This window comes from Asterias rubens, chromosome 4 (genome assembly GCF_902459465.1).
Source record: "Asterias rubens chromosome 4, eAstRub1.3, whole genome shotgun sequence".
NCBI classification, from domain to species: domain Eukaryota; kingdom Metazoa; phylum Echinodermata; class Asteroidea; order Forcipulatida; family Asteriidae; genus Asterias; species Asterias rubens.
In genome coordinates this window covers 21834305-21891871 of record NC_047065.1, presented here as the reverse complement: position 1 = coordinate 21891871, position 57567 = coordinate 21834305, and the positions used below count along the sequence as shown (strand labels likewise).

General features: G+C 38.5%; 2 protein-coding genes across 3 annotated transcripts; one reads left to right on the top strand and one right to left on the bottom strand.

Moving 5' to 3' along the window:
* The first annotated feature begins 11799 nt into the window (after positions 1-11799).
* On the top strand, positions 11800-33735 carry LOC117289092 (nose resistant to fluoxetine protein 6-like). Of its 2 annotated transcripts, none has more exons than XM_033770050.1 (16): positions 11800-12048; positions 15101-15402; positions 16313-16443; positions 17528-17618; positions 18881-18986; positions 20576-20766; positions 21500-21673; positions 22530-22626; positions 23382-23474; positions 23999-24167; positions 25880-25959; positions 27098-27223; positions 29366-29501; positions 31073-31262; positions 32669-32811; positions 33334-33735. In XM_033770050.1, the coding sequence occupies exons 2-16, from the start codon at positions 15129-15131 to the stop codon at positions 33508-33510; spliced, it is 2178 nt and encodes a 725-aa protein (XP_033625941.1). In that variant the 5' UTR covers positions 11800-12048; positions 15101-15128; the 3' UTR covers positions 33511-33735. The 2 variants fall into 2 exon arrangements, with proteins under 2 accessions (XP_033625941.1, XP_033625940.1); XM_033770049.1 differs by having other exon boundaries at positions 20576-20784.
* A 5609-nt stretch (positions 33736-39344) lies between these two features.
* On the bottom strand, positions 39345-56337 carry LOC117289309 (nose resistant to fluoxetine protein 6-like). The gene is made up of 16 exons (XM_033770378.1): positions 56216-56337; positions 55323-55602; positions 54229-54383; positions 53165-53288; positions 52630-52741; positions 49927-50150; positions 48858-49031; positions 48173-48269; positions 47294-47386; positions 45969-46137; positions 44811-44890; positions 43722-43835; positions 42992-43124; positions 41538-41721; positions 40307-40449; positions 39345-39855 (listed from the first exon to the last, which is right to left on the bottom strand). The coding sequence occupies exons 2-16, from the start codon at positions 55567-55569 to the stop codon at positions 39607-39609; spliced, it is 2298 nt and encodes a 765-aa protein (XP_033626269.1). The 5' UTR covers positions 55570-55602; positions 56216-56337; the 3' UTR covers positions 39345-39606.
* Between the last annotated feature and the right edge of the window lie 1230 nt (positions 56338-57567).

Sequence of the window (57567 nt, the reverse complement as noted above, 5' to 3'; positions counted from 1 at the left end):
TTTTGCATGCAGATTGGTTTTTGGAGAGCACTTTTGGGGGCGTTTTGAGTGACCCCGTGCCGTTTCTATATTATGTAGTCGATTATGCGTGGCCGGTGTGGCACGAGATTCTAGTGTCACCGAATCTCAGGCGGGCAGAATTAACTGGACGCAGTTCATCTTGTAAGTCCAAAACTATAAGTTGCAAGCGAGAAATAACTACAGTCTGTTGAGTAGAGTCGTGACTTCATGAGCCAGGAACCATGCATTTCCATGGAGCTACATTGACTCTGCAATGTGGTGTCTTCGTCACTGACAGTTTGAAATAAAACATCTGCCAAAACTGGGTTTTTTTCATGCAGAACAACCGCGCTGCTTCCAAGAAGAAGAGAGTACAACATGTCAGGCTCGCAAAGAATAATTATATGCCTACACCATTTTTTGGTTATATCTATGATGGTCACTTTTTGTTAATAAATTTCCAAGATGGTGTGAATGTTAAACAAAACACGTTATCGGTGTGAACATTTGGGGCAAATGGTGTTTAAACAATGAAATGATCTCAACAAAGCTACTGAGTTAATATAAACTATTCTTTCATATTTAGCCTTTTCTCACTGGCTGCTCGCGTCGCGTATAGCTTTGTGGCACAGCGCACGATGATTTTCCCGCAACCTTTCAAGATAATCGGATGCAATTGTGATAGTCAAAAGAAAAGCACATTCGTGATTTATTTTCATAAGGGAGGTCAGCGCCAGAAAAATATGTATTGACATCCTGGATGGTGGGTTGAACTTGAACCATGTTGAACACGGAACTGTCGCTGCTGCATTCATGCATGATTCATGGAGGATGACGTAATGGAAATGGAAGTCTTTAACAGGATTTGGTGAAAAAGTACAAAGGACACAGACGCATTTTTCTTGTTTATTTTACAATCACACTTCGAACATTCATGCACTAGCATTAATACAGCTAGAATACTTGAGGAAAGTTTAATAAGCTGTTGCAAAGACTTGCCTATCAACGTACAATTGCAACATTATCCAGTATTGTTTGAATGTGGATAAAATAGGGAGAAACTATACGTAAAGAGTCAATTGAACTTGTCATGCGGGTACGACCAAATCTCTTTTGTGGGAGTGTTAGCTTTGAAAAGGGTTAATGGTCACGTTTCATGCAAAGTCTTTCTCGAATGCACGACAATACATCTGTGTCATTCCAAACTGTTCTGTAATTTATTTATATGGCGTTATGGAGCAACGATTTAACTTTTGGATTTGTGGTTGCAGGGATGCCGTTTTTGGTCAAAATAATTTAGATCAGCCGTATAAAGATTCTGTCCGCTGAGGGATTAAGTGCTCCATCAGCGAATTTTGCAGACATTGTTTTGTCTGATATCGCCATCAGTATGTAATGTTTAAGAAAAGCATTGTCATAGCCTGGAAATCTTACACTACACTTCGAGGCTCGTGAATAACGCCCAGATACCAGCATAAGCCTTTTTGAGGTATGGCGGGCGTGATACGCGCGCGTCACACGCCGCGACTGATACCATCCTCACCATGTTGGTGGTCATTATGGTTTACGTGTAAACGCCGCGCCGCCTAAAATGCTCACTTCACTGAATAACATACGTCCTATTTCTATGGTCAATACGCACAAATTTACCACGACTTTACACAGTGATGTAGCATTGTGTCCGCCATGCCATAATAATAATAATAATAATAATAATAATAATAATAATAATAATAATAATAATAATAATAATAATAATAATAATAATAATAATAATAATAATAATAATAATAATAATAATAATAATAATAATAATAATAATAAGAGTGGAGAACTAAAGAAGGAAACAGAGGGCTTGATTACTGCGGCGCAAGACCAGTCTCTAAGGACAAATGTAATGAAGGCAAGGATAGAGAAAGCAAACGTCTCTCCTATGTGTAGAATGTGCAATAAAGCAGAGGAGACTGTATTTCATATTGTTAGCGAATGCAGTAAGATGGCCCAGACGGAGTACAAAGGAAGACATGACAAGCTGGCCAAGGTGATTCACTGGGATCTGTGTAAGAAGTATGGTGTCAAAGTACTTGCGAAATGGTACGACCATGTTCCGGAGAAAGTTGTAGAGAACGACCAGGTCAAGATCCTATGGGACTTTAACATTCAGACCGATCATGTTATACAACATAGGCGTCCGGATGTTGTGCTATTAGATAAGACGAAGAAGATGTGTCATCTCATTGACATAGCGGTGCCAGGTGATATAAGGGTAGCTTCGAAGGAGATGGAAAAGATCGAGAAGTACCAGGACCTGGCCAGGGAACTTCGTAAGATTTGGCAGGTAAAGGTAAAAGTAGTCCCCGTGGTGGTTGGAGCACTTGGCACCATTCCCAAAGCACTGGGGAAACATCTAGATGAAATAGGGACAAATGTGAGGGTAGATCTATTACAGAAGGCAGCGCTTTTGGGAACAGCGAGGATCCTGAGAAAGACCCTTGAGATCTAAGGCTACGGGACGTAGCCCGGCTCGAGGAGTTACCGGCACAAAGGAAAATGAGATCTTTCTTTTGCATGCTGTGATAAAATGAATTAATAATAATAATAATAATAATAATAATAATAATAATAATAATAATAATAATAATAATAATAATAATAATAATAATAATAATAATAATAATAATAATAATAATAATAATAATAATAATAATAATAATAATAATAATAATACTAATAATGAAAACTTATAAAGCGCACAAATCCACAGAAGTGCTCATGGCGCTAAAATACAAACAGTAGCATTAATTAATATACAATAGCAACAACACAAATTAAATGTAAACCTAAGTTGAGAGAAATCTAGAACATGTGGTATAGAATACAATAATACAAATGCAATATTTAAGAAAAAACATCCTAAAAGGTAACAAAAATAACAATAATTAAACCATTGAATCAAATGCCTGTTTGAAGAGATGTGTTTTTTTAGTTGTTTTTAAAATTGGGTCAAAGAAACGGATGATTTTACTAGTGCAGGCAGTTTGTTCAATAGACGAGGGGCAGCATGTAAAAAAGATCGGTCTCCCCATGAATGTTTGGAAATGGGCTCAATAAGGAGGCTAGAATTATAAGACCGGAGTTTTCGAGGAGGATTGTATGAGCTGAGAAGATCATCAATATATGCAGGGGCATTACAGTACACGAAAAGCAAAAGTTTATACTTAATCCTACTGCTTACTGGTAACCAGTGTAATTCTTTTAAAATCGGCGTTATATGGCAGGACTTTTTAGTTAAGGTAATAATACGAGCAGCATAGTTTTGAATACGTTGAAGCCGTTCAATTTGAGTACAAGGAAGGCCATATAGAAGTGAATTGCACATAATATCCAGTCTAGAAACTACAACAGAGTGGACTATCTGCTCAGTTGCATTTTGTGTCAAATATTTCCTGACATTGCCTATATTACGGATATGAAATATTGTAGAGCGTGAAATACTAGAAATAATTATGTGAACTAAGGGTCATGGAAGAGTCAAAAAGGCTTATTGGGCGGATATCCTAAGTCCGGGTTGACCTCGTAGTCATTGCATCACACGGGAGACTCGCGCGATTCACACGCGATTACTTGTTTCGCATCCCTGTGGAGACGAGTCTTGTTCTGACCATTGTCCCTGTACTAAAGATCTTCCCGTAGACTTGGTACACAAAATTCCTGGTGAAGCACCCATTGTCTTTAGAATTTCCCAATGAAGTCCTCCTACTTTCCTTTTTGTTTGTTATGTCCTTGGTCCCCAGAAGGTTACCGAATGTTATGAGAGCAACTTGCGAAGGCCCACACCGTTCTGCCTTGGATCGGTCGAGTTGGTATTTGAAAAGCGTTTGTAACTGTTTACTATTAAATGCATGGTTAGAAAGATGTTGTAAAAGTAGAATACAATGATCTACACAAATACCTCGAAATTGCGTGGTTTCATTTTTACCTTGTCGACTAACGTAACACGGTCGGCCAGTTTATGGGAGTCAACTCCCATAAATGGCCGACCGTGTTAGTTCGTTGGCAAAGTAAAAGAATAAACTACGCAATTTCGAGGCAAATTTGTGTGGATCATTTAAAAACATCTTTCTAACCATATGGAATTTATAAGAAACAGTAACAAACGTTTTTCATCTAGACCGATCCAACCAAGGCATGTTCCTTTAAGTCAAGGCCTTCTTAGTGGCTTGGATCGGGGAGTGCTTGGATATAGAGCCGCTGTCCCAAGCCACTGGAAAAGGAGACCACCCATAAAGCCCGGTTCATACTTCCTGCGAATGCGAATGCGAATGCGAAGCGAATTTGACATAAATTTTGACGTCATAACCCTCCTTTCGAAGCGATATTCGCAAGTGAGTCGCCCAAAGTTGAACTGCTGCGAATTATTCGTTGCGAAGTTGTGACGTCAACATTCGTATCGCATTCGCATTCGCAGGAAGTATGAACCGGGCTTAAGTAGGATTTGAAACTGTGCAGGGTGGAAATACGATATAGAAAGGTTTGCGGTAACACCATGTATAATGACTATCTCTAATGAGTTAGAGATAGTGGTCTCCCTGTGTACCAGAGAAACAGTCCTTTATAGGGCTAAGCTAAACCTTGCTATTGTGTTATGATTTATCCGAGATGATGTAGTGTCAGCTTCCACTTTCGACCGTCTGTGTATGGTGCGTACTAGGCTTTTGTCGATGCATTCGAGAGCCGCAATCCACACGGGACTAGATCGTCCTCGGTCGGCCCTCTCTTTACCAATATCTTACGAATATCTTACGAATGCTTACCAACGCTTGCCATGCCTTTACGAATGTTGCAAGGCACGCCGAATGACCGTCTCAACATTCGCTAGAATTTACAAACCGGTTTGAAAATTGAGCAATCTTCGTAAGGAGGTGGGGAATAATTTGTGAACTTTCCGAATTTGTTACCAACGCTTACAAAGACACGGCGAATGTGCGAAGTTTGAGTGATTGTCAAATATTTCCTTCCGATAGCATATTCGCTAGCATATTCGCCGTGTGAGAGCAACATAAAGTGACCGATCTTCGTAGGGAGGTCGAGAATGACTTGTGAACGTAGTGAATTTGTGGCGAATGTTGCGAAGTTTGACCGATTGTTCAATATTTCCGTTCGTAAGCACATTCGCTAGCATATTCTCCCAAGTGTGAGAGTAGTACGCGAGCAAATGAGTGAACGTCAACAACACATGCTCACGTAATATGACGCTTGCGCGCACGTCGTACGTACCTGACGTGAACAAACTGTAACTCAGTTACGTATACTGTACTAATAACATTGTCTGACGTTCACGTTCACGCGGAACGTGCAGCTAAACCTCCCTATTATTGAAAGCTTACACGCAAATGAACACGTTTTATATTTTATCCATTGAAGTATTAAAGGCTAGCCTGAACAGCTGACGTCACACTTCGAGGCTCGTGGTCCCCTGTCTGTATCCGCAAGAAAGACAGGTACTTGCTTTTCAGAACCAGTCATTTCATTGGATACATTGAAACGTTCAGTGACGAAATATTTCCCAGTGTTTTGATTGGCGTTTCGCAGCTGCACTTTTAGTCATCTGCATTATGAATGTAGGTGAAAGGTGAAGCTGGCCGGCGATGATTGACCTCCTCGAAGTGTGACGTGAGATGTTCAGGCAACGTGAGAGTCAGCATGGACTCACACTAAGCCGATCAGTGGCATGGACTTTATTGACAATTATTTATAACAGATTTCCAATAGAGGGCGTGAATCCAAAAGGAGTTTGGTTCTTGTATACTAACTTCCAGATTCATTGCATGCTCCCCTGGCATAAATAACATTCAACCCCGGCTGCACTGTACACATTATGTTGTATACTCTCTTTATGATAGATAGATAGATAGTTTATTACGTTTTACATTCGTGGCCAATGGCCAAAGTGCAGTAACAATTACAATACATACAAAAAAAGTTTACATACAAAAATAATTACATATAAAAATATACAGCAAGTTGATATAAAAAATATGACGCCATTGGAGGCTATATTAAAATTTACAAAGAGACGTGAACAAACTATACCATCAAAACACACACAAATGAAAGTACTACCTATTGAGTAAATTAACAAAATAAGGAATGGGACTATTTTTAAAACGTGAAGTTCTTGTTCTTAACCGGGAGAAACTATTGTTACAATTTGTTTGCGCACTAAATGGCATCTCCTCTAAGTCTAGTCTAATAAATCTTTTGAGAGAATGGATAGCTGCGTCTGTGCAGTACAGTCCTGCTACAATCTGTGAGGAATTTACACTGCTAGTAAAGTCGTGAAATACCCCCCCCCTTTTAGCCTCCTCCCCAAGTGTTATATTTTTTATTAAATAGCTTATGTTTTTTGATAAATTGATGTGTTTCTTAGTAATTTGTTATTGTTTTCTGTGGCATGATTGAATATAATATATCTTGTGCAGTTTATACATTTAAATATTTTATATGTTGCTACAATTATTATTTATAGTGACGATTGAGCAAAAAAAAGAACAGAAAATGGCACGGCGACACCACTTAGAACGAGGTTGTACAACACTCTGGGGACGAAGTTTACCTTGATGCCCCCCCCCCCCCCTTTCCGTGTGCCTGACGAATGTGAAACTTTAGACTATCTGCAAATTACCAAGAGAGGGCGCTCTTCACCAGGTAATGTCAACAACTTAGGAATAGGAGAAGCTTGAGTGACGGTCACTGACAGCAAATACCTTGTGTTTTGTGTGTTTTTAATTTTGTATTTAGATTTAGCCAAACTGTATTTGGTTTTTTCATAACACAATGCCAGCATAAACCAAACTGTTCTGGAACAGGACGTACTGGACACGAGTTCCCCAAGGATAACAAGCGGTGTGCATGAGTTTTTGGGAGTGTTTCTTCTATCTAGGGTAATTAGCAAAAATTCAAAAATGCTGACCTACCAAAAATTGAGAAGAAATCTGAAGTTTAGTTGTATGACAATGTATCTGATTTAATTTTCAAGAGGCTGAGAGACTTCTAAATATTTTTTGAGTATTTTAAAGTTTTTACCATTTACCATTGTTTGCTATAGTAGACCAGCCAAACTTTAAAAAGTGCTCTAGAAAAAAAAACCACGGCATAGTTTGTTAATGGCTAGCATCCATGGTAGATGTATGGATCATGGGCTCGGGAAGACGATTAGGGTGGATGCCCAGCTTGATTTTGAATTTTAAGGTCATTTTGGGGTAAAAAGGTCAAAAAAGGTCAAAAATCAATATTTTCAAAATTTATGTCAAATTTATTCACATTTGATAGATCTATCCATGAAATGTGTTTTTAACTTTATGTTGATACTAGAAACCTATGTAATTAACGTATAAACTTTGACCTTGTGCACAAATGTATAGCAAAACGAAGTGTAAAAGTGTGATTATCTTGAAAAGGGTACATTTTGAGTACACCAATTGTTTTTGCACTCCCCATCCTCATTGGTGCATTTATTGGTTTCAAATAACTTTTTTTGAAAGGTAAATATACCCAGGCAGTTTTTGAGAAAAAAAAAAAATTTAAATACCACCTTCATGTGGGGTCTTACCGACTTATTTTAAGGTCAAAGTTTCAAATAAAGCAAAAAATTAGCATTTTTGAAATTTTCACAAAATTTGATTCCAAGTGATAGATCTATCCATAAAATGTATTTTTACGTTAATGTTGATATGCCAAACGTATGTAATTAACGAATAAACTTTGACCTTGTACACAAACGTATAGCAAAGCAAAACGTGAAAGTGTGATTATCTTGAAAGTGTAAATTTTTAGTATACCAGCTTTTTTTGCACTCAATGGTGCAGTTATGTGTTTCAAACAACTATTTTTTTTGAAAGGTTAATGTACCCAGGCAGTTTTTGAAAAAAGAAATTACTCAAATACCACCTTCGTGTAAGGTCATATTGAGGTCAAAAAGTGCCAAAAATGTCAAAATTTAATTTTTTTAAATTTTTTCGCAAAATTTTACCCCAGGCGGCAGATCTATCCATAAAAAATAGTTTCATCATCAAAATGACATGCCAAGTCTGTGAAATTATGAGTTAATCCTTTGTCTTGTACACAACGTATAGGAAAATTAAATCTTCAATTGCAATTTTCTCAAAAAGTGCGTATCTTGAGCAGTGTTTTTGCACTTTCTATCCCAGCAATGCATATAAATGTTTGAAAACAACTTTTTTTGTGAAAGGTCAATATACCAAGGCAGTTTTAGTTTAAACTAAATTCATATTACACCTTCCTCATTGGTAAATTGAAACAAGAAATGCGTATGCTGATTCATGCAATTAGTTTGATATAGTAGTTGTATAGTTTGACGTGCTCAAAAAATGCATGTTTGTATCAAAGTTATTCCAACACTCCCAATCTTTCCAAGTACATGTATGCAGTTAAATACACAACTTTTATTAGTGAATTAACAAAGTTGAACATTCTTTTTGCAGTAAAATTTTGTTTTTTCCTAGGTAGGCCTATACATTGTAGCTACGATGGGGGGTATGGGGTATCGTGCAGTGGAACATTGTATACTTTCTTATCTGGAGTGCCATTAGTCAAAGCTAACTCCAGAGCTACATGTAACCAGGCACACCAAAACCAATACAGCCTGACATACTTTTATGCCAAGTTTCTTTGATGAAAGAATTCTCACTACTCTTCAGGCACTAGCAGACAGCAATGACACTCTCATCACTTTGATCAATCAGTTTGTGGACATAACACAGGTCAGAAACATTCCATCATCACAGTTGCCCGGCCACTATACACTTCAGGAAGAAATGAACTTAAACGGGCAAGTCCAAAGTTTGAGATTTAAATCTTTTTCAAGGGAGGACTACGTCTGCTTAAACAAATTCAACAAGCACTCTAGAAATCCAAACTCCCGACTGTGGTCTCATTACATTGTGATGGTGGAGATTGAGATCCAGGACTCGGAAAGACAGATACTTGATCACCAATCTGGAAGCTTTTTCCGTAATGCTGCCGTCCCCATCATCTATGACCACAGTAACTTTGATCGATATGGATGTGTTCATCTGGCAGATATGAAACTCCTCAAGAAGACAGAGATGTTGATGATGTTTAGAAGCTTTCATAACAAACAGTAAGATTTGATGTGTTCCGACTAAACCCAACCTTGGCGAAGAAGATGACACAGACTCTGATATTATTAGAGAGATACCACTGGTGTCTTTGACAACCAAAGACATGCACCAGTTGCTGTGGTAAAGTGATCTTCTAACAACTCCAAATCATGAAACGCAGTATATAATAACCATCTGGAAGCACCGTCTGCTTCAAGAAACTGATGGTATTAGTGACGCCCTGAAGAAAACATTGCGCAAAAACTTTCTCTGATCTGTACAATGCAAATGTTTCAAACAAACGAATTATGTACGGTACAAAAGCCTATCAAAACGGACAGAAAGTTACTGCAACAATTGCTCAATGCTGCCACTGGAACCTACAACCTGGTCTTGATCGCTAGATTGGAGAGGGCTCCACCAAGGCAGTGACACAGTCGAAGAGAATGGGAAAGAAAAATCCAATTCGAAAGTTCATCGATAGACCGGGGTTCCACACCTATACACGTCAGGTATGGGCTATTGAACAAACCTGATCTCAAGTTCTTGTCAGACGTTTTTGTAGAAAGGGCAAGGGTCTACTGGAAAGATGAGGAATAGTACAGGCGGGGGTTCCTTTATGTTACGGAAGCCATGGTCCTTTAGGAGAGATGACGTTTTGAGGACACCTTAGCAGGCTGACACCCGGTTGATGCTCCATGCATAGAGGCAGTCAATGAAGGATAAGAGTGATTTGCAGGTGGAGAAATGTCACATTTGTGTGTTCAAAAGCGTCAGAAACTTGGAAATAAATGCACATTAGTTACCCGATAGGTGCAGTAACTGAGAGACTTGCCAAGCTTACATGCTCTTAAATGATGCAACACAGCCTCTCCTACATGACCATTGGGAAAAGCAAGTCTCCGAAAAGCAAAGTTAATATGTGTCAAGGGAATCGGCCGTTAAGGAGAACTTGCTCTCATTGAGCAGTTTGGTAACACTTGTGCACCTTGGTATAAAATCATCAACCTTGTCAGGCTCCAACTCTTTGATAAATAAGGCGAAGAAGTGCCTGGAGATGTTACCGCCAACAAGAGATGCACTGAAACTTCACACAGCATAAACTAGGAATACATGGACGTCTCATCTCTCACACTGACACAGACACACATGAGCTTAAAAGAAAGAGTGGGGTTACCTGGAAGACTACCCCTATCTCAGATGCTTGATTTGAGCTAGTTTTATTAAGGTGCAAATCAAAGGGCACCAAGTCAAACTGTAAAACTATGTCAAACTGTTCTGCGTGAATAGCATACAAGTACCTTTTTGTTTCATTTTACCACATAGGAAAGTCTGATGTGATTTTTTTTAATGCCTTGGTATATTGACCTTTCAAAAAAAAAGTTGTTTTCAAACAATTATATGCATTGCTGGGATAGGAAGTGCAAAACACCGTATTGTGCTCAAGATACGCACTTTTTGAGAAAATTGCAATTTAAGATTAAATTTTCCTACACGTTTGTGTACAAGACAAAAGATTAACTCATAATTTCACAGACTTGGCATGAAACTATATTAAATGGATAGATCTGCCGCCTGGGGTAAAATTAGGCGCAGAAAGTCAAAAAAATTAAATTTTGACATTTTTGGCACTTTTTGACCTCAAAATGACCTTACACGAAGGTGGTATTTGATTTTTTTTTTTTTTTTTAAACTGCCTGGGTACATTAACCTTTCCCAAAAAATTTGTTTGAAACATATATATGCACCAATGAGCTGGGGAGTGCCAACAAATGCTGGTATACTAAAAATGTACACTTTTCAAGATAATCACACTTTTACGTTTTGCTTTTGTATACGTTTGTGTACAAGGTCAAAGTTTATCCGTTAATTACATACGTTTGTCATATCAACATGAACGTAAAAATACATGTTATTGATAGATCTATCACTTGGGGTCAAATTTTGTGAAAATTTAAAAAATGCAAAATTTTTGCCTTATTTGAAATTTTGACCTTAAAATGAGTCGGTAAACCCCCACATGAAGGTGGTATTTGAATTATTTTTTTTTTCTCAAAAACTGCCTGGGTATATTTACCTTTCAAAAAAAGTTGTTTGAAACCAATATATGCACCAATGAGGATGGGGAGTGCAAAAACAATTGGTGTACTCAAAATGTACCCTTTTCAAGATAATCACACTTTTACACTTCGTTTTGCTATACATTTGTGCACAAGGTCAAAGTTTATACGTTAATTACATAGGTTTGTAGTATCAACATAAAGTTTAAAATACATTTTATGGATAGATCTATCAAATGTGAATAAATTTGACACAAATTTTGAAAATATTGATTTTTGACCTTTTTTTACCTTTTTACCCCAAAATGACCTTAAAATTCAAAATCAAGCTGGGCATCCACCCTAATCGTCTTCCCGAGCCCATGATCCATACATCTAGCATGGATGCCAGCCATTAACAAACTATGCCGTCCAAAGTGTAATTTCACACTTTGGCTGGCCTACTACTATAGGAGTTGTGCACCCTACCCTGGTAGGTCTGCTGCCCTCTAGTGGCAGAGCTTTCAAAAAGTCTCTCATTGTCACATGACAATCGAAAGTCACATGACCTATTCATCTCACTCTCTCTCTCTCTCATTGCATTTCACACACCACCGCACAAGTGGCATGGTTGGGGCTGTCCCGTTTTTGGTGTACGATGAGTCGCCGATATTATTTCATAACTTTTTAAGTTGTTGAAAACTGCTACGGCTATGGGGTTGTGATAGGGACGAAGAGACACACTCGTCAACGATTCAAAGTTCGCATATAAACAGTGACACTGACACCACACAAGCACTTTTGTGTCAGTTCAAATAATTATGATCTGATTCTGCACGACGACGTGTGTGTGAGCTCGTAAAAAGGTACACATACAAAATATAAACTTATAAAGTTTTAAAAGTGCAGTGTCATGTGAGTGTTTGCACAGTAAAATGTAAGTATAAAGTTCCATGCATGATGCAGCCTGGAAGAACATCTAAACTTCAACCATTTCTTCCTCCATGAACCTAGTAAGAGACCCCATATCCTGGTGTCATGTGTTTTCAGTAGGATAACAGGAAAATTGTTCACAATCAAAAACTATTTTTTTTTTTTTCAAATCATCTCTCCAATTTTGTAACAATAACACTTACAGTTACACTTCATAGTGTGTTGAAATTTTTAAAGTTTTGGTTTTACGTTGCGAGAGACAGTCCGCCATTAACAGTGCTTATGCATGCACGACATTGGAGCAACGTCATATTATGTTTTCACACCTTTCATTGGTTGGTATTTTATTGAATATCCAGAAGCTAGTATAAGTATGGCGTGCAAAATAAATACAAAATATTATTCAATTACTACTTAACAAATTTAATTACATTTTTGTCTTAAGGCATTTTGGCTACTATATTAGAATCCAGAGATATCATAAGGCATGAAAGTAAAACACCCAACCCCCTTGAAGCACACACACTTCATAACAATCCGTTTTCCCCCATTTCAGACCAGTAATGTTTGGTTTCAGGAGATAAGAAACCAATCTTTGATATTTTCTCTTTAATGTAGACTTAATATTACGCCTATCGGAATTTATTACAGTATGCAGTAAATAAAAAAAAATGTTTTTTGTCATTTTCACTTAAAATATTGTAATATTTCCCCCATATTGGCACACTACCATAGAACCCCAAATAGTATAACCACCTCACGTGATCCATCTAGTGACTAAAGCAGAATGATACTCAATCTTGCAGATAGTAATTTTGTTTTGAACTCCCGAGGTTGGATGATGTTTCTTTGACTCATTTGAATGTTGGCATAATAATGCACTAGTGATTAGTACCAAAAATCAATCATTTTATAAATGTTTGAGCATAACCAACAATAGGAAACTTTATTCTCAGCATGATTAAGCCTGATGAAAATAAAGACTGTGAGTAAACTGCATAGCTTCTAAGGGGAATCAAAGTTGGGGACCCAAAACATATGACGGTCGATAACGTATGACGCTGCGATACTTTTAACAACCAGCATCACTCTAGCCCCACAAAGTTTTGGTGTACACTCATTTCATACACGTACGCTTAAAATTGACGAGGAGTTCCTCCCTCCTGACCTAACCTCATCGAGATCAAGATCAAGATCTATGCAGTTGCAGATGTTTTTTTTTTCTTTAAAAAAGCGAAAGACAAATTATGGGGCTAATAACGGAAGTATTGTATTTTTTTCCCATTTTCGAAAGGAGTTTTTCTATTTCATGAAACTGAATTTGACCCTGCTTATTAATGTTAGAATTCTTTTTTTCAACAATGTGTTGTTGCTTTTAGAAATTAGATACAGGGTACCTACATAACATGTACTTACCAGCTAACTGTAGTATCCCCTGCTTGTGCCAAGGATCACGATTCGAATGTCAAGGATAACTTTATGATTGTGTGTAGTGAGCGTAACAAATTGATCGACTGTAAATGGCAAAATGTTTCCTTTGGTAGCAGGGAGTCTGTGGTCTTGCCTCACTGCAGAGCTTTGTATTTTGTACACAGTGATAGGAAAGCAAATGAAATTAGGCAAAGCAGTAGGAAACATCAACAGGCCTACATTTCCTCATAGAAGTTCCCCTGATAGGAGTACGGTTCATAGAGTAGGCTACTTCATACAGAATACGATACAAATTTTGCTTTCACTTCCCAAATTCGCAACGAATATTTTGCATCAGTGGACTTGTGCTCATCCTGCGTATCATTTGCTGCGAAAACTGCCATGTGATGTCAAAACTTTGATCGCATTTGCATTCGCAGGAAGTATATGAACCAGGGGTTTAACTCGGAGGAAAATTGCTGTGTCCCTTCAATTTGCAACAAATTATTAGTGTCCTGTTGAATTTTGCTAAACTCCTGCGAACCATTATGATTCGCTGCGAAAACTGCCCTATGATGTCAAACTTTGTATCGCATTCGCAGGAAGTATGAATTGGGTTTAAAGGAACACGTTGCCTTGGATCGGACGAGTTGGTCTTTGAAAAGCGTTTTTTGCCATTAGCTATTAAAATGCATAGTTAAAAGAGAATTTAAAAGAAGAATACAATGATCCACACAAATTTGCCTCAAAATTTGCAAGTTTTTCTTTTACTTTGCGAACTAACACGGTCGGCCATTTATGGGAGTCAAAAATTTGACTCCCATAAATGGTCGACCGTGTTAGTCGACGAGGTAAAATGAAAACTGCACAATTTCGAGTGATACTTATGTGGATCATTGTATTCTACTTTTAAAATATCTGTCTAATCAATGCATTTTATAACAAACAGTTACAAACGCTTTTCAAAGACCAACTTGACCGATCCAAGGCAACGTGATCCTTTAACTCAGAAGAATATTGCTGTGCATTTTGAAGAGCTTCTCTCCACCCACACCCACGGGTAGAATGGATTCCTGTGAGTCTCTCCACCCACACCCACGGGTATAATGGATTCCTGTGAGGGCAGAGATGGTTTATGTGAATGATTAGCTTGGAGCGCGGTAACTCGCAGCACCGGCTGTATACTCCCCAGGGAGCTGAGATGGTTTAAGGAATGAAATAGTTTGGCCCAGTGAAGCTCGGTTCATACTTCCTGCGTATGTAAAGGGATTGTTGTCGTCACAAAATTAAGTCGCAACAAATACTTCTCAGCAGTCCAACTATGCTCAACTCACTTCCGAATATCGCTTCGAAATGAGAGTTGTGACGTCAAATTCAAGTCAAATTCGCATCACATTCGAATCCGCATGAAGTAGGAACTGTGCTTTTTAAAACCAGGTTAAGCTCTTTGAATGCCCTTCTTGGGCTGTGATAAAGCGCTAGATATAAAAGTGGATTATGATTATGATTATTATTATTAAGAGCGAAGTTCAGCTCGTGGCCTGACACTGATTGTAAGACTACATGTTTGTTCAGATTCTAGGCAGTCAACTCGGCAAGTATAATGAGGCAGCAAATGCAACCACTCACTGCAGCCTGGCTGATCCTGATGATGCATGCATTGACCGCATCCTGCAGTAACATCAACACAAACATCTATAAAACCGGTAGCGATGAGGCTCTCTTTGACCAAAGCCGGCTGCAGATACCTGGAGGGTATTTAAAGGAGCCGGCTCATTTGCACGCCCCGACTCCGGGGAATATCTCTCAAGAATGCCAGGAGGATTTGTATCAACTCTTGAATACCTCAAGTGTGGAGTATCAGGAGGAAAGCAGAGGTAGGTTATAAACATTGCCTGCTTAAAGACACTGGACACTATTGGTATGTCAAAGACCAGCATGACCAGGGCCCAATTTCATAGCGCTGCTAAGCACACAAATTTGCTAAGCATGAAATTTCTTTCTTGATAAAAACAGGATTACCAACCAAATTTCAACTTGTTGCATATTGCTTGTTACTGGTATTCAGCTGTTGTTTGCTTATCCTGAAAATCATGTGGACATTTGGTTGGTAATCCTATTTTCATCACGGAAGAAATTTCATGCTAAGCAAATTTTTGTGCTTAGCAGCTCTATGAAATTGGGCCCTGTCTTCTCACTTGGTGTATCTCAAAATATTATGCATAAAATAACCAACCTGTGAATATTTCAGCTGAATTGGTCATTGAAGTTGCAAGATAAGATATGTTAGAAAAAAAACACCCTTGTCACACAAAGTTGTGTGCTTTCAGATGCTTGATTTCGAGACCTCAATTGTTCTAAATCTGAGGTCTCAACAATCCAATTTGTGGAAAATTACTTCTTTCTTACCAACAGTGTCCACTGCCTTTAAGTCGAGTGATGTCCTCGAATCACGATGGTTCCCCAAGCCTTTCTGTCCCCCAGTGACTTGAAATCTGCTGATTCAAGTCCTGTGTCCATTTTGAGAATGTCAGTGTAAGTTATTGCCGGTCTACCAGGTTTCCTCCTCCCATGCTTAGGGGTCCACAGAACAATATTGGACTCTGGTTCGTCTTTGCTCCTGTAGCAGTGGCCAGCAAAACGCATCCTTCTCTGTCTGATTTTTCCCAGACGCTGCCAAATTTGTACACTCGCTTGCAATGTTTTCAGTTGCCCTCCTTTAGTCATTGTCTAACTTAACTGTACTTTTTTTTTCCTGCAATCCTCCCTTCCTGATTGTTTTAACAGCTTTGGATGCATTTGGTAAGCCAGGATCGGGGTTCCTTGTGGGCAACACTGCCTGGCTGGGTAGCTATGATGAGTGTATGGACTTGGAAGAGTTCAACTATTGCCTGGCTTACATGTATGTACAACCAAAGGTGAGACTTTTAGTTAATAATGATGTACAATTCAGAATTCAGTTCAAAATCATCCTTCTCAATTTTAAGAACCTAATCATTGTTTAGTCTACATCGGCGACATAACACGCCTTCGTAATGTCTTGAAGGCCTGGTTTACAGTCCTCGGCTCTCAAACTTCACGTACCTGTATCCCGCCTCGCTATAGACAATTTGACCTATGTTTACATTCAAACCGCCCTCTGGTGAAAAAACACTGTATACGTCATGTTTCGCCGGGCTAAAAGACAAAGTAGTCTTGGTAAGATTGCATACACTTTCTAGCTGGCTGCCAAAACACAAAGGTTTTGGCCGGCGGTATGTGCGCGAATCATGTTATGGTTTTCGTGTGATGTCAGCGGTCACATCGTCTATAGTAAGTTAGTTTTCAGTTGGAGAGAGTGCTTGTCTGGGGTTCAGTGAAAGAGCATTGTGAATTAGCTCTGGGTCAGATCCTACTTTCTGGCTCTAGTGTGAACAGGGTGCCTGTAGTGTGTATCAGATTGAAATACTTAATCCTTGGCTGTTATAGTAAGGGAATCAATGTGTGGTGAAGAGGTTTTCAACTAGTGGTTTAAACCCGCCAAGGCCTGGTTCGTGATAATTTTACCGAGATGAAGTCGAGGTAAATTATCAAAAACCAGGTCTCGGCGGGTTTAAACCACTAGTTGAAAATCGATTCAACACACTTCGATTCCCATTCATAGATACCGTTTCTGTCAAAAACATCAACACTTTTTGGTCAAAAAGTAAAATGGTGCAAAAATTATAATTGTTCAATGATTTCTTTCAACACAACACCCCTCCAGCTATGAAGTGGTGAGGCCCTCGAGTAAACAACTCCTTATAAGGGAATGCTGTGTGCGTCGCGCGTATCGCGTGATGTGGCCGTTAGGAATAAAGAAACTGTCTTATAAGCACAGGTGCAAGCTCGCATGTCACGCCCATGTTTCAACACTTTTTACTGGTCATAAACAACTTAGGTTTATACACACCCACGTGACGCGCTCTCCACCAATAGGAATAGCGAAAATGTCTGAGGTATTTATGAATATATCTATTACAGGGTTATCAACCAGCCTTGATACACTGGGGAGTTTGTACTCCAGCCTCATGCTCGGGAGAGGACGTGCAGAATGCACTCAAGACGATGCTTGGTAAATATGTTAAAGGAGATTGACGAGAGAGTGTAGATTTGTGGATAGAATGTACTTGCCAAAGGCGAGTACATTGTATTCACGAATCTATACTTTAGAGTCTATTCTCTGACTTAAAGGCAGTGGACACTATTGGTAATTACTCAAAATAATTGTTAGCATCAAACCTTTCTTGGTGACGAGTAATGGGGAGAGGTTGATAGTATAAAACACTGTGAGAAACGGCTCCCTCTGAAGTGCAATAGTTTTCGAGAAAGAAGTAATTTTCCACGAATTTGATTTCAAGACCTCAGATTTAGAGTTTGAGGTCTCGAAATCAACCATCTAAACGCACACAACTTCATGTGACAAGGGTGCTCTTTTTCTTTCATTATTATCGCGCAAGTTCGATGACCGATTGAGGTTAAATTTCCACAGGTTTGTTATTTTATGCATATGTTGAGATACACCAACTGTGAAGGCTAGTCTTTGACAATTACCAATAGTGTCCACTGCCTTTAAACTATTTCCCATTGATTTCACAATAATAACATAACCTTATTAGTTTATTGGGGTATTAGGAGAATGGTCTATCTAATTCTGTGTACGTTAGACATCTTTATATTGCTTTCATCATTATCGAGTACAATATCAGTTTTTCCAATAACAAAAGTGGATTTTTGTTAACTGGGAAAGTATTTTTTTTAATTTAAAGACATGTTTTCAGCTGTGTTATCTTGTTATCTTTCAGTTTGGAAAGGCAGTTAATACTCAAGTTTGAACAATTAACTTGTTTAGAATCGTTACTACAGTTAGACGTAGATTTGTTATGAATCTACAGTCAACACAGTTGAGTGTGAATTTGTAAAAATGATCTTCTATTGTATTTTCCTTTTCCCTTTCCTTGTTTGCCAATCCATTATTCTTGTTGTCCATCTGTTGTATGATTTCTTTGGGCAGTGTGTCTAGCCCATATCCATTTAGCTTGTTTTATTGTCATTATGATGTTCTCTTACTCCAGTTTTCGTTCGTATTTCTGTCCATTTAATCCTGTCTCTAATGTCTAATTGAGAGATGTTGTACTTGCCTCGGCCATTGCTCTTTGTATTGTGCAGAGTTTTTTATTCTATCGGTTTTGTTGTTGTCCATGTTTTTGCTCCATATATTGTTTTTGGTAGCACACACTGATCATACACTTTTCTCTGTGCACATTACAAGTCTTTATTATTACTATTATAATTGTTTAATCACTTTTTGTTATAAATCTTAATATTCACTTTCAGTTGTTCTTGGGGACACGCCGACGTCGTATGTTTTCATAGCAGCAGCTGGAGTTAGCTGTGCCACCAATCCACCTATCCCCTACAACGCTGGATTCTATTGTACAGTGTAAGTATTATAAAGGGAAAGTATACCTTATAATAATAATACTAATAATGATAATAATATCAAAGTCTTATATAGAACACGTATCCACCAACAAGGTACATGTGTATACATTTATACAGAAAGAGAGTTAATGAATGTTAGGAACTCTGAGACCCAATTAGGTAGCACCTTATAACGGTTTTAAAAGCGTACAGCGCAATTAGCAGCCACAGCCAGGAACACCGGGGTGAACCCCTTCTCTTTTTTCGTTAAGTGCGCTGGGTTCTTTTACATGCGTTACACAGCACATGTCACCAACGGCTTTACGTCCCATCCGGAGGACGAAGCAATGGTTAAGTGTCTTGCTTAAGGACACAAGTGTCGCCGCTGGGGATTCGAACCCACACTTTGCTGATCAGAAACACCAGAGTTTGAATTGAAATGCGCTGGGTTCTTTTACATGCGTTACACAGCACATGGGACCAACGGCTTTACGTCCCATCCGGAGGACGAAGCAATGGTAAAGTGTCTTGCTTAAGGACACAAGTGTCGCGGCTGGGGATTCGAACCCACACTCTGCTGATCAGAAACACCAGAGTTTGAATTTGGCGCTCTTAACCACTCGGCCATGACACTTCCATTTGTTGCTGTTGTTGAACCATTTGCTTTGTTCTAGCCTGTACAAAGCCTGTACTTGTACCTGTGAAAATTTCATTTCAAAAGGTAGTGGCGTTTTTGAGACAGCAGAGAGGTTTCGCAGAGTCACAGATACTCTTACGTGAACGGATACGTCATAATACGTCATCACTTTTTGAGGTCCATGTGACGTTTAACCATTGTACACATTGTACATGTTTTTATTTATTTATTATTTATTTGTTTATTATATAAATAATAATAATAATAATAATAATAAGACTTGTAATGGGGAAACCTCAGTAAAACACTTTTTTTTCAGAGGTGCCCAGCAACTACAAACACATTAATATTTTTAAATTGTATTAATATAAAAAGATATTTTTACGCACAGCTATTGCCCAATTATCTGCCTCCTTTTTGAGTGTGTGCCATCATATGCAATGGGTCTATGAGGCACTTTGAAACATTGTTTCAAGTTTCTTTTGTTATTATTTTTGTTATTATTTGAAGTACTTTTACTATTAAACCCTGTTGAGAGATATCGATGTACTTAAAAAAAGTCTTCTTTTTTTTTCGCTTTTAAAAAAAAAAATTTCTTTGATTTTTTGGGAACCATTGGTGTATTGATGATCGGAGGTGCACTTTATGCTGAATACCTGTAACGTATTGCAAGAGGAAATCCAGATTCCTATTGTTATTATTAGAAGTATTGTACCCTGTCTTCAGATGAACTTGAAAAACGTCCTCTGATTTTTTTTATTATTTTTATTATTTAGAATCCTTTTTGTAACCATTGGTGTGTTGATGATCGGAGGTACACTGTATGCTTAATACATGAAACTGGTCGCAAGAAGGAAATCCAGATTCCTATTGTTATTATTAGAAGTACTTTTACTATCATACTCCGTCTTCAGATGTACTTGAAAAACCTCCCGCGACTTTCTGTTTTTTTTATTTTTTTATTATTTTAGAATCCTTTTTGTAACCATTGGTGTGTTGATGATCGGAGGTGCATTGTATGCTGAATACCTGAAACTGGTCGCAAGACGGAAACCAGATTCACTTCCTCAGACTAGTAGGGAGGAGGATGATGTTCCGCTGTTGGGGAGTGAAACTAACCAAAGGAAGTTGAGCGTTAATAACTCCATGGAGGTACCAAAAGGTACGCTACAATGTCCAGGCATGTGATTTCCCCGTTTTTAACCAGAAATCTTTTTTTTTTTTTAACACCCCCCCCCCCCCCAAAAAAAGTAATACAAATAACCATGATAGTATTAATAAATAAATAAAAATCAGATACTGATATTTTTTTTTTTTCGTTATTATTACATGTATGATCAAATTCATAAAAATATGAATATACAACCTTATAAAAAAACGTCCCAGATTGCAGAGTTAGGCTTTTAAACCCAACAATAAATGTATGTCAGCAGGCTTTGTGCAAAGAGGCCTTCACAGTTGAAAGCTTTCATGGTTTGTGCTCACAATTCAGTTTATACTCAGTCTATAACTGTTGGCGTGTCATGGTCGAGAGGATAAGAGGAGCAAACTCATACTCTGTTCCAAATTTCATAAAGCTGTTAAGCAGAAAATACTGCTGGACAAATTTCTTCACTGAGCAACATTCAAATGGGGCACCAGTCATGCACATCAATGTGAAACATAATGTAGTTTTGACGGGCAACCTGTTTCTGTAAATCAAGTTTCTGTGCTTAGCAAGTTTTTTTGTGCTTACAGTCTTTATGAACCTTGGGCCTAAGTGATTCTGATCAGCAGATTTGGGGTTACAGTGCCGGAGCAAAGTTTTCTAGTGCCTATACTTCTAGTACTTAAATATTTAGGTGCGTTTGACTATTTTATATTCAACAGTACTTTTTCTCCCGGTCTCCCGGTAGGTATATTTGGAAGGTTTCTGCTCTGCTTTGCTTTTACGCTGAACCTCTCCAAGCTCATGGACACTCGGCAGAAAGACACAAGCATCAGATCCATGAACGGCATTCGGTTCATCAGCATGACATGGGTTATTCTGGGTCACACCTTGTTTTTTATCATTGTCTACGGAATTACAAGTAAGTTAAAGGCAGTGGACACTGTTGGTAATTACTCAAAATAATTATTATCATAAAACTTTTCTTGAATACGAGTAATGGGGAGAGGTTGATAGTATAAAACATTGTGAGAAACAGCTCCCTCTGAAGTGATGTAGTTTTTCGAGAAAGAAGTAATTTTCCACGAATTTGATTTTGAGACCTTAGATTTAGAATTTGAGGTCTTGAAATCATGTATCTGAAAGCACACAACTTTGTGTGACCATGGTGCAACAAGGGTGTTTTTTTCCCCCAATAATATCTCGACGACCGATTGCGCTCAAATTTTTAAAGGTTTGTTATTGTATGCATATGTTGAGATACATCAAGTGAGAAGACTAGTCTTTGACAATTACCAATAGTGTCCAGGGTCTTTAAAGGAACAGGATGCCTTGGATCGGGTGAGTTGGTTTATGAAAAGCATTTGCAACCTGCTGTTATGAAATGCATAATGGGTAGAAAGATGTTTTTTAAAAGTATGAATATAATGATCCACACAAATAGGACCTATATGCCTCGTCATTCTGTGGTTTTCCTTTATTTATGTTATCAAACGCTGCACGCCAATTCGTGAAGTCGAATATGGCTGACCTTGTTAGTTCGCAAAGTAAAAAGAAACCACCTGGTTTTTTCTAGAGGTCCTTTCTATAATAATAATAACAATAACCAGTTTTTATATAGCACTTTTCACACCCGAAGGGTGTTTCAATGTGCTTCCAACATTATTACCCCTAAAGGCATTGGACCTTTATTCATTCCTTAAACCAACTCAGCTCCCTGGAGAGTATGGAAGGTGTTTAAAAAAAATAGTGACTCTCAAAGTTTTATTGGTTTACAGCAAATCCTGTCTCCGCTGTAAAGTGGTTGGAAGTGGACTTCGGATTCCAAGCTGTGGCAAATGCATTCTTCGCTGTGGACACATTCTTCTTCTTAAGGTAAAGTATTCAGAATATTTTGTTTTTTACAGAAATTTGAACCAAAACCCAAATTGCAAAACAAAAAAAGACCCAATCGTAGCGGGGAGTAAGCAGAAGAACAAAAATTTATACATTTTTATTTGTGATGCGATTAAACTAAATGAGTCGTTTGTCAGATACCGCAATTTGGAAAAACTAGCCAAAACATGCCAAAAGGAGTGACATATTCAAAAATATTTGTTTTTGTAAATTTAAAAGCCAAAATATAATTTTATTTTAACTGGGCAACTTCTTGTAGGACATTTCTTTTTAGAACTGAGAAGTCTCCCAAATTCCGTAAATATATAGTCAGTCGTAGAATATAAAGCAAGACAAGGTCTCAAAAGAACATAATCTACCTAGCTAGTACATATACACACATGGTGATACCGCAAACCAAATATATATTGATACCTCACCATGCAATGTGGCAGTGTCATGGCCGAGCGGTTGAGAGCACCGGATTCAAGCACTGATGTTTGATCAGCAGGGTGTGGGTCGGGATCACGGTCGTGACACTTGCTACATAAAATTGGGGAGGTACCGGCCAGGCTTCGAATTGATGATACCCAAGCCTACATTCGTATAGACTGTGAAAGGGGTAACCCTGTTTCAGCCCTAGGAGTAGGTGGCAACGGCCTCTGAAATTATAGCCCACACCTTGGTCTGGCCCTTCATGCCTTGTGTGTCAGGCGACTTGCATTATTACCTTGGCATTTTTTATTTGTTTACAGCGGTTGTTTGGTTTCCTACCTGACGTTGAGCCGTATGAAGGAACTGAAATCAGTCAAGGCCTGGCTTTGGTTTTATTTTCATCGCTATTGGAGGTAAATGTTTTTAAAGGAACGCGTTGCCTTGGATCGAGCGTGTTGGTCTATGAAAACAAACCGTTTGTAACTGGTTGTTATAAACTGCATAAGTATAGAAAGATGTTTTAAGAGTAGAATATAATGATCCAAACAATTATGCCACGAAGTTGCCAAATTCCTTATACGCTGTGCACTAACACTGCACGCAAATTCGTTGAGTCAAATGTTTGGCTCCGCAAAATGGCCAGCTGTGTTAGTTTGCAAAGTGAAAGAAAAACCAAATTCGTGGAAAATGACTTCTTCCTCGAAAACTTCGTCATTTTAGAGGGAGGCGTTTCATACAATGTTTTATACTATCGACCTCTCCCCATTACTCGTTACCAAGTAAGGTTTTATGCTAATAATTATTTTGAGTAATTACCAATAGTGTCCACTGCCTTTAAAGTTGTCACGGCTGTACCCAGGGAAATTGATGATTCTACATTTTGTTAAACTTTGATTGAATGAAGTCTAAAGGAGAGTTTTATTTTTCTCTACACTAGACTGACTCCCGTGCTGATCGTCACCCTGTTGGTCAATCTGTATATTCAACCATTCTTTGGAGATGGTCCAATATGGCAGTCAACCACAGCTAGACCCTTGTGCCACCAGTCCTGGTGGACCAATCTACTCTACATCAATAACTTTTATCCACAGGACTTTGGTCATGAGGTTTGTGTTGTTATGTTTCTACTTTATCATGTTTATAGGTAATTCCCACTCAACGTTACACAACATGAAGTCGATATCTTGATACTGGCAATGAATTGGTGTTTCCCTGTGTCGACCCCACAGTGCTCACCCTGGTGAGCCCCTGACAATCAAACGATCACTCACCCTCTAGTGGTGACGTCATGCACCTTGGGTCAGCCCCCAAGTGACCCACTCCACAAGCAGGGTACTTGGGGGCTGACCCGGGTGAGCCCCTGGAATGGCGTCAAAGCTATTCAAATGTACCGGGGGAAGATTGGGGTCAACCCGGGGACGCTAATCGAACGCAGCCTTAGATATTTTTGTTAAATGCACAACTGTGCGATAAGCGTGAATTTCGCATGCAGCATACAGTAGTCATTGAATCACTTGCCTATGTTTTTTTCAAAACAAATCAACACTTAAATTAAAGGAACACGTTGCCTTGGATCGGACGAGTGTGTCTATTTAAAGCGTTTGAAACCTTTTGTTATGAAATGCATATGGTTAGAAAGAGGTTTTAAAAGTAGAATATAATGATCCACACAAGTATCACTCGAAATTGCACAGTTTTCCTGTCGGTCATTTATGGGAGTCAAAATTTTGACTCCAATAAATGGCCGACAGTGTTAGTCGACAGGGTAAAAAGAAAACCACGCAATTTCGAGGCATGTTTGTGTAGATCATTGTATTCTACTTTTACAATATCTTTCTAACCATATACATTTCACAACAAACGGTTACAGAACACTTTTCAAAGACCAGCTCGACCGATCCGAGGCAACGTGTTCCTTTAATGATTCTAGCATGACAGAGCTCAAAGTTTACACCGGAGTGCTTGGACCGCAGCTTCCGAAGCCAGAAGTTTTAATGTTGGTGTAGTAAACTTTGGATGGAACGAGTCTGGCAGTCTTAGGGCCATGGCACACGAGGCAATTTACAGGCAACCAGTTCTGGGCAACCTCAAAGAAGAGAATGCATTCGAACTTGACCTGTTTACATAATAATAATAATAATAATAATAATAATAATAATAATAATAATAATAAAGAACACTTAATAGAGCGCCGGTATCCGCCTCAGGAAGGCGCTCATGGCGCTTGAGGAGAGAAAGACAAATTAGGACTGAGGATTGTGTGAGTTTGCTTGTTTGAACAGGTGAGATTTTAAGTTTGTCTTGAATGTGGTGATGGATGGAGAGGATTTGACAGTCAGTGGGAGTTGGTTTTACACCCGGGCTGATGCCACAGAAAATGACCTATTGCCCCAAAGAGTGGAAGTTCTGGGCTGATGAAGCATCATGAGCTCATTAGAACGCAGTCCGGTGTGTGCTGAGGTGTATGGGTGGATGAGGTTGATGAGGTATTCTGGAGCATTGTTGTGAAGAATTTTGAAAGTGAATATGAGCAAGTTTGTACTGAATCCTGTGTGATATTGGCAGCCAGTGGAAATCCTGTAATACAGGAGTGATGTGGGAATATTTACTGGTGAGAGAAACCAGTCTGGCATAAATTTTCTGGGAAATCGTAAGACATTGTTAAAAAAAATATTGTATGCTACCAAATTAGTCCTGAAGCAAGCAGTGCAGTTGGTTGCCTCCAAGTTGCCCGCAAAAGTTGCCCCGTGTGACATGCCCTTATTGTCTGATGATAAACTTTGAAATAACTTTGGTTTTTGTTTCTGTTCTTTGCTAGTGTCTTGGATATACATGGTACTTGGCCAACGACATGCAGTTCTTCATCATCAGCCCCTTGATTCTTGTGCCCCTTTACTAGTAAGTGTGACTTGAACATTTGTTTCTGTTTTGCATATGACGAAAGCCTCCTTTTTAAAGATGTCATATCAGATTTTTTGCCGATTTGACCCAAAAATTTTGATGGGGGGTCGAGAAAGTTACAAACTTTCATTCGAGCCATTGCTCGAAAAAATCCGCCAATTATTAGTAGCAGTGAAAACAAGTGCTCAAAAATTAGTTTTTGTCGGGATCCCAACAATATATCACATGACCAATTCTTATGTGTTTTATAAGAAACGTTTTAAATTTTTGTCATGGTTCCTGACCATTTAAAGTAAAAGTTTAACTTTTTTTCATGTGAGCGGGTGATACTCTTTGAAATACCATTCACTCAAAATAATCTATTTTTTAATGTTTGGGGCCAAAAATCTGACATAGCATCTTTAAGGTTTTAATACGGGATTGGTTGATCAGATAAAAGTAGTCACAGACAGTGTTCATGTTTTGTGTGATCAACCATGTACGTGAAATAACAAACCTGTGAAAATTTGGGCTTAGTTGTGTTGTGTAATTTCTGGAGAAAATAGTGAAAAACCATGCCCAGTTTTAGCATGTAAACACATTTATTAAATAACGTCAAGATGTCTGGTTAAACCAGTAATTTACTAGCCATACATGTACTTCCTAATATCAACACCTTGCAAAGCTTCAATCACTACTTAATTACAGGAATGCCCAGCTTTTTAAAATTTTCCCTGAATTTTTTCGGCGCTCCGTGTTTCATCTGGTCGGAAAAAATATATGTTTTGAAAAAAAAAGAAGATTTCTGGCGCCCCGTATTTCATCTGGCTGGAGAAAATATATGTTTTCATCTGGCCGGAGATATGTGCCGTCAACTCGCCGCCAGCTCAACCACTACACATCTGCAGGTATGAACTAGTCTTGACCCAAGGCGTCAGCGATCAATTTACATAAAGTGCAGTACATACTACACATGCAGTCAATCATTGACTGCACAAATGCAGGAAAGCGCCCTCTGTTGACGATGTCTCTGACCCCCCCTCTCTTCGCAGCAAATTTGTTCTCAGTCTCTGAAGGAAAGAGTCACTGGCATCCCTGTTAATTAAGAATCAAACTGATTTTTAAGCTTCCCTCGTTTTCATTTTCTTTTTTTTAGTTCCCCAATACTGGGATGGATTATTCTTTGTGCTTTGGCGATTATCTCCATGGTAACGACTGGTGTCATCGTAGGTGTGTATGACGTCTCGATCAACATCCTGGACCATTTTATTCCAAAACCCGGGTAAGTGCAGTTATTTCTGCTTTTCATAAACATCTTAGAAATGTGAAGAAGACAAAAACACAGAAGAATGATCAGGTCTAAGGGTGCGTCTTAAAGAATAAAAGCGTAAGTTCTGTTTTAAAGGCACTAGACACTGAAGTGCAATAGTTTTCGAGAAAGAAGTAACTTTCCACGAATTTGATTTCGAGACCTCAGATTTAGAACTTGAGGTCTCGAAATCAATCATCTAAACGCACACAACTTTGTGTGACAAGGGTGTTTTTTTCTTTCATTATTATCTCGCAAGTTCTATGACCGATTGAGCTCAATTTTCACAGGTTTGTTATTTTATGCATATGTTGAGATACACCAACTGTGAAGGCTAGTCTTTGACAATTACCAATAGTGTCTACTGCCTTTAAAGCAACAAATAATGTAAAGCATGGACTATGTGAGAGTAAAACCAGTTTTAGGAGTGTAAAATTTGACAAAGTTTGCACAGTGTACACAACAAAACAACAAACACAAAAAAACAAAATGGGGTGTGACAAAGAATTTCCTTGAAGGAATGTGGTTGTAGAGATGATAATAATAAAAAAAAAATCAATATGAGAAACTATTCTGCATGAAAGGAGGACGACATCTTATCTGATTTATGTACTCCAGAAAATAGAATTACAATGTAGCTGTTGCAAACAACTTACGAACCAAATTGACCAATGGTATAAATGCAACGGAAAAATAGTTAATGGCCTGACGTTTCGACCCGAGCAGTAGAGTCTTTCCTGAAGGAAAACCATTGAGCAAAAATTTAAAACCAGTTTGATTTCATCGTTTTCCAGCTGGAATTGTTCCAATTGCTTCAAGAGTCAGATCCCTCCTGTATTCATTACATAACTGTTTGTATTCTTTACACAGTGTTGTATTTTAGAAAGTAGACGATGGTTTATGTGCAGGTATGTTGTACTTCCCAAGAGTTTCATAGCATTCACTTCATAACCAATAATCATCATCAATAGGGAACTGGGTTTTAACAGAAATCCGGAATGGTATTCTGCTCATTTCTACAAAGCTGAAATAGGTAGCACAAGTTCTGCTTAAAGCAGCTCCATGAACTTGGGCCCGGACTGGTCACACTACAATACATACACACCATTCCTGTCTAAGCCCTTGTAGCACTCATTGCTGCATTTGAAAAGTCATCCATTATTCACTGTCTTTGCAAATTAACATAACATGTACATGTACCCACAACAAAAACAGGAAATCCTGTAGTTGGACAGGTATGGGTTAACACACATAGTTTCACAACAGAATGAAACATTCATTCAGTATAAACATGAAGCTGTGGATTTCACAAAGAGTTAAGACTTAGTCTTATCTTGAGTCCAACTACGCATGAGCCGCCATACGATTTTTATATTATCCCCTATGACTACAGTCCTAAGTTAGGACTAGTCCTAAACTCCTTTTTAAATCGGCGAAAGGTAGGGTATAATATGCGACCATTCCATGAAGCTCTGCTCATCAGACACTTGAACAAACATCTCACCAAAATGATCACAAGATGGCAGAGCTTCTAGAGACAGCAGTGGGTCAATTCTACTAATCTTGGGGGGGGGGGGGGTGTTCTAAGCTTAGTTGTTTTTTACCCCGACACTCTCCAACGTCAAGGGACAACTCAAATCACAATCTTACAGAAACATTACAGAATTGGTTTTGCTAGCAAATAAGTTGCTGACGGTGTAGACACTTTATGTAATCCACCATATACATGAACTGACAAACCTGTAGAAGTTCGAGATCGATTGGCCATCTGGGTCACAAAGGAAAAGTGAAAAACCGATTACAAATTTCGCATTGCATCGATGCCAAAACAAAATTGAATAAAACACTCACTGAGCAATAAACTCCAAATGCGATATTTGATTATTTACTTCTCATAAAATATGAAATTTAAGACTGAAATATTTCAAGGGATGTTTTCAACTGTCATCATCATTACCACTTGTAAGTTTTTCGTAATAAATTTGTGATCTTCACGATTTTTGTTTCTTACCAATTCTGTAACATTCCTTTAAAGTGACATTTCTAAAAAGGAAAATATTTTTGAGCTAAAACCCCCCAACCATATAAATGGTTATCCCATTCTTTTTCCCATAGAACTGGTGGACCAGGACTTAACTATAGCTCCCTGGTTTATGAGAAGCCGTACTGTCGAATTGCACCCTACCTTGTTGGGATCGGACTGGGCTACATTATGCATAGGATCGGCAAACGCAGAGTCAAAATGTCACCGGTAAGTGTAACGATACTTTATGTTCCTTAAAGACAGTGGACACTATTGGTAATTGTCAAAGACTAGCCGTCACAGCTGGTGTAACTCAACATATGCATAAAATAACAAGCCTGTGAAAATTTGAGCTCAATCGGTCATCGAAGTTGCGAGATAATAATGAATGAAAAAAAAACACCCTTGTCACACTAGTTGTGTGCATTTAGATGGTTGATTTTGAGACCTCAACATTAATCCTAAATCTGTGGTCTTGAAAACAAATCTGATGAAAATTACTTCTGTCTCGAAAACCACTTCACTTCGTTTCTTCCAACGTTTTACACTGTCAACCTCTCCCCATAACTCCCCTATACCATCCGCCGGGTAATAGTTAAGAAGCAAGAGAGTTCTTTTCAGAACTGAGAAGTCTCCCGAACACCCGAACAATCTACTCCATGGTAGTAGAATAAGCAAGACAGTTCTTTTAGAACCTGGCAAGTACATACACACATGGTGGTACCGCAAACCAAATATATATGTTTAGTATTGTTTTGCATCTGAATTTGTGTTTTAACTCTATATTTCCATTCGCACCAGAGAACAATGAATGAAGTCATAGCCTGATTTTCAACTCGTGCATCGGACATCGAAAACACATCCTTTCCAACTGTCCCTGGCTTCTAGGGGCCGTCCCTATTTTGGGGAATACCAATGTCAAAAATACAGACAGTCCCTTATTCTGAAAATATTGTAATTGAATGCAACAAAAAAGTTTGATGTGAATTTGGTAATAAAACCTTTCTTCATAATAACTATTGGCCAAGATCTTTATTGTCTGGTTATTACAAATGCCTGAATCCATTACATATTTTGTTGTGTACCATTGTGCACGTATTCACAGACTGTTTGTGTGGGTGCCTAGACACAGAAGTGTCCCTATTTTTGCTTTTGCTATGTTGGGTTGGGAGGTATGCCAACACCTTTTCTTGAACAAGGCTAATTAATTTTTCTCTGTCTCCTATAACCTCTTCACCATGTGATAATGTAATAGCTGTTGGTGATCGCAGGCTGGGTGCTTGCTACAGGTGTTGGTATATTGGGAGGTATGTCAACACCTTTTCTTAAACAGACTTTACCTAATTTATTTTTCTCTGTCTCCTATAACCTCTTCACCATGTGATAATGTAATAGCTGTTGGTGATCGCACGCTGGGTGCTTGCTACAGGTGTTGGTATATTGGGAGGTATGCCAACACCTTTTCTTGAACAGACCTAATTTATTTTTTTCTGTCTTCTACTACCTCTTTATCGTGTGGAAATGTAATAGCTGTTGGCGATCGCAGGCTGGGTGCTGCTACAGGTAGTGGTATATTGGGAGGTATGCCAACACCTTTTCTTGAACAGACCTAATTTATTTTTGTCTGTCTTCTACTACCTCTTTATTGTGTGGCAATGTAATAGCTGTTGGCGATCGCAGGCTGGGTGCTGGCTACAGGTATTGGTATACTGGGAGGTATGCCAACACCTTTTCTTGAACAGACCTAATTTATTTTTTTCTGTCTTCTACTACCTCTTTATCGTGTGGCAATGTAATAGCTGATGGCGATCGCAGGCTGGGTGCTGGCTACAGGTATTGGTATGAGTGTCGTCTATGGTCTGTACCCGTCGTATCATTCGGCCCAAGACTTATCCAAAACGGGTAGCATCATCTACATCTCCATGAGCCGCTTTGCCTGGGGAGTTGCTCTTGCGTGGGTGGTGTTTGCCTGCAATTATGGACACGCAGGTACGGAATAATAACAAGAATAATAATATATAATACTGGGTTCTTATATAGCACTTTATAAAAATACTAATAATAATAATAATAATATCGAAGTCTTATATGGCGCACTTATCTACCAAACAAGGTACTCAAGTCGCTTAGTATATACAAACTTTCAGAAAGATAGGTTATTGCAGTGATGGATTCTGAGTCCCAATTATGTAGCCCTTATAAGGGTTTACAAGGTGCTACGGCGCATGAAGCAGCCACAACCAGGAACACCGGGGCGAACCCATTCTCTTTTCGATAAGTGCACTGGGTTCTTTTACATGCGTTACACAACACATGGGACCAACGGCTTTCACCCCATCCGGGGTAATGGTAAAGTGTCTTGCTTATGGACACAAGTGTCACGGCTGGGGATTCGAACCCACACTCTGCTGATCAGAAACACCAGAGTTTGAATTCGGTGCACTTAACTGCTCGGCCACGACACTTATCACACCCCTAGGGGCATGTCAAAGCGCACAGTATTTTGTCCTGCAAGGTACATGTATGTGGTGCTTCGTTTTGAAATATGAGGCTTATTCCTTTATAGTACCATGTAATGGTTTACAAGGTGCTGCGACGCAACATGCTGTGGATCAAACCAGGAAACCATGGGCGGACCCCCTTCTCTTTTTGATTGCAGTGCACTGTTTTTTTTATGTGCATTACATAACACACGGCACTTGTCTTGCTTTTAAGGACTCTAGCTGGTGTCATGACTCTCGAACCCAAGCTCTGTTAAACAGAAACGCCAGAGTCAGAGTTTGAATCCAGGGTTGGATTTCACAAAGAGTTAAGACTAGTCCTATCTCGAGTTAGGACGAGTTACTTTTCCTAACTTAGGACTAGCCATATGTTTTACTATCTCCTAGGACTAGTCCTAAGTTAGGACTAGTCTAAACTCTTTGTGAAATCGACCCCAGTGCTCTTAACCGATCTTGGTATTAAAGGCACTGGACACTATTGGCAATTACTCCAAATATTTATTGGCATAAAAAGTTACTTTGTAACGAGCACCGGAGAGCTGTTGATAGTATAAATTATTGTGAGAAACGGCTTATTTTCTCACAAAAATATTTGAATCTGAGAAAGACTTCAGACCGGAAGCCTTTCTAGGGCATCTGATAGTCAGAATTTGTTTTGAAAATTTTTCTTTAATTTTTGTTTTGCAACTTGGATGACTCCAATCGAGTCCAACTGTTCACAGTTTTGTTATTTTATGCATATGTTGGGGGAACACCACGTGAGAAACCAGCTCTCTGTTTCTCATTACCAATTTAACGTTGTATGCTTCTATACAATCTGGGTAATTACCAAGTGTGTGCAGATCCTTTAAACTGAATCCGCCATTATACTTTTGTATTTTTTTTCTTGTCCAGGTTGGATTAATTCATTTTTATCTTGGAGTGGTTTCGTACCGCTGAGTCGTCTGACGTACTGCGCCTACATGTTCCATCCTTTAGTCTTGATGACCTTCTATCCTAACTTTGGGACTGGTATTTACCTCTCCAAGTTTCTGATGGTAAGCACTTATCACTTTTGTTTTGTTTTCTTCAGGCGAGTGGTTTCTCAAGATTTTTCCCAATTTCAGGATTTCTTTGAAAGGAGTATTTTAAGCAAAATTTGGCTTACTTACCCATTCCACAAGGATAAAACCTCTTAAGTAGTCTATATCCATGGCTTGGAGCTTAATCTTAAAAATACTAATAGTTGGTGCTTTGCGAATACCCTGTTGTAATTTGTTCCATTCTGCAAATGATCTTGGGAGGAAAGAGATCTTGGGAGGTTTGATGAAGGCAGTTGAAGCCTTTTGTCTAGTTCCCCTGTGTTCTTTGGTCTGGGATGAATCAATGTCTACGGTAACGAGCTTGTGAACAGATTTGTAAAGAAGTAACAAGCATTGGATCATTATTTTGCTTCTCAAACATTTCAAAAGGTTCTCGCATCAACCATTTCCAAGTAACTTTGATGGAACTAGTGCCTGAAGAATTCCTATCTTGTTTAGGTTTGTAATTATTTATTTCTTCTTTTGTTCTTCTTTCAGGCGAACTATTTTGCGGGATTCGTGGCCATATCGTACTTTCTTGCGATGGTTGTCTCCATCGCCGTTGAGTTTCCCTTCGCAAATCTCGAGAAGCTCTTCATGCCGGACAATCCACGAGAGAAACATGAGCGCAATTCCCAGGTTGAAGGAGCGGGTGTTGAAAACGTAGAAGCCTGAAAACACCAAATTTGTTCAAGTGAAGTATGGTTTTTCATTTGTATATTTTGTATAGTTTTTAGTTTTTTATTCCTTAGTAATTCAGCCTTCCCTCGTTTTTTTTTTTTTTTAAGAGTACACTTCAGGAGCACCAAGATTTTCCTTTAGGTGGTCTTTCAAAAGGTAAAAATTATTTTACTTTAAGGCAGTGGACACTATTGGTAATTACTCAAAATAATTATTGTCATAAAACCTTACTTGGTAACGAGTAATGGGGAGAGGTTGATAGTATAAAATATTGTGAGAAACGGCTCCCTCTGAAGTGACGTAGCTTTGGAGAAAGAAGTAATTTTCCACGCATTTGATTTTGAGACCTCAAGTTTAGAACTTGAGGTCCCGAAATCAAGCATCTGAAAGCACACGAATCGTGTGACAAGGGTGTTTTTTTCTATTATAATTATCTCGCAACTTCGAGCTAAAATTTTCACATGTTACTTATTTTATGCATATGTTGAGATACACCAAGTGAGAAGACTGGTCTTTGACAATTACCAATAGTGTACATTGTCTTTTTAATTTTTACTTAAACCTCATTCTCACTTTTCTAAAAAGGCCTAAGGGATTGCCTTGGGTGCAACGTGTCCCACCTTATTGTAACCATATTGTCCTATTGTATTACTAAAGAATGTCTATTTTGAGTAGGTATTTTTGTAAAAATGTCATCTTGAGAAAGTGATCTTTGAGAAAGTGACGTAACTTCGGTAATTGACTAGATGAACAGTAACTCCGGAGCTAGGAGCAAAGTCGAGCAGCGACTATTTGACAACCACTGGACATGTTCCATGGTTACCCAGAGTATGCCTGGACAATACATCCCGAGTACCAGGAAAAATTACCCAATGGTCGACAGATGTCAACTATAGTCCCTTGCTCAAACTTGCTCTAGATTGATCCATTTGGACGTAAGCTATCTTAACCAAGCAGCGCTTGAGTGACATCTAGATTGACTTGCGTTAAGTCTAGTCAACTCTAGTCAGCCACAGAAACTTGCTTTTGAGTGTCGACTAAATGACTTTATTTTCAAGTGCGTGCTAATCCTCCAGTCGGATTCGCAGAATGGAGTGGTGATCAAAACCTATATTGCACAGCTAATATCACTACCTGCGTCTTGTGTGTTCTATGTCACGTGCCAAGTTTGCTTGCAGATAAATACGTTATCACTGGCGCTCGTGGAAATACGGAAAGTATAGCAGGTCTGCGTTCCCATATCAAACTCTGCCTGCCTTCAGCCTCGTTGGATATGGGAGGCAGAAGCGCTATATTTTTCCATATTCCACTCGCGCTTGTGTGATAACTTAAACATATTCCGTTGCATTATTGAATTTGTGTATTCTACCAAGAGTGAATGCCAGTGATTTAATAGACTTGATTTCAAGTCTGAGATTGTGGTTATTTCTCTGCATCAGCCACATAAAGTTTCCCCGCAGATTTGCTACCATGAGCTCTAACTGTGATCATAGGCTTATGACGGAGGGTTATCCACAAGAGGGCGCTTAGCCAATTATTTATAGGCTACCAGGAAGACTTAAAACCACAATTACAGGCTTGGAACCAAGTCTAGTGATTTAATTGTATTCAGTTGAACAGATTCATTCTTTCAAATGTTACCGTTTGTTTTTCCTTTTAAAACTTTTTTTATAACTCATGGGGTGTCGTAGGTCGGTGGACTCAAGTGTTTCATTTACAGAATGTGGGTTCGAATCCTGGCCTGCCCAGTCAGTCGCAACACATGTGTACTCAAGCAAAACACTTTACCATAATTTCTTCTCTCCATCTGGGAGAACAAATGGGTACTGGCGAGAGCTGGGGAGTAACCTACATGTACATGTACATGTACCATGGATTGGCATCCTGTCTAAGGGGAATCAAAGTATTCTCAGTCATTTAATGCCAGTGAAACTGGATATAAAAAACTGGGCTGGCTCACCAGGCCAGGGACGGACTATAAATGTACTTTACTTACTTGTAACTCTTGTGTGTGTTTTAATTCTTTATGGATTTAGTGTGTGTGATAAAATCTCTGTGATCTTAGAATTGTGGTCAAAAGTTTTGGCACTGTATAATCATACTTTTAATAATCATAATACACTGATTCTGCTGAAACTGTACTGTACTCAGCCGTGATATTCTTTTCTACTTTAGTCTAAATCTGATGTAGCTTCTTTTCTTCTTTTTTTTTTTGGGGGGGGGGGGGGCTTGGGGGCCTCAGAAAATCAAGCAAAGTGGTTATCACATAGCATTTTTTTTTGGCTGAAACAGGATTACTCTTTACAGTCCATATAACAGGCATGCAACTCGTCCGCGTTTCCGCAGAATTCCGTGTAAAACATTTTTTAATTTGTTTTATTTGTTTTCAGATTTTTTTTGTTAGCCTAATATATGCCTGGAAACAACAGTGTACAACTACAATCATGTAAAATAAGCCTAGAACACGCTAACAATGAACCTAAGAGCATAATAAACCTCAACATTTTCTAGGGTACCATTGTGGGTATCATGTTCCCTGGCGTTTCGGCTGCTTCGCTCCGCACTTGCGTTGTGCCTTTGAAAATGTTCCTCTTTTTTTTTCAACGGGCAGTTGCATGCCTGATTTAAGGGATAGGCTTGGGTATCATCCATGAAAAGCCTCGCTGATACATGCAGAGCAGAAAGCACTACATGTACCATCTACAACTTACTTTCTAGATTCCTGTAAAATAAAAATACATACATGTATATATATATATCCACATTCACTCCTATTGGTTCATAGCCAACAATATTGTTTCTGAAATAGAAACTTTGATTGGCTATTATTTTCCCGTTTCTTTCTGGATCCTTCCCTTAATCCCTTTCCCCTCTCTTTTTCTATAAATGGATATGTATTTGTTTGTACTTGTTTTATGCCTCTGAAGAAGGTCCGGTTTGGATGGAAAGCTAAGGCCACCTACCCTATTCATTATATATCCACAGGCATATCAGGGTACTTAAAAGCCAACGACAGCTGATGTTATACCGCTAGGTTCAATCTGCGATCGGGCAATTATTAATATAATTATTTTTAACAGCCGCACCACTAGCTATGTGCATGATCCAATTTTTTTTTTATGGTCCAATGTCTGGAATAGGAAGTACATGGAGATAACAGGTGGGAGTTGGTAAAGATGAAAAGGATGTGTTATTCTGGCCTCTTATTTTATATAAACATATTAATAATATAAGAAATAATAGCTGAAAGATATATATTGGTTTTTATACTCACACAGGTTACAAACTGTTTTAGACAAATATAAATCATGGTGATATGAATATGCTATAAACAGAGATTTGATTATTTTCAGGTATCTATTCAGGAACATTATATTGCTGTCAGTGGCTTGTGTTTTCATGTATAATGTGGAATGTATGCTTTTGTCTCACAGAAGAAAATGTTTTCTTGTTTACAATGTAAATGTAAAATTAAAGGCAGTGGACACTATTGGTAATTACTCAAAATAATTATCAGCATAAAACCTTACTTGGTAACGAGTAATGGGGAGAGGTTGATGGTATAAAACATTGTGAGAAACGGCTCCCTCTGAAGTGCCATAGTTTTCGAGAAAGAAGTAATTTTCCACAACTTGATTTCGAGGCCTCAGATTTAGAATTTGAGGTCTCAAAATCAACCATAAACGCACACAACTTCATGGACAAGGGTGTTTTCTTCTTTCATTATTATCTCGCAACCTCGATGACCGATTGAGCTCAAATTTTCACAGGTTTGTTATTTTATACATATGCTGAGATACACCAACTTTGAAGGCTAGTCTTTAACAATTACCAATAGTGTCCACTGCCTTTAAATATAAAATTAAATGACAAGTTCTTGTTTTGTCAGAGTGATGGTCATTATTACAGCACTTTCATCCCGGAGCAAACTAGTTTGTCAACTTCAATACTCAGGGGAGCTCATATTGACTATTCACCCAAAATAACCAAGGAAAAAATTCCCATTGAAAAAAATTAATGTGGTTTAATGGGATCCCATTGAAAAATTGTATGGGACTAATGGGATTCAATGGGATTGGAGTGGAACTTGAGACATATTCAATGGGATCCTATGGGATTGTCAGAAGATCCCATTGAATACCATTGAATCCCATTCAAACAATTGAATCCCAATGAATCCCATTAAAACAATGGGATCCCATTGAATCCCATTAAAACAATGGAATCCCATTGAATCCCATTCAAAATATCAATGGGACTCAATGGTATTCTATGGGAATTCTTTCCTGGGAAACCATGTAACTATACATGTATTTGTTTAGTTTAACTATACTTCATACATACATTGTAAGTCAGTTCAGTTCAGTTTCAGTTTTATTTCCACTCAATCATTTCAGATGACAAGATATAACATAGAGTAGTAAAGATACACAATAGATTAAGTGGTGGAGGACTCCCAAAAGCAAGCTTGTAGGGTGGAGTCCCCCAGGGATGTGAGTAAATACAAACGTAGTTTGTTTTCAGAACAATGCCTGGGATATTGAAACACAACAAAAAGTTACACATGGAAAGACATGGATAAACACTAACAGGACAAACAAACACAAAGACAGTGGTTCTCTATATGGTGGATATGCAGAGAAAAGTAAAAAAGTGGTGTTTTCATGTATAGTGTGGAATGTATGCTTTTGTCTCACAGAAGAAAATGTTTTCTTGTTTACAATGTAAATGTAAAATTAAAGGCAGTGGACACTATTGGTAATTACTCAAAATAATTATCAGCATAAAACCTTACTTGGTAACGAGTTATGGGGAGAGGTTGATAGTATAAAACATTGTGGGAAACGGTTCCCTCTGAAGTAACCTACTTTTCGAGAAAGAAGTAATTTTCCACGAATTTGATTTCGTATTATTTAGAATTTGAGGTCTCGAAATCAAGCATCTGAAAGCACACAACTTCGTGTGACAAGGGTGTTTTTTCTTTAGTTATTATCTCGCAACGTCAACGACCAATTGAGCTCAAATTTTCACAGGTTTGTTATTTTATGTATATGTTGAGATACACCAAGTGAGAAGACTGGTCTTTGACAATTACCAATAGTGTCCACTGTCCTTAAGGATGAAGCATAACCCTAAAGTCGATTTCAATTATAATCTATAGATATTCAACATTTTTTTTATCCAATATAAAAAAAAATCATTGTTTTAACAATTTAATAAATAATTTATAATATAAAACATTCTAAGTAAAATTTTGAGCTATAAAGATATACAAGACTACAAAAATACTTGTTTTGTTTGTTGAAAATGAGCAACACTTATTATTATTTTGTTACATGACAACTTATTCAACACTATTTATCGATTTGAGCTTGTGTTTTCACACTTAATTTAAGTGTTGATTTTTTTTTTTTTTAAGAATGTAAAATATCGGTGCCCAATTAAAGAATTGTGCTAAGGAAGCAGGGAATTCCATGCTTACGTCAAGCGTTTTTCATGGGTTAGCAGGGAATTTTAGCGTCTGTACTTGTGGGTTCGAATCCCGGTCACTTGTGTCCTTGAGCAAGACAATTATAACCCATGAAGCTTCTCTTTACACCCAGGGGTAAATGGGTACCTATGAGGGCAGAGATGGTTCTTGTGATTGGTTAGCTAAGTGCGCTACATATTTGGTTCTTGTGATTGGTTAGCTTAGTGCGCTACATATTTGGTTCTTGTGATAGGTTAGCTTAGTGCGCTACATATTTGGTTCTTGTGCTTGGTTAGCTTAGTGCGCTACATATTTGGCAGCGCAGACTGTATACATTGTACTCCCCAGGGAGCTGAGATGGTTTAAGGAATGATTTTAGGCCCAGTGACCAGGGGTACTTATGTTGGAAGCGCTTTGAGACGCCCTTCAGGTGTATACAGCTATATAAAAACAGATTGTTATAACTCCATGAGCTAGGCATTCTATGTTTACCCAGCTAGCTTAGAAATCCGGGCGTGCATACAAGTGGAGAATGGTGATTGTAAGCGCTGAATTCGGCAGTAAGCAGAGCCATGAAATTGGGCCCAGGTAAACCATATTACTACGACAAAAGTCCTTTATTAATTACAATTAATAGCTATGTTCTTATCTGAAGGACTGTTAGTTACCACCTGTTGGTCTCCATTTACTACCATCGTTGTAACGATTCCATTCTCCTTGGCCGCATCACTTCCTTTCAGCGTCTTGGTTCTCTTCTTCGGAGTTGGAAGAATGAGTTTTTCCAAGTTTGCAAATGGGTACTCGATAGCGAGGGCAAAGAAGAGAGCCACAAAATACGACACGGAAACCACTCCAGCAAAGTAGAAAGCCTGTGAAGATAAAGGGATAATCATATATAATAGGGCGTCATGGCCGATGGTTTATTTAGAACATCAAATTTAAGTTCTGGTGGTTGTGTTGGTTCGAATCTCGATAATGTAACCTGTGTCCTTGAGCAAGATGCTTTACTTTAGTTGCTTCTCTTCGCCCAGGAGTACAACTGGGTACCTGTTTTGTAAGTAAATTATGCCATTGTGAACAGTCCTGAGCAACACAATTTGTTCACCAAGCAGGTAGTCGCGACTTTTTCTATAGTGGTTGTGGCGGCACGATTTTAACAAACAAGTACATGTAGTTGAAAAACAGTAGTTGCGACTCGACTAAGCATTCAATAGTCGCGACTTCGACACTGGTCGCACTAGTCGCCCCGGCCTTATCATCAATGCATTTGTTATATTATGAACAAAGTTTCACTACGATGAAAGAGAAAGCGTCACTTACGGTCAGGTAGACTGAGAAATGATAAGTAGTTGCGAAATTGGAGTAGAAGTTCTCGATTACTATTGGGTGGACCATATAGGCTGCGAATGTGATACGGCCAAGAGGTACCCACAAACTCCAAGATAGGAACTTGTTTATCCAACCTGACGAAAAGATTTAATAAAAAAATGAATAAATAAATAATTTACATTTCTTCAGTGGCCTTGTGGAAGTGTCGTGGTCGACTGGTTAAAGGCAGTGGACACTATTGGTAGATACTCAAAATAACGATTGGCATAAAACCTTTCTTGGTGACGAGTTATGGGAAGAGGTTGATGGTATAAAACATTGTGAGAAACGGCTCCCTCTGTAGTGCCATAGTTTTCGAGAAAGAAGTAAATTTCCCTGAATTTGATTTCGAGACTTCAGATTTAGAACTTGCGGTCTCGAAATCAACCATCTAAACGCACACAACTTTGTGTGGCAAGGGTAATTTTTCTTTCATTATAATCTCGCAACTTCGATGACGGATTGAGCTAAAATTTTCACAGGTTTGTTATTTTACGCATATGTTTAGATACATCAACTGTGAAGGCTAGTCTTTGACAATTACCAATAGTGTCCACTGCCTTTAAGAGCACCGAACTCAAACTCTGGTGTTTCGGATTAATAGCAGAGTGTGGGTTTGAGTCCCAGGTTATGACAGCCACTTAACCATTGCTCCGCCAAAGTAACTGCCCTTGATCAGCTGCAACCGCTTTAATGAAACGCTAGGATTAATCCTATCTCGACTTAGGTTGACTATTACCAGTCTTTACTTAGGATTAATCTTTAGGTTTACATGTTACAGTGCAAGGCTGGGACTCGTCCTAAGTCCTAAGATTAATCCCAAGTTATATAGTAAAGGTTTGTTCAAACACCATGTAATGATAATCTCTAAATTGATTGGGGTGGTTCAGAAAAGAACCATTGGTTTGAACGCGACGTATCAATATATGCTCTGATTCTCTTCTGGAAATAAGACGATTTATATATTTTTTTTCTCTAGAAGACGATCAAAGCATACTGATCTAAATGGCGAGTTGAAACCACTGGTTCTTTTAAGAACCACCCCAACTCATTTAGATATTATCATTACACGGAGTTACCACAAACCTTTACCATAATATTGTATTTCCACCATGCAAAGTTTCCACTCCTACTAATCCTAAGTTAGGAAAGAATTTGGTGAAATCCACATCTGAACTCTTACCTCCGTAGCCATACTTGCATGCGTAGACCACCCATGCTAATGCCACAGCCCACACAAATCTACTGACTGCAGCATAGATGACCGTTGCAGTTTTAGTCATCGGTGTCTTGTAGCTGGGATACAATCCATACACTACACCAATTCCCATACCGGCTGCCGCCAGCCACCCAAGTAGGGCGAGAAACTGAACAAAGAGAAAATGAGTGTGACTGATTAGTTTTGGAGATCAGCTGAAAGACTAAGTAAAAAAAAACTCCTCATGCCACATTAAAACAAAAATTGTTGTTCGTCCTTTTTTTTTTGCGGATGTTTTTTTTTTCGGATTGGGGAGGGAGTTTTTTTTTATATATTTTTTTTAAAAGTTTGTTGACATGCTAAATATGAAACCAAAAATAAATAAATCATCACAATCACTATAATATGTTTGTGTGTTTTTTAGGTTTTCAATAGTTTTGTCAAACAAATTTAACTCCTAGATGACATTTTCTGTAAACTTTTTCAAACAACTAAGCACAGTGTAGCCCAAAATTATTTAAAGAATTGTTCTTGCTTTGCCAACATGAATAAAAACCTTCTTTTAACATCTTATCAAACCTGTACATTTAAAAAAAAAAAAAATTTGCTAAAAAAATCTGAGCAGTAAAAGTATAAAGAGATATCCAGACATGGGAAAAAAGAAAAAAAAAAGAAAAAAGGGGGGGGTCGGGGGTTTTTGAATGTTCGGGCGGGGACGATCAGCAATTTTTTTTATTTATGTGGCCTTATCATGGTGGGAGTATAATCAGGTGACGTTTGCGCTCAGAACAAACACTACTCAAAAAAGAGATTTTGACATGGTGTTACCGCTTATGTAAGAAGTTAATACCATTGAATCTGTCTTCGCAGAACTAGGTCATTAGTGCAATTTGTATGGATTTCATCAGACTGCCTAAAATTGTCTATTTTAAGGCTCCTGGGGTCGATTTCACAAAGAGTTATGACTAGTCCTAACTAGGAGATATGAAAAACTTAAGGATAGTCCTAAGTTAGGACGAGATAAAACTAGTCTTAACTCTTTGTGAAATCGACCCCTGATAAATGGGGTTTAGTGATCCAGAGTGGTCTTCGAAGCATTTGTTTGGCAAAAGAAACACTATTTGTCTAAGTAAGAAATTTTTTCATTTTGAGAATACATTTTTCTTCTTTGAATTTATACATGTTTTTCATTTAATGACCTGGGAAGGAGAGGGGAGGGAGCAATTCTTAGTTTGCAAATTAAATTTTCTTTTTAAATACACTTTGGATAAGTTGAACAAACTGCTTTGGAAAAAGATCTCTGCTCTGATACTTAAAAGGATGTTTTTTTTACAACTACTTTGTGGAAATTTTACGTACAAAACACAAAACAAAGCAAAACAAATCCAACACAACAAACAAACACCCCAACAAACAAACAGCTGTAACCAAACTCTTACCGGTGACATTTTGACCTTGCGTTTGCCGGTTCGGTACATAATGTAGCCCAGACCAATCCCAACCAGGTAGGGTGCGATACGACAGTACGGCTTGCCGTATACATAGTCAGTGTAGCTTTTACCATCCACAGGCCTGGTGGAAAACAGAAACGGAAAAAAACACATATAATTTAGAATTATGACAACATTTGGGAAAGGATGAAGCCATGTGAAGTGCTCTGCGCTTTACAGAAACTGAAACGGGAGCATAATAAAAAATACTAAAGCGCTTTATACTTAATGGTAGTGGACACGTTTGGTAATTTCTCAAAATAATTATCAGCATAAAACCTTACTTGGTAACGAGTAATGGTGAGAGGAATTGATGGTATAAAACATTGTGAGAAACGGCTCCCTCTGAAGTGACATAGTTTTCAAGTAAGAAGTAATTTTTACACGAATTTGATTTCGAGACTCGGAATCAAGCATCTGAAAGCACACAACTTCATGTGACCAGGGTGTTTTTTCTTTCATTATTACCTCGCAACTTGACCAATTGAGCTCAAATTTTCACAGATTTGTTATTTTATGCATGTGTTGAGATACACCAAGTGAAAAAACTACAATTACCAATAGTGTCCAGTGTCTTTAACAGTATTACAGAAATCCAAAAACAGAATTTGAATTTCCACGTTGTATAACTTCCCATTCAGTCCAAAAGCATGACACAATTTAGCTGGAGACTACTTACAGCAGAAGGCCCAGCAGATTGAGGGTGAAGTCATTTTCCGCAACGATCCAGCCGCTAGTTATCATGGAAGCTAAGAGAGTTGCAATCAGAGAGAGCCATCCAAACACTGGATAACTGTAGGGGGTTGGACGAGGGGTTGAAATGTCAATAATTAAACAGGGCATCAACTTGACTCAGTAGTTTCTGTCTCCTGGGGAAGCGTAAAGGCTGAGCGGTTAAGAGCACCGAACTCAAGCTCTGCTGCACAGTTAGTCTTGGTTCAGGACTCTCCTGGATTTGTAACAAGAAAGCGCGCTATCACCCCCAACGCGCTATCAACCACGAACCGCTATCACAGGAGAGTCTTGGAACATTCGTTAAATCTCCCCCCAAAATCGGGGGGAAACATAATGCGCATGCGTAGGTTTCCCGCAGAGCCCGCCCCTTTTTTGGGGGGGGGAGATTTAACGAATGTGCCAAGACTCTCCTGTGATAGCGGTTCTCGGGTGATAGCGGTTAGTGGTTGATAGCGCGTTGGGGGTGATAGCGCGCCCTGTTGTGACAAATCCAGGAGAGTCTTGAACCAAGACTACTGCACAGTATGTGATCAGCAGAGTGTGGGTTTGAGTCCCAGTCGTGACATTTGCGTCCGTAAAGCCATTGGACACTTTCGGAACAGAAAAAAAAATATGAAACCAAGAATAAAGAAATCATCACAATCACTATAAAACAGAGGGTTTGTGTGTTTATGATGTTTTCAATAGTTTGGTCAAACAAATTTAACTCCTAGATGACATTTTCTGTAAACTTTTTCATACAACTAAGCACAGTGTAGCCCAAGTAAATTTTTTGAAAAATTTTTCTTGCTTTGCCAACATGAATAAAACCTTCTTTAATCATCTTTTCAAACCTGTTCATTTTGAACAAAATATTACCTGAAAAGGTTGTTTTTTTATGATTAAAAAAAATAAAATAAAAAATAAGGTTTGGGGGTTTTGAACAGTCTGGCGGGGACGATCAACAATTTTTTATTTTTATGTGGCCTTATAATAGTGGTATTAGTTATGCACAAAACCTAAATGAAAGATGACAAAAAGACAACAAACTTACTAGTACAATGGAGCCATCAGAAGAGGACTAATGATGAAGAACTGCATATCATTGGCCAGGTACCATGTCCAGGCAATACACTGTCAAAACACACATGTATACACATAAAAGGTAAAATGCAACATTTCAAGTTTTATATTAAAGCCATTACACACTTTTGGTACAGAAAAAAAAAAATTAAAGTTCACAGATTTACAAATAATTTACAGCGGTTACAGAAGGTAATGGTGAACGACTGATCTTGAAATATTATTCCATAAAATGCTTTACTTTTTGAGTAAACATTAAAACAATATCAATTCTCGATAGCGAGAATTACGGATTTATTTTAAACACATGTCATGACACGGTGAAACGTGGGGAAACAAGGGTGGGTTTTCCCATTATTTTCTCCCGACTCCAATGACCGATTGAGCCTAAATTTTTACAGGTTTGTTTTTTATTTCATATAAAAGTTGTGATACACGAAGTGTGGGCCTTTGGACAATACTGTTTACCGAAGGTGTCCAATGGCTTTAGAGGCAGGCCCGGGTTGTAGCTAGAAATCGAAGTGTCAATCATTCTCCTGGGACAGGCTTGGAAAGTCGTTTGGGGATAAATTTTAAATACAGAAAAGAATAACCAGGTTTTTGTTTAAAGGGAAGGTGCACTATTGGTTATTGTCAAAGACCAGTGTTCTCACTTGGTGTATCTCAACATATGCATAAAATAACAAACCTGTGAACATTTTAGCTCAATTGGTCATCGGAGTAATAACAATCTCTAAATGAGTTGGGGTGGTTCTGAAAAGAACCGTTGGATTAACTCGACGTTTCGATCAGTATGCTCTGATCGTCTTCTGGAGAATGCTCTGATCGTCTTCTGGAGATAAGATACAGTGCCTTATTTAATTTTTCATAACATTATTTGTTTCTGGTCATGCTGGTTGTGAAGCCAGGGACTCTCAAAACATAAATATCAACAATTATTTATGGAAAGGAGAAATACGATGGAACACAAAAACAATAATAATTCATAATTAACCATTCTTATATAGTGCACAACACATGTAGTAGTAAAACATGTCCCTAAGTGCTCTTTAGAGTAAAACCCAACAGAATACAAAGATAAGATGTAGTGGGTACTTCCTCATGAATTTAATATATGTGAAGATCTTACCTCGGAACCAAAAGACGTTGGCCAGAAATTGCTGATGTACAGCAGGCTGCTCCACCAGTATTTAGGACAAAACGGTCTCTGGGTGCCAACCTGCCATATGGGACCCTCACCAAAGAATTGAGGTATATACATGTAGATGAGGATTGTGAAAGCAAACAGGGGGGTCAACCTGCAAGATAAAGAAAAAATTAGGATTTATTTACCTTACAAAAAATCAATTGGCTCCTAATTAAAGCCATTGGACACTTTCGGAACAGAATTTTTTTTTGAAGTGCACAGATTTACACCTAACTTACCGGGTTTACAGAAGGTAATGGTGAAAGACTTCTATTGAAATATTATTCCATGAAATGCTTTACTTTTTGGGGAAAACATTAAAACAATTATCAATTCTCGACAACGAGAATTACGGATTATAGTAAACACTTGTCATGACACGGCGAAACGTGTGGAAACAAGGGTGGGTTTTCATGTTATTTTCTCCCGACTCAGATGACCGCTTGAGTCTAAATTTTCACAGGTTTGTTATCTTATGTATAAGTTGTGATACACGAAGTGTGGGCCCTTGGACAATACTGATTACCAAAAGTGTTCAATGGCTTTAAAAAGTGTTAAAGTGAGATGGGTTTGATACCATTTTTAGATCAAGTTTTTGGCCGTGACAGGAATCCCTAACCACAATGTGAATGAAGATGTACGTAATATAATTTACCTAGAAGTTTCAGCTTCATTAGTCGTCAAGTTTTTGAGGGGAAAAAAAAAAGTGAAAATCACAGAGCAATGTGTTCAGGAGAGTCATGTAAATCCTATGTGTACATGCTAAAATAATTTTTGTAAGATGGTTTTACTATATAGAAAGGTTTGCAGTAACACCATGTAATGACTATCTCTAATGAGTTGGGGTGGTTCTGAAAAGAACCGTTGGTTTTAACTTGACGTTTCGATCAGCATCTTTCACCAGAAGACGATCAGAGCATACTGATCGAAATGTCGAGTTGAAACCAACCGTTCTTTTCAGAACCACCCCAACTCATTAGAGATAGTCATTACATGGTGTTACCGCAAACCTTTCTTTACCGTATTTCCACCACCATGCAAAGTTTCAAATCCTACTTATGGTTTTACTCATTCATCAGGGGATGAAACAATTTTTTTTGCTTTTCTAATTATGGCAAACAAGTCAAACAGTTCTACTTGACTGTGAAGTGATAATCCACACTCCACTGTACTGCAAAGTGAAAATGGGTGCAGTGTGAAAACATTAGGCTAGCAGAAAAACCGACTTGTGTCTCTTTTCAGCTGTTATCTGCTTCTTGAATGCGTACCTCCAGTATCGATGGAAGTAGAATAAAGCCCATCTCTTAACAGTCTTCAATTCCTCAAAACGGGGAAATGTGAGGTAGGAAAGTAGAAAGCCACTGTAATGAAACAAGTAAACACAATCAATACCCCATAGAAAATGAAAAAGGTATCCAGCCGAAATCCCTCTGGGATCCCAGTTTAGGTAACTTCGGAAGTAGTTAGATAAGGGGCATTTCTTGGCTGTCTTGAACTCCTCAAAACGAGAAAATGTAATATAAGACGGGAGAAACCCATCGTTAATAAATAATATGTACCGGTAAACACAATCAATACCCCATAGAAAATAAAAACGTATCATTCATAAATACCTCAGACAGTTTCGCTATTCCTATTGGTGGAGAGCGCGTTACGTGGGTGTGTATAAACCTTTGTTTATGACCTGTAAAGTGTTAATTCATGGGCGTGACACGCGACCTTGCGACTGTTCTTATAAGACAGTTTCTTATTCCTATTGGTCGAGAGCAACGGCTGAAACAGTTGTGCTTTGATGTTCGATCGAGGCAAAGTCTGCCTCGATTGGCGTCCCAAAAGGGGTAGGCGGAGTCACCCCCCAAACAATTGTATATATTTTTTAAACATATAAATTGTAACAAATAATTACTCCAAAAATTATTTTATTGTTCATTAACATACTCTAATATTTGAAGAAAAACAAATTCTATTTCCAGGTGACTTTAAGTTATGTGGATCTTGAGAAACAGCTCTCTGTTCATATCTCTAAAATGTTTTGCAGCGAAAGTTAGACATTTGTAAACTCAACACTAAACACTAAACACTGAGAAAGTAACTTTTGAGGAAGTTCCCCTTCTACTTTGAACCGAACAATTAACAACCAAAATTACCTAAGAAAGAAGAAAGAATCCACAGAGTAGAATGCATTAGCAACAGCTTGAAATCCAAAGTGCGTTTGAAGCCAAGCAAACAATGCTACTGTATTATCTGTAAACAAAAATAAATCCACACACTTTTCTTACTAATGTAGTAATATAGAGTTTTAGCAAGAACTATACTCAAAAATCATATCAAATCCTATGACTGTACTCTGGTTATTAGTCAGTATAAAACGTTGTGAGAAACGGCTCCCTCGGATAAAGTAACATAGTTTTTGAGAAGCAGGTAATTTCTCACTTAAATAACAAAAGACTTCAGCTGAAGCCATTTATTATTATTCATCTGAAAGCACACTCAGGGTTTTTTTTTTTTTCGTTCACTTGCAACTTCGATGACCAAGAGTCCAAATTTTCACAGGTTTGTTATTTTATGCATTATATGTTGGGACACACCTAGTGAGAATAGACCTTAAATGCATTGACGTCATCCAGCGTCAATCTTAGAGGTGACGAAACAATTGAAACGTACAGATTTGTACGCACGGCGCACAGGGTTGGCCAATGAACAACCTCCCTTTGACCTCTAGGTGAGGGCGCCCTACTGAAATGAAGTCATGTGCATAAGGTCTATACTGATCTTTAACAATTACCAAAGTTGTCTAGGCGGCCTTAAATGTTTAAGAGCCTTATTTCTCACCAGTGATCTGAGTGGAAAATCCAAAGATGACCGTGTGACCGAGCATGACCCAGAACATGCTGATAACTCTAATACCATTGATGGACCCAACGCTTGCGTCTCCTTGCTTTGTGTCCATGAGCTTGCTCAGGTTACGGTTGAATGCAAAACACAGGAGGAGTCTGGCTGCCAGACCTGGATTAAAAAAAATGAAGATTTGCGGAAACTGTGTATGTGGGGGCAACAAGAACACATACAAGCCTGCCGTCAATTTCACAAAGAGTTAGGACTGGTCTTATCTCGAGTTATGATGAGTAACTCTTCCTAACTTAGGATTAATCTTAAGGTCTGCATCCTAAGTCCTCAGATTAGTCTTAAGTTAGGAAGAGTTTGGTGAAGTCGACGGCTGGAAGGCTTCTTTACAAAAAGCTTAAAGCAAAAGGCCTGAAAACTAAGGGTTGAAGACTTGATTAGTGTTCTGACATTCTAAATTCAACAGGAAGGTTAATTTCTACAGGAAGTGTCTTTTGGACTAGAACAAATTCAACAGCAATGCCATATTCTTGTATTCAGGAGTCATTGGTTTCAACTCAGTGTTTTGATCAGTATGCTCTGATTGTCTTCTTACTTATTTTTTTTATATTATTTTTTCTCCAGAAGACGATCAGAGCATACTGATCAAAACGTTGAGTTGAAACCAACGGTTCTTTTCAGAATCACCACCAACTCTATTAAGAGATTAAGAGTCATTACATGGTGTTACCGCAAACCTTTCCAGACCGTATTTCCACCATGCACAGTTTCAAATCCTACTATTCAGGAGTCATTGCTTTGCTTTAAAAAAACAGCCTTCTGTTACTTGAAAAAAAGTACTTTAGTTCAACCATGAACAGATGTTCCTTGCTCTATTGGTTCAGTACCGTTTATTTGTTGTGTTTGTAACATGGTGTTCTGCCTTTTCGGGGTGTCGTGGCCGAGCAGATAAGAGCACCGAACTCAAGCTCTGATGCTTCTGTTCAGCAGAGTGTGGGTTTCGAATCCCAGTCGTGACACTCGTGTCCCTGAGCAAAAAAAAAAAAAAAATACCCACTTTGTTTACTCTGCGTCTGGACATCCTGAATGACAGTTCCGGCATCATTAATCAACAGTTCATCGTCGTCTTCATCATCATCATCGTTCAGAATCCTCCAGGGTCTTGAGAAGTCTCTCTTGCTGATGAGGCGTTGCCTCGACGGAGTCCTGGCCTGCCATTGGAGATACTCATCGTAGAGGGCGCCAGTTACCATGAGCGTCGCGATGAGACAGCAGAAAGTTCTAAAGCAATCGAGAGAGGAAATCATAATAAAAGTAACTTCACGCAGGAATGGTTCACTTTCTGTGAGTGAACTGGATAAGAGCAGTTCAAACAATAAAAGATGAATTGCAATAGGGGCCATCGAAACCCTATTTGATGAATTGTCCATGCGTGAAGAGCTACCATTGGCTAAAAACCACACCCACGGTTAATACATCAAAGATGGCGGTCGAAGACACGTTTCGCAACCCCTAATGTGCAATGCAAGGCATTTGTATTTGAAGAAACAGGATGAGAATGTCCTTAAGTTCATCTTGCAAACCGGCAGTTCTAACTCTATACAGGGCTGGATACTGACCTCTGACCTCTGACCTCTGTTGCCCTGGCCTTGGTGCCCCTTCAAAAGTTCCTATAGACTTTCCAATGGAAGAGTCCTTTGCAAAATGGTCATGCCCTCACAAAAATGAAGCTCCAGGTCCACATACAGTCTATCACTTTTGTTAATTTTCATTCTTCACCAATTAAAAGACTTTGGACACTATTGGTTATTGTCAAAGACCAGTATTCTCACTTGATGTATCTCAACAAATGCATCAAATAACAAACCTGTGAAAATTTGAGCTCAGTAATGGTAGTAGAAGTTGCCAGATAATAATGACAGAAAAACACCCGTGTCACACGAAGTTGTGTGCTTTCAGATGCTTGATTTTGAGACCTCAAATTCTAAATCTGAGGTCTTGAAATCAAATCCGTGGAAAATTTCTTCTTTCTTGAAAACTATGTCACTTCATAGGGAGCCGTTTCTCACAATGTTTTATACTACAGTGTCCACTGCCTTTATGAAAAAAAACTCTTGCTAAACAACCCAGACAAAGGTGCTAAGAAATATCTTTTCCAAAGTTATTTGCTGCCCAACACCAGTGCAGCAGGTCACGTGGCTAAGCTCCAGTGAACTTTGCAATGGCGCAATGTTTTTCATGCAAAAGGTTTTCAAGGTCAAACTCAGTTTTACGATCTACTCATATTTAAAGAGTGAAATCTTTATAAAAAGTAGGAAAAAATGTGCATTTTGGGGTTAAAATCCAACATTCATGTGTACTGCGACTGTGCTTTTAAACTTGGTAAAGCCGAGAGCCCCCTTCCCCAAAAATACACCTTAGAACAAAACAACAGCAGTAGTAGGAAATTTCAACAACAACAGCAACAACAAATAACAATGTATATTTGGTTTGCGGTAACACCATGTGTGTATCTACTTGCCAGGTAAAGTTTGTTCTTAGAGAACTGTCTTGCTTTATTCTACTGCCGCGGAGTAGATAATCGGAGGTTCGGGAGACTTCTCAGTTCTGAAAAGAACTGTCCCGCTTTTTAACTAGTACCAGGGCGGATGGTATAGAAAATAGACTGGACTACTACTTTAGCTTCTAGGATCGTAATTAACTGTACTGTCGCGGAGTCAGTTCTGAATTGGTCTCAACATTTCGACTAGCTTGCTCTAGTCATCGTCATGGTGTTACCGCAAACCAAATGTACATTGATACCTCACCATGCAATGCCTCAAATCCTATAAACAAATAACAAAACAACAAGCACACACCTCCAAGAAACAAACAATCAAATTTAAAACAAAGAAAATAGACCATCGTTATAATTTCTCCCATTGATATCAATGCTACCAAACCGAGGCTGGAAGAACGAAATAGTCTGGTTCCTAATTGCAAAATAATTATTAGCATGCACTATTGTTATTCGGTATGTCAGGAACATGACCAAGATGGAGGTAGCATGATAAAGGTCCAGTTAAAAAGATCCATGACTAATAGAGACACGATCTAGTCAGGTGGTAAACAGACCATTGTCAAGCAGACAACGCTTGGCTTCAACAATTGCATGTACTCATGACGCAATCATTGTTTTTTCTAACCCAGCATATCTGATAAGATAAGAACTGTTTACTCTTTCTTGAATAACTGTCATGTGATGTTATACCCACATGATCTACTATGTAGTAGTGACCTGTGATAACGACGGGCTTAATGAGAGATAAACTTCATGACACAGATATACGAGAAAGGATGCTCTCTTGTTATCAGCAAAAAGTTTAATTAAACCAGGAGCTTATAACATGTATATTTATAGACGGCCAAACAGTTACAAAAGAGGTGATAACATCAATCCACTGGGTAAAAGTACAACAATCAGATTATCAACTTTTACTCCCCTAAAGCAAAACAACAGCATTTATATATGATATGGAAAGGTTTGCGGTAACACCATGTAATGACTATCTCTAATGAGTTGGGGTGGTTCTGAAAAGAACCAGTGGAGAGTTGAAACCAACGGTTCTTTTCAGAACCACCCCAACTCATTAGAGATAGTCATTACATGGTGTTACCGCAAACCTTTCTTTATCGTATTTCCACCATGCAAAGTTTCAAATCCTACTTAGTATTTATATGAACGTCAACAAAAACACAGTAGAACAATGAATGAACTCACACCGCACAGATAAACCCAGCACTATAAGGTATTGGTGGATTTTTGGTGCACACGGCATAATCTTCTTGCAGCGCCTCTGTGGTTATTATCCCGTCCAAAACCTTCATTGCATCTTAGAAGATAAAAAAATGGAGAAGAAAAAAAAAAGAAAAAAATTACAAAAAATAATAATTTGGTTTGTATTCAAGTAATGAAACCACAAGGGGAAACTGACTAGGTACGTGTACATGTAGACCTGGGTTGAACATAGCCTTGCTCAAGGCAGTCACATTATTCGCTCGCTGTAAACCCCCCCCCCCCCCCCCCGTATACTTTCGTCTGTCCTTTTGTCTGCATGTCGTGTCTGTCTGTTTTTTTTGTCTCTTTGTCTGTCTGGCTGATTTTTACAAGCTTCTGCTCATAAAAACGGACCCATACTTTACTGTTACGTAATGATATTGTTGCTTTATTCCGTAATACATGTAATTGTAGATTTTGTTCATGGCAGTATGGAAGTAAATGTTTATTCGAATTGAACTGAATTGAATTGACTTACCTAATATATCCTTCAGCACAACATGGATATCATACTCAGAACAGTTGGTCGGAGGACATATACCCCATCGGATGGCAATTTGATTGAACGCACCGGCAGCAGAATTAGCGGTGACAGAAGAGGACTAACAAGACAGGTCAAAAGAAAAATAAAGATCAAGTGCTGTTCAAAGCTTTGCATGGTGTGGAGAATAAGAAGTAACTAAACTATAATACTTAAAGGCACTGGACACTGTTGGTCGTTTCTCAAAGTAATTGTTAGCCTAAAAACTAACTTGTTAGCGATCATTGGAGAGATGTTAATAGTATAAAACATTGTAAGAAACGACTCCCTCTGAAGTAATGTCGTTTTCAAGAAAGAAGTTATTTCTCACTAAAATATTTGAATTTGATTTCGTGACCTCAGAATTTGATTTTTGAGGTCTCAAATTCATGCATCTGAAAGCACACAACTTCTTGTGGCAAGGTATTTTTTTCTTCCATTATTATCTCGCAACTTCGACGACCAATTGAGTTCAAATTTGCACAGGTTTGTTATTTTGTGCGTATGTTGAGATACACCAAGTGAGAAGACTGGTCTGACAATTACCGAAGGTGTTCATCTTTAACCAGCATGTACAACTAGTACAACCATGTGTATCTTCATGGAGGTGTGTTGGCTCTGAGAAGGGCCACTGTGGTCTGAAGACGAGCAGAATGGACTAAAATGTTGAGGCAACGACAGCTAAGAAACTCTCAGAGCCAACCCTGAACCCAAGTGTCCCAAAAGAGGTTTACACGTGGGCCCAATTTCATAGTGCTGCTCAACAGTGACCAATTTTTCGTGATGTCATTTGCTTTTTCGTGTGCTTACGAAGCAGCGGTATGAAATGGAAATTATGCATCACAGTTAGCGCAAAATTAGCTGCTAAGCAGCTCTATGAAAATGGGCCAAGGTGGTATACCCAGCAAGTTTATTCATTGTAGTTAATAAACTGAAATGAAATTTTCGGATGTTAGTCTTATTGTCAATCCCTACATCTGTATTAGTTTAAAACAATCGAACAGAGACCTCTAATAATTCACCTTATTGTTGTGATGCAACAACATGGTTGCATTCAAACTCATTTGAACAAGGCAGAAGTTAAATCCTTCAATGGCCATGCACTCATCGTAGTGGCCGAGCCATGCCCAGTTCATTTGTAGGAACCCAGCTGCTGGTTTCCCAAATGCATCCAAAGCTGAGGGAAAATGGAAACAAAGTTTAAGCTATCAATAAAAGTATACAATTTAAAGGCAGTGGACACTATTGGTAGTTACTCAAAATAATTATTAGCATTAAAACCTTTCTTGGTGACGAGTAATTGATGTTGATGGTATAAAACATTGTAAGAAACATAGTTTCATAGTTTTCGATAAAGAAGTAATTTTCCCCGAATTTGATTTTGAGACCTCAGATTTAGAACTTGAGGTCTCGAAATCAACATCTGAATGCACACCAACTTCATGTGACAAGGGTTTTTTTCTTTCATTATTATCTCGCAACTTTGATGACCGATTGAGCTCAAGTTTTCACAGGTTTGTTATTTTATGCATGTTGAGATACACCAACTGTGAAGGCTAGTCTTTGACAATTACAAATAGTGTCCACTGCCTTTAATTGGTAAAAAACTTTGAAGGAAATTACCTTATTAATTAATTATCTTTTTTGTTTATTAAATTTACTAATTTTGCATATATTCTAAGGGCACTGGACACTTTTTTACTCAAAATAATTATTATAATAAAACCTTTCTTGATTATGAGAAATGGGGAGAGGTTGATAGTATAAACACTGTGAGAAACAGCTCCCTCTGAATTTCCATAACTTGATTTGGAGACCTCAGATTTAGAATTTAGGGTCTCCAAATCAAGCATCTGAAAGCTGGGTGTTTTTTCTTTCATAGTTACTTGCCACTTCGACGATCGACTGAGCTCAAATTTTCACAGATTTGTATTTTATGCATATGCCCCCCCCCCTCAAAGTGCCGGCCCACATCACTGTTTTGCTGTACAAAATGTTTAAAAAGATTTTTCAATGCACGATATCATAAGAATTTGCATTGGGCACGTTAAAAGATTATTTTCAAAGAGGAAAATCACAAGTTCCAGTTGAGCTACAATGAATAATTTGTTCTCACCCATGACAGCGTCAGTTCCAAGAGTGTGTATGTCGCCAGAGAAGAGTCTTTTGAGCTCTGCAGAGCAGGCTGGGGATATTGTCTCGTTGTCAGCTCTCAATGCTGCAGGTAGTAGGGCCGGCGATCTTGACTTGTACAGTGATTTCAACAGAGGCATTTGGTCTGCATTTTTGTCGTCCGTCGCGTGAACTGTTGCTAGGAAGAGCGCAAAGCCCAGCAGCAGCAACAAACCTCTTTGCGTTTCCATTTTGGCAATTGTTGGCTTGATCTTATTGTAAACCTGTTATAAAGAAATCAAACAAGAAATACATTATAAATCTTTGAAAAGTGCACAAGTATATGGGCCTAAGGTGACGTCATGTCGTCATTGACGATTGTAGTTGACAAAGTGATGATCCTGTGAAATTGTCATATTATGAATACCATCACGGTATACTTTCTTTTGTATTTTGATATCAGATGTGCTGGGGCCAAGGATATGGAGTGAATTGGACCGATTTATGGGGCTAACGTAACGCGAGAATGGCCCACCATGGTAAATTTCAAGCGATCAATCAATTGAATAAACAATAAATAAGTCGTCCACTTAATAAATAAGTCGTCCACAAAAAATTTATATTTTTACGCAAGCAAATAAACCAAAATAAATATTCCCTTTTTTTTTGCACTGACAACACTTACTTTTCACAAATACATAACGTCAATTTCTCATCAACATCTCTGACTCATGAGACCATGGAGACCGATGTTAAAAGCGGAGCCATGATTAATGATTAACATAACACTAACACTAACAGTAACACAGTCAACAGCTCAACGAACAAGGTATGTCCACTATGGTCGTACACATGGCTCTCCTAATTAATTTGTCTTTGTTGTAATTGTATACCCACCGGCGACCGTCCATGGTCATTGCTGCTAGCTAATTTGATTTGATTTGTGATTTGATCATAGAATAAGGACAGACTCCAGTTTTTGACAGCTCTAGCTCTGCATGCATGCAGCAGACGAAGGGTGGAGGCTTGAGCCTTTTGGAAACGACTGTGACTTGGGTTCAGGCATGATTGTACAATCTCCTACCCAAACTACGAGCCCTATTTAAGCCTGAAACTCAGTGTTAGCTGTGGTTTCGAAAAGGGCTTTGGTCGGGCTCCCTCCTCCACGTTCCGTACAACAATGCATCCATAAGCGAAGTGGGGAATCATACGACTCGATTTTCCAGGGTTGGAAGACGCCGCCATGATCACGGAACGCATCGTTCTTTGGCCCTCGTGCCGCTCGCTCATCCCACAGCTAGCTGTACACTCTACAATTCAGGTTTTTTCTTTCAAGAAATGACCAGGACCCATAGAGCTGCTAAGCACAAAAATGTGCTTAGTATGAAATTTCGTCCTTGATAAAAACTCTATGATAAAAACAGGCCGGGCCTTACCAACCACGTGGAAATTCGGTTGGTAATTCTGTTTTTATCAAGGCAAAAATTTCATGCTAAAAGCAAGTTTTTTTTGTGCTAAGCAGCTCTATGAAATTGGGTCCGGGTGCGCGGTCCGTAAAGGGTGGTCAGCAACGTAACAGAGTCATCGAGGGCCGGGCAGCGCTGGGCGTACGGTCCCCGGCCGCAATTTTGTTCCTTTTTGTACATTATATAAACATTAGTGGCAAGGAACACAATAATAAAGAACAGGTTTTGGAAAACTCCAGATGTAATTGAAACAGTGGTTTATTTTAGATGAAACAAAGCAAAACTAAAATACAACAAGTTAGTAAGGCTATGGGGATCGTGAAGGCTATGGGGCATAAGAGCCGACGAAATAAAGTCTATATGTTTCATCTCTGTCCTTACTCTATGGTTAATTCATAAGCCATAAAAAAAGGCTCCCGCAAAATAAATGGGGAATGATGTTGTTCCATTCGCACGAAGGGAGTGGAAAAACGAATACAGAAACTTATTACAATATACTAAACTCTCTTAGTTCTTCAATCAAAAGAATGCATTTCAATTAAATGAAATTGTAAATTCAAGAACCGTTACAGTTAGAGACAGGACGAACACCGTTTCGTCGATTACACACAAATTCAACATATCCGTTACGGCACATAACTCTATGGAGACATTTTTATATTAAAACAATTTAAAGAAAACACAATGAATACCTCAACAAGTTGTAGGGACGGGCTTAACTAGCCAGAGGATTAGACTCAGTGAGAGACATCAAAAGGGATTTATACCAGCTGGAAATTAAAG

Coding starts and splice junctions, on each gene's coding strand:
- LOC117289092 (XM_033770049.1), top strand. CDS start 15,129: ATGAGGCAGCAAATGCAACCACTCACTGCAGCCTGGCTGATCCTGATG. Junction 17,619..18,880: donor TGCACTCAAGACGATGCTTG/GTAAATATGTTA, acceptor ATTCACTTTCAG/TTGTTCTTGGGGACACGCCG. Junction 23,475..23,998: donor TATTTTCATCGCTATTGGAG/GTAAATGTTTTT, acceptor TCTCTACACTAG/ACTGACTCCCGTGCTGATCG.
- LOC117289309 (XM_033770378.1), bottom strand. CDS start 55,569: ATGGAAACGCAAAGAGGTTTGTTGCTGCTGCTGGGCTTTGCGCTCTTC. Junction 52,742..53,164: donor TGTGCTGAAGGATATATTAG/GTAAGTCAATTC, acceptor TTATCTTCTAAG/ATGCAATGAAGGTTTTGGAC. Junction 48,270..48,857: donor ATTTTCCACTCAGATCACTG/GTGAGAAATAAG, acceptor TTTTGTTTACAG/ATAATACAGTAGCATTGTTT.